The sequence below is a fragment of the Myxine glutinosa genome, chromosome 1, assembly GCF_964187855.1.
Source record: "Myxine glutinosa chromosome 1, kmMyxGlut1.1, whole genome shotgun sequence".
Taxonomy (NCBI): domain Eukaryota; kingdom Metazoa; phylum Chordata; class Myxini; order Myxiniformes; family Myxinidae; genus Myxine; species Myxine glutinosa.
The window spans coordinates 264,435,930-264,508,018 of record NC_136261.1 but is presented as its reverse complement, the minus strand read 5'-3'; the positions used below and the strand labels follow the sequence as shown (position 1 = coordinate 264,508,018).

General features: G+C 45.6%; 1 protein-coding gene across 1 annotated transcript; it reads right to left on the bottom strand.

Moving 5' to 3' along the window:
* Nucleotides 1-14,159: 14,159 nt before the first annotated feature.
* On the bottom strand, nt 14,160-60,930 carry LOC137439531 (calcitonin gene-related peptide type 1 receptor). Its single transcript, XM_068135401.2, has 10 exons — nt 60,826-60,930; nt 55,230-55,342; nt 55,002-55,093; nt 45,543-45,669; nt 43,353-43,506; nt 37,901-37,961; nt 36,859-36,922; nt 21,968-22,186; nt 18,308-18,349; nt 14,160-14,771 (listed from the first exon to the last, which is right to left on the bottom strand). Exons 5-10 carry the CDS (start codon nt 43,468-43,470, stop codon nt 14,604-14,606), a joined length of 672 nt encoding a protein of 223 aa, XP_067991502.2. The 5' UTR covers nt 43,471-43,506; nt 45,543-45,669; nt 55,002-55,093; nt 55,230-55,342; nt 60,826-60,930; the 3' UTR covers nt 14,160-14,603.
* Nucleotides 60,931-72,089: the final 11,159 nt, after the last annotated feature.

The window sequence follows — 72,089 nt, the reverse complement described above, 5'->3', positions numbered from 1 at the left end:
GGGTCAAAATGATGTTGTTATGTCAAACCAATGTCAGATTCGGAATCCTCATGGTCGACTTTTGCCATCTTGGCAAAACTTGGATGGCGCCGACGGCCATCTTGGATTTGGGCCTATAGGAAAAAATGCCGGGATTTTTGGCAGGGACATTTTTTTTGGTGCTAATTTTTTTTATATAAGGTCCATAGAAGTCAAATCAATCGTCAAACCTTACTAGCCAGAAAATGGTCACGGAATCGAGGTTCTGGACCTAACTACAAACATGTTACATTTTTTTCAGTTTGCCTGAATAAATAGCATATTTTCGTTTTGCATATAAAAAAAATTCAGTAATCAAACAGTTAAATAAGGTGGTGTATAAGACACCGCACAATGGTGGTAATCTTCCAGAATTTATTTTAAAAGACCTTTAAAATCATTATTTCATTTCAATTGAATTATAGACTTGAACACTGCGCAGGGTAAAATGTTTTTAGAACTCTCGCGTTTTATGAAATGTCATGTTACCTCGACTGGAATTGAATGTCATTAAAGCTGAATGTGGCGTTGTCTATGTATCTACCTGATCATTGGAATTATAATTAAGATGCCTTCACCTTTATTTTCTTCCCAAACACTTTTATGAACTGATTCCTTGAAGTAGAATTAGCTCGGTGAGAAAACCTGCAAGAAAAATGTGGGCAAGATAAAAAAAGAAAAATCCACTTCCCTCCTCCGACCCCTGAGTTTCTTGGCTGACCTCCTCCTTTGTCCTTTTGTGAGGTTTACACCGACGGGTTGAGGGTCAAGCCCCCCACCTCTCCGACTTTTTCAGAAGATGATGGTACCGTTTAGGGTTGGCTCATTATGGCCGATGATTAACTTCTGTTTTGCATTAATTGCATGCATCGCAGACTCAGGATAACTTTTCTATACTGTCGGACCTCGACATTCGCAGTCCCAACATCCGCTGACACCGTGTAATCGCGGTTGATAAAATATGACCTGCTTCTATATTCACAGTCCCGTGATTCGTGTATTCGCGTTTTTTTGTGTATTCATGGTTTTTCATATGCTCGCGTTTTTTTTGTGGGCATATTCACGGTTTTCATGAGCTGCTTCGACATTCATGGCCCTGTGCTTTGCATATTCTTGATTTTTTGAGGGTGTATTTGTGGTTTTTCTGACCTGCTTTCACAATCGCAGCCCTGTCCTTCCCGTATTCGCATGTTATCGCGGGTGTATTCACGTTTTTCCGGGATTTTTGATTTCTCCTTATGAATCACAAATGGCCAGGAACCTATCCTCCTTTTTTCCATTGAAACAATGCCCCGACATTCGCGGATTTGTCATTTGTGGATTCGACATTCGCGGAATTTTTAAGGAAAGTCTCCTCCTTAAATGTTGGGGTTTTACAATACTGCAGTGTCCACCGTGACTCTTCATGATGATGGTTGACAAAATAGAGTTTCACAGTTTTTGATTTTCCATCAACAGAAGGCTGGAAGTTACTCTTTTACAATTTTTTTTTCCCAACTATTATTTTACAGAACAACTCTTTTACAACAACTATTATTTCCTTTTCTCCAGAATATTCCAAGAGACAACAACCCTCTGACAACTGCGTTTCAAACATTCCACAAAAGCTCAGAGAAAATCTTAAAAGAAAGTTAAGCCTTGTGTTGGCTTAACCCATAAAGTGCTGGATTTACTGGTTAGTAGCAAAGATATGCTTTTTATTCATTGGCTTTTCTCCACCATACCAATTACAAGCAAGCTTTCATAAGTTACCCAAGGTATCATACATTGTAAGAAAGGTTATGATTGGTTGTTTGGGTTGACGCCAGTTTAAATTCATTTGCATGCAAATAGTGGCGAGAATACGCCCATATAATAACCATATTTGGTAGGGCCATGTGGCCGATCAACCGGTGTGCGTGGCCCAACGCTTTGTAGGTTAACCGTTCAGGTGGATGGCTTAAGATCTTTGGGTCAACCCACCGAATGACGTCATAGTCTTTGGAACGTTCAGTGAGCTTCATTTTACAAGATCATGCAATTGGCTTGAACTTTTTAGTATCTTCCAGAAAGTTCTGGAAGTTTTTGCAATACCGGTACGGATTTCTGATCATTAACTATATGGCAGCAGGTATGTGAAAGCGTCCATAAAACAACCATATCGACCTATTGAGTGCCAATTATTCCTGGCCTTCTGTTGGTTAACATCAACACGAATGATACAAAATAAAACAACAAACACAAAGGCAAGCTAGCTAGGCCCATACTACCTGTGCAGCACACTTAATATTAAACAACCTTAAACAGATATTTATATAGGGAAGACCGGGGTAATATGGACCCCTTAAGCAATTTTGTCATTTCCAAAGAAACTATTGCATAATTAGATGTTGTATTATTATGAAGTGGTCCATGCAGTTACATATAGTTAATACATCAACATATATCCACCTATCTCTCGCAAAATAATGGATACAGGCTGATGAATATTTTTGTCAAATTGTCCATATTGCACCACATGATGGGCAATATGGACACGGGTGTCCATATTACGCCAACACGGGTGTCCATATTACCTTTATAGATGGCAATTGTGTGCTTGCTCGGCACATTTAAAATTACTTTTGATGGCTTGTACTTCATTGTGGCTTAACATATACAGTCGTTGCAAAAATATTAGCACCATTGCACTTTTTTCAAATAATTAACAATTTCTTCCAGAAAATTGTTGAAAGAAAAATATATTTTGGTATCCACATATGTATTTCTTTGGTTTGCAGTGGAACAAATTTTTTTTAAAGCTGAAAAACTACTAAATCTTAGCTTATGCCACACAGAAATCCTAAAATTGCCCGGACAATATTATTGGCACCTTTCAGAAGTTGTTAGAAATAATTAGATTTCAAGCAGGCGATTCTCCTTTGCTTTGGAAATGAACTCAGCTATGGTGAATTGCAGGTGCCTGCAATATAAAAAATCCCTCATTCAACCAGTTTGAATGGAGAAAAGGAGCCATTCTGCTGTTTTGTGTCACTGTGCGTACCGCAATGAGCATGGATTAAAAGAAAGAAAACCAGAGAATTGCCTGAGGAGGTCAGACACAAGATTGTAGTCAAGCTTAGACAATCTCAAAGCAACAAGTCTATCTCCAGAGTCCTTGATGTTCCTGTGTCCACCGTGTGCAATGTTAACAGGAAGTTTAAGGCCATGGCACTGTGGCCAACCTCCCTGGACGTGGCCGCAAGAGAAAACTTTATCGAAGATTGCAGTGAAGGATTGTTCGAATGGTGGAGAAAGCACCTCGGTCAACTGCCAAACAAATTCAAGCTAACCTTCAGACACAACGTAAAACAGTTTCAACTCGCACCATCCATCGTCAACTCAATGGAAGGGGGTTCTATGGAGGAGACCCAGGAGGACCCCACTTCTGAGAGAGAGACATAAGAAAACCCGACTGGAGTTTTCCAAAGCACACCTGATCAAGCCAAAATCTTTCTGGGAGAATGTCCTGTGGACAGATGAGACCAAATTAGAGCTTTTTGGTAAAGCACATCATCTCTATGTTTACATAAAACAAAATGAAGCCTTCAAAGCAAAGAACACCTTCCCTACAGGCAAACATGGAGGAGGTTCATTGATGTTTTGGGGTTGCTCTGCTTCCTCTAGCACTGGGTGCCTTGAATGTGTGCATGGCATCATGAAATCAGGCAGGAGATTACCAGGGCATTTTGGAGAGAAATGTTCAACCCAGTGTCAGAAAGATGGGACTCCATCAAAGGTCATGGGTCTTGCAGCAGGAGAACGACCCCAAAACACACTTCAAAAAGCACCCAGCAATGGTTCAAGACAAAACGCTGGACTGTTCTGAAATGTCCAGCAATGAGTCCAGATCTAAATCCCATTGCACACATGTGGGGAGATCTGAAAACGGCAGTTGGGAGAAGGCACCCTTCAAATCTGGGAGAACTGGAGAAGTTTTCACAAGAAGAGTGGGCCAAACTGCCAGTAGAGAGGTGTAGGAAGCTCATTCATGGCTATAGGAAGCACTTGACTGCAGTTATTTTGTCCAAAGGCTACCAAATACCAAATATGTGTTACCTACCAAATGTGCTACCAAATATTAAGTCTTGGGTGTCAATAATTTTGTTAATGCCATTTCTTTTTATTTTCTGATTTAAAAGGATATTATTAAGTTCTGAATCAAAAACAAAGGTTCTGTAATATTAACAGTGAAAGAAAGAATTGTGGAGACTAAATACTGTTACGTTTGTGGAGGGTAAGGATGCCTTATTTCAGGTAGAGTGTATGGATTGGTGCGCTCCGACTGTCGTGAAGAAGAAGAAACCTCGCATCATAATTAGGGAAATTGTGTAGACCGCGTGTCGGGTAAGCTTGTATCTTCGTCCCCATCAGAAGGGTGGGGCTTGTTAATTAGCGATGGATTATGGGTAATTAATCCCCTGTTTGTGTTGGTGTTGGGCTAGCGGCTCGGGTGCCGGCTTAGGATCCAAGGATCCTGGGTTTGAATCCCGGTCGATTGCTGAATTAACACCAGGGGGGTTGACTCAGCCTGTCATCCTTCCGAGGTCGGCTAATTGAGTACCAGTTCACTGGTAATTCCCTGTTTGTCGTTAAAGGCGGCAAAAAGGGTTGGCGTCAGGAAGGGCATCCGGCCGTAAAACATTGCTTCAAAAAGGGGACCGAAAAACAACAACAACCACGGTTCCCGAAAAAGGCCAACCCCCGCTTGCGGGGAAAAATGGCCTCTAAAGGTGGTTAATTTTTTTTTAAATCCCCTGTTTGTAATTTCCTCTGTAATTTATTCCTTTGTTCCTCATGACACCGTACTAGACACCTAGCTAGAAATCGCCCATTAAACACACTAATTAAAAACCAACCGGAAATCAGGCATCAAACAATACTGCTGGCGCCGCAGCTGCTACATCACCACAGGCACAGGCAGGCCGAGAGCCATGCCCTGAAGAGCAGTGATTGGTCTGGGGTTTGATTGGCACAAGCACTGGTAAGATGGAAGTCCCTGATAGGGTCCGACACGGAGACGTATTGAGATGACGTCAGAGCCTGGACGATAAAAGAACGCTCTGGCCAACATTTTCTCTTGCGCCTTCTCGCTTTGGACTTTGTTGGTGAACAGTCGCATTTTGGTCTCTCTCAGCATCGACGTTTTATCCCTCATGGCATCGATGTCCTTTTGGTCCTTCTCATTGTGGATCTCATCATGAACGGCTGTGAGGAGGACATCTTGCTAGTGGTCATGAGGAGAAAGAGCTGTGACCGAGGATTGCGGTTCCCAAGCAAGAATGACGAGTGAACGGGCGCTGCCTGCTCGCTGCGCTCTCGGCGAGGCCAGGAGTCAGCAGATGCGAAGTGAGGCCTAGTTCACGCCAACGAATGTGTGTTTCCCGCCAAGGCCTCAGACGATCTTTGGCGATTCCTGACGAGATACACCGGCCGATTGGAGATAAGTGCCACAAATCACACCTTTTTATTTTCCAGTTATTTTATCCTTTGTCTGTATTCGGGTCTGTATGGCCACGCTCCAATTAGGAATATAGTTTATCGTGCAATATTTTGTGACCGGCATTTTCTTTAATAAATCCGGTATTTTTGTTGTACATTTTACTTCTGTGTAATATGAATTAATTTATCCAGGTGCGAAGAAGTCGGGTGGAAGCAGTCCAGGTAACTTCGTCATCCCCCTTTCCCTCACGTGTAACGAATACCGTCATATTGAATTGAATGCCTCAGAGTTAAAAGCTCGTTTGGTCATCTGTGTCACCCTCCGGTGTTCACCACACAGGGTAGTCACATGACAATACTTTTGTCAATCTCTACTTATTTTTAGAGAAAATTGTGAGTTATTTGAGAAAAGTGCAAGGGTGTCAATATTTTTGGCCACGACTGTATCTCTAAATCAGTACTGTAATCAATATAAACTCAAACACCAAGAAATATAATTTAATTTGGTAACTTTATGTTCAGTTTTGCCCTTCAGTGCTGCATTCAACTCACAATAGACTACTATAACTCTAAAATGACAAACTGGAGTTCTACAATTATGAACTTTTACAACTACACATTAAAAAAATAAAAACTTTTTAATTTGTACACATTATCAAGAAAAATGATGTTGCAACTCACAAATTCAAACACCAGAGTTCTAATTTAACGTGTTTATTAATAAGGTATGTCATCAATATGTTGGTGCAATACCTCGAGCTCGGCTCATCCCAGTAAGCAATCACACTCGTCTTTCTTGTTAACTACAACAGGCACATCCAGACTTAGCCCACAAAATAACTAAATGAGTGGTCAGTATGAATTGCTTACAGCATTTGGGTTGAACCCAGCTCTTCATTTCACCAATATTTTGATGATATGCCTTAGGGACCTTCATGTAGGCCGACATAATTTTGCAGGTTCCAGTGCTGCAATTTACTCGCTGTTTTAACTGCAAAAAGTGACAACAGCAACAAAACGAATGCAATTATTTTCAGTTTGAACATATTTTCTAGAAACATCCTGATGTTTTCAATTCACCAAATTCAAACACCAAGTTGGCAACATGTGATGGCTACATTTCAAACTAAATTAACAATTGCAGAAATAGATCCTGGAATATAACTCTGTATCTAGTGTGTGAATTTTTGTTATAATTTTATATCCCAACGGATCAAAATTATTAAATTACCCACGTAATCAAGCTGCTTTGGGCTTATTTGCTCAAGTTTTAAAGTTACGTGACCAAAGCAGGCGGGAAATATGGCATTGGAAATACTGAACCAAACAGTTGTGGGAGCTGTGCTCGCACGATAAAGCCAGACAAAATGGACGACACAGGAACGAAGTTTCACCGAGCTATTTATTTAGCTCAAAACCAAAGAACTCAAAAGCACACTGAATCCGCCCCTCGAACGGGCGGCAATTTATATCGCAAACTGAACACACAAACGCCACGCCTCTCAGGCGGGGCGTGGTATGCAAAATAGGTAAGTCACGCCTCTCGACGGGGCGTGGTATGCAAGGCAAGTGTTCGCCCGAGAAGGGCAAGTATGGACACGCCCGGGTGAGTCCGGACACGTGACCGCTCGCCGGTTGCGTCATCGGCCGGTGCACGGTAATTGTGTCATGCTTCCGGTAACCGCTACATGCGCCCCCCCAGAATTAACCTGCACCGGGAGAGTCAGTTTGAGGGGGGTCCTGATGACCCGGCCGAAACGACCCCTGGTGATTCGTGTGGGGGTGGTAGGTGGCGTGGCGGTGGATGGTCGGGCGGGGGGCTTGGTTGACGGGGGACCCGTCGCACAGGAGCCACAGGGCTGCCACGAGCTTCGTCGTGGAGGAAGGGCCAACCGTGGAGGTTGGTCGAGGTCCAAATGGGCTGGCTTGAGGCGGTCCACGGAGATGCGGTCTGGCTTGCCGCCGATGTCGACGATGAATGACTTGTCGTCCCTCTTCAGGACCCGGAAAGGTCCATCGTACGGCGGCCGGAGCGGTCCCCGGTGTGCGTCGTGCCGGATAAAAATGTACTCCGCAGTGCGAAGTGCTTTGGGGACATGGGGTTGGGGGCAGCCGTGGTGGGACGTGGGCATGGGGGCAAATCTCCTGGCGGCCTCCTGGAGGTCCGAGCGTTGGCGAGCCACGGACCAGGGGCCGGTGGCATCAGGGATGAATTCGCCCGGCACGCGCAGTGGCTGGCCATAGACCAGCTCGGCAGTGGAAGCCTGGAGGTCCTCTTTAGGGGCCGTTCGGAGGCCCAATAGGACCCACGGGAGCCTGTCGGCCCAAACGTCGTCCTGGAGGCTGGCTCTGAGAGCGGCCTTCACCGAGCGGTGAAACCGCTCGCACAAGCCGTTGGCTTGGGGGTGGTCGGCCGTGGTGCGGTGAAGCTTGACCCCCAAGGCCTGGGCGACCGCGCCCCAAAGCTCGGAGGTGAATTGCGGGCCTCTGTCGGAGGAGATGAACGAGGGCTCGCCAAAAACGGGCAATCCAAGTGCCAATGAAGGCCTGCGCCACGTCGGCGGATGTTGTTGATGCCAGCGGGACGGCCTCCAGCCACCTGGTGGTCCTGTCGACCATCGCGAGGAGGTGGGTAAAGCCCCGCGAGGAGGGAAGGGGTCCCACCAGGTCCACATTGACGTGGTCGAAGCGCCACGCGGGCACGTCGAATGGTGCCAACGGGGCCTGGGTGTGTCGGTGGACCTTCGTGCGCTGGTAGGCGACACAGGCATTGGCCCAGTCACGGACGTCCTTACGGAGCCCGTGCCAGACGAACTTTGCTGCCACGAGCTTCTGTGATGCTTTCCGGCCCGGGTGGGAAAGGCCGTGGAGGGCGTCAAAAATGTGCCGCTGCCATCCGGTGGGCACGATGGGGCGAGGTTTGCCCAGGGAAACGTCGCACAGGAGAACTGTGCCTGGGTCCTCGAAGGGGACGTCGGCCAACCGCAGGCCCGTGTCCGCTGTCCGGAGGGCTTGCACCGCGTGGTCGGCGGTCTGGTCGGCCGCCATGCGGGTGAAGTCCACACCCAGGTGGACGGCGTTCGCCCCGGACAGGGAGAGGCAATCGGCCACAGCGTTGTCCTTGCCCGCGACGTGCCGGATGTCCGTCGTAAATTCGGACACGGCGGAGAGGTGGCACTGCTGGCGGGCCGACCACGGCTCCGTAACCTTGGCCAAAGCGAAAACCAGGGGTTTGTGGTCCACAAACGCCGTGAACGGGCGGCCCTCCAAAAGATGGCGGAAATGGCGAACAGCCAGGTCAAGGCCGAGGAGCTCGCGGTCGAAAGTGCTATACTTGCGCTCGTTAGGGCGAAGCTGCCGGCTGAAGAAGGCCAGTAAGCCCCGTTCACCCACTGTTCATGCACGGTGCCCACCGCGTAGTCGGAAGCGTCCGTGGTGAGTGCGATGGGTGCGTCGAGCGCCAGGTTCACCAGCATGGTCACGTTGGTGAGGGCCAGCTTAGCGCCCGTGAACGCCGCGTCCATCTCTGTGGGCCAGGCGACGTCGTGCTTGGCCGGCTTGCCCCGGAGGGCTTCGTACAGGGGGCGCATGAGTTGGGCGGCACGAGGCACGAACCGGTGGTAGAAATTTACCATCCCCAAAAATTCCTGTAGGGCCTTGATGGAGCGAGGGCGCGGGAAACTTGTGACTGCCTCCACCTTGGTAGGCAGTGGGACGGCCCCGCGCTTCGTGATGCGGTGCCCCAGGAAGTCGACGGCCGTTACGCCAAACTGGCATTTCGCCGGGTTGATGATGAGGCCGTGCTGGCCGAGGCGCTCGAAAAGCGTGCGCAGGTGGACGAGGTGCTCCGCCTGGGAAGTGCTGGCGATGAGAACATCATCCAGGTAGACGACCAGAAAGGTGAGATTGCGCAGCACACTGTCCATCAGCCGCTGGAAGGCCTGGGCCGCGTTCTTAAGGCCGAACGGCATTCGGAGGAACTCGAAGAGGCCAAAAGGTGTAATTACAGCCGTCTTCGGAACGTCGGCCGGCCGGACAGGTACCTGGTGGTAGCCCCGAATAAGGTCGACCTTGGAGAAGATCACCCGCCCCGCCAAACAGGCGGAAAAGTCCTGTACCGAGGCGGGTATCACGCTCAGCTGAGCGCCGGTGTCACACAAAAAACGCCGCCCAGACTCCGTTTTCATGATAAACAGAAGGCTGCCTGAATGGCCGACGCTCATGGCAGGCAGCAAGCGCCGGCCTGGTCGTTTCCTGACCTGCTGAAAGTGCACGGTGGGCGACACGTTCTGGCCTTCTGCCCGAACCTGGCGTGGTAATAGCACATGATCCGCTCTGGTGGAGGCTCTGGCGGTCGCGCCGGGTTCGGTCGACGGGGCGTCGCGGCGGCCGCTGCAGTCAGTGGCGCGGACTCGGCCGGTGGAGGCGCCGGTCGTGGCGCGGGCGTTGCCTCGGTCGGCCCAGGGTCCCAGGCGGCCGCTCCGACATGTCGCCTGGCCGAGAAAAATTTATCGGCCTCCTTGGCCAGGGCACGAGGGTCCGTGATGGGCAAATTAGCCAAAGCTAACCGTACCTGTCCGGGTAGCCGCTGGAGGAACAGCTCGCGGGAGAGGAAGTCCGGGCTGTGGTCACCGAGAAGAGCAAGCATGTGGTCCATGTTTTCGGATGGACGGGCCTCGCCCATCTCCGGGAGGTGTAGTAGTTGTCACGTGCGTTCGGTCTCCGTGAGTCCAAACGCACCGAGGAGTAGGCCTGTGAGCGCGCCGTATTTGTCGGCATTCGGCGGGTGCTGGAGGAAGCTCAGGACCCGGGCAGCTGAGGAGGCGATGAGTGCAGAGACCACATGGTGGTAGCGCGTAGTGTCCTCCGTAATTTTCCACAGGGCGAATTGAGAAGCTGCTTGAGCAAACCAAACGGCCATGTGCGACTCCCAGAAGCCCGGGAGCTTCAAAGCTGCAGCTGACTCCATCGCCGTGTTCTTAGAAAGGGGTCACTAATTGTGGGAGCTGTGCTCGCACGCTAAGCCAGACAAAATGGACGACACAGGAACGAAGTTTCACCGAGCTATTTATTTAGCTCAAAACCAAAGAACTCAAAAGCACACTGAATCCGCCCCTCGAACGGGCGGCAGCTTATATCGCAAACTGAACACACAAAAGCCACGCCTCTCAGGCGGGGCGTGGTATGCAAAATAGGTAAGTCACGCCTCTCGACGGGGCGTGGTATGCAAGGCAAGTGTTCGCCCGAGAAAGGCAAGTCTGGACACGCCCGGGCGAGTCCGGACACGTGACCGCTCGCCGGTTGCGTCATCGGCCGGTGCACGGTGTCATGCTTCCGGTAACCACTACACAGTTACATTTAATATGTCCCCATACAGTAATCACATACATATGTGTTGCTAAGTCCTTCATTGCTGGTACACAGTTCATGTGCCCATTCACCACATATTTGATTACTGTGCAGGCCCAATTGACTCTGTTATAATAAGTTGCGTGTACATGTTGAACAGTTTCGAACACTTTTTTTTTGTATTTTTATGGATGATAATTTGCAAAGCTGAAGCTTTATTTGGAAGCCTTATAAGGTATTACTAAGGTAAACAAGCGTTACGCCTAGGTCCCCCGTCGGGGAAGTGATGTGAGTTGGCAAAGTGGAACACGCAGAAAACATGCGATGATATGATATTTCGCTCACAAGGGTCAGACAAACATGGAGGCGCCATCTTGGATTTTGACGTAGCGACCCAATTTTCAATAGCGTTCTTCCTTATGCCTAGATACACCCACACACCAGAAGGTACTTCGCTTATTTTTCAAGATATTTCGCGCACAAGGTTCAGACATATATATGGTGGCGGCCATCCTGGATTTTGACGTGGCGACCCATTTTACAATAGCGGTCTTCCTTATGCCGAGATACACCCACACACCAAATTAGAAGTTGGTACTCCGCTTATCTTTCAAGATATTCTTCTCAAAATATTCAGACATACATGGCGGCGGCCATCTTGGATTTTGACGTGGCGCCCCAATTTTAAATAGCCTTCTTCGGTGTGCCTAGATACACCCACACACCAGATTAGAAGTTGGTACTTCGCTTATTTTTCGAGATATTTCGCTCACAATGTTCAGACATATATATGGTGGCGGCCATCTTGGATTTTGACGTGGCAACCCAATTTTCAATAGCGTTCTTCCTTATGGTGAGATACACCCACACACCAAATTAGAAGTTGGTACTTCGCTTATTTTTCAAGATATTCATCTCACAAGGTTCGGACATACATGGCGGCGGCCATCTTGGATTTTGACATGGCGACCCAATTTTCAACAGCGTTCTTCCTTGTGCCTTGATACACCCAAACACCAGATTAGAAGTTGGTACTTCGCTTATTTTTCAAGATATTTCGCTCACAAGGGTCAGACATATATATGGTGGCGGCCATCTTGGATTTTGACGTGGAGACCCAATTTTCAATAGCCTTCTTCCTGATGCCGAGATACACCCAAACACCAGATTAGAAGTTGGTACTTCGCTTATTTTTCAAGATATTCATCTCACAAGGTTCAGACATACATGGCCGTGGCTATCTTGGATTTTGACGTGGCGACCCAATTTTCAAAAGCTTTTCTTCCTTATGCGTAGATACAACCACACACCAGATTAGAAGTTGGTACTTCGCTTATTTTTCAAGATATTTCGCTCACAAGGTTCAGACATATATATGGTGGCGGCCATCTTGGATTTTGACGTGGCGACCCAATTTTCAAAGCTTTCTTCCTTATGCCGAGGTACACCCACACACCAAATTAGAAGTTGGTACTTTGCTTATTTTTCAAGATATTCATCTCACAAGTTTCAGACATACATGGCGGCGGCCATCTTGGCTTTTGACGTGGCGACCCGATTTTAAATAGCGTTCTTCCTTGTGCTTATATACACCCACACACCAGATTAGACGTTGGTACTTCGCTTATTTTTCGAGATATTTCGCTCACAAGTTTCAGACATATATATGGTGGTGGCCATCTTGGATTTTGACGTGGCGACCCAATTTTCAATAGCGTTCGTCCTTATGCCGAGATACACCCACACACCAAATTAGAAGTTGGTACTTCGCTTATTTTTCAAGATATTCATCTCACAAGGTTCAGACATACATGGCGGCGGCCATCTTGGATTTTGACGTGGCGACCCAATTTTCAATAGCATTCTTCCTTATGCCTAGATACACCCACGTACCAGATTAGAAGTTGGTACTTCGCTTATTTTTCAATATATGCAGGTTACAAGGTTCAGACATACATGGCATCAGACATACATGGCGGCGGCCATCTTGGATTTTGACGTGGGTTGCACCCACACACCAAATTCGAATGCGGCCCTTCGCTTATGCATGCACGCACGCACGCCTGCACGCACGCACGCCGCACGCCAGCACGCACGCACGGACGGACGGACGGACGGACGGACACACGGACGGAGGGGAAAGCCATAGTCCCCCTTTCGCTCCGCTGAGCGACGGGGGACAAAAAATTTTTTTTAATTAAATAATATTTCAAGTTAACACACGTTGATTTAAAGCAATAAATATTTGGCCCTTCCAGGGTGGAAACAGTTATGGAAGCGTTACATGAGTGACTGAAAATGTATTTCATTATCGTGATCAGACAGTTTTACAATCCATCCTTGCATGTGCAAAGCTTGATGCAAGTATTTACCCCGATTCGATAACGAATACGCGGCAGGAGTAATATGGACACCGCATGGGGTAATATAACCCCATGGCCATATTGTCCCACATTACTAATGGCCATATTGCCACATATGACATGCGAGTGTTGTACAATGTTGCATTAAAACTACACTTGAGCAAGGGACCTAGTATTAGGCCCAACATAAGCATTCGGATCAACACGACATTTTGCGGGAGTAATGTCTGCTCGGCCTAATCTCAACAAAAGCTATATGTGTCCAAGCATCATGCTCGCATAATAAGAAAAATCAATGAAATCTTTCGATGGAAATATTTACCTTTCTTCCACGACTCACACCACCGTGAAACTTCTGACCACTCATGACCTATGTTCTTTCAACTGAGGCAAGTGGGCGCATGCGGCGTTTCCTGGTTCAGTGTTACGTGGGGTGTCCATAATACCCGGGGTGTCCATATGACCCCGTTCTACCCTACTATAGCTGTGCATTTATACAGAACATTACAATTTATTGATTCCGTGTTCACTGTCTGCTCCACCTTCACCTTTTGGTCCCTCTTTTTTCCAATCTCTACGAGACTAATATGGCTGCCAGCCAATCCACACCTGCTTTTCCCTCCATTCTTCCGTGGCACCTTTCTGTGTCTATACTCTATAGCTATGACATTTCAGCACAGTCTTGCTCAATATTATCTGTCTGATCCTATTTAATTGTTCTTGTCCTTTCCACTGGCGTGATGTTTTCCCCGAGCCCCTCTATTACTCATTGTGTACAAAGCACCTGTACACAAAAAAGCAGTTCTAAATCCTCCTTCAGCTTGTTTTAAACACCCCCAAATACACCCAATCTTAATTTAGGGCCATCTGGTACCAAAGTATACACTAAAATTGTAGTAATTCTGATCCTTCCACCTCTGTTCCCCGCATTCGAACTCAATAGCATCAGCAAATCCCAATAAACAATGGTACTGTTATGCAGTTGTTTATTTCAACACAAACATGGACCATTAGATGATGCATAATCAATTCACATTTACTGTCACGTGTACGTTTCATAGCCAGCTGTGGACCAACAAACACAAGAGTGACATCACTGAAGTATTTCACAGCCAATTGTGGACAAACAAGGAGATAACGTATGGTTTTGTCAGGGTTAGGATGCCTCCACATAAGGCAAATTCACCAAGGTTTATTTGCTGCTCAATAACGCTTTGTACAGTATATAGGGTGATAATGCAAAGTGATGAACCTAAAATTGACTTTTTACTTTAAAAGTTTTTGTGTGTCCATGGACTTAAAACAGAGAAATTTGACTCGGGTTTCACGTTTATATTAATCCATTCAGGACTTTTCAGGCCATTTCTCATTTTTCTCACAATTATTTTACCTCTGCGATTTTTTCTGGGAATACTATACATGTTTGTCTCTGGTCTCAGTGACTCCTGAATGTGCTGCCTGGGTCTCATCTTTTTCCAAAGCCACGGTGATGGACATGGGTTGCATTGCAAAATGATCACAGCAGTTCTGGATCAATTTGATCTTCCGCCTCAACCAAAGGATCTTAATCGCCATCTGTACCTGGTGGGTTAAAATAAGGGGAAAGGTCCAAAAGATAAAACTTTAATCTCCTTTAAAGCCTTAATCTTAATAAAAGAGACCTCATCTCGTTTCCCTGCAAAAAATATTCTGTAGAATTTCTCCAGAACTCAATATTTCTACAATACACAATAGTACAAATTCTACAGAAGATTTTCCACTCTCAGGAGAATGACTACATAATCTATAGGTATTGCCACTCCAAACGTTGTATTTTACTCTTAATACCTTGGGTGACGCTTGGGATTGGCACATTAATCTAACTAGCAACGGTACCCGCCCTGCGGGTGGGGCTTCAATTGGGAAGCCCAAATGAAAAGACAAAATATCAGAAATTGAAGGCTTTTTATTTTATTTTAAACGATTCATATAAACATCTGTTGAATCATATCACACGCAAATCATAAAAATCTAAAGAGTACATGGCGCCCATTTTGAAAAAAGATTGAATTCTGCAAAACGGAAGCGGCCGCTACACGTCTTTCTCAGTCGCACGTTTATGTGTGAATGCGCGCCGAATCTGTAACATGGAAGTGGCCACTACACCCGTTTCTCAGTCGCTTTGCACACGCTGCAATGTTATTTCGGAGCCGCACGTTTATATAGGAAGAGTTCGTCAGGAGTCGATCTACTCTCTCCTGGTATGTAGAATGAAATGAATGATCGTTTTAAGGCCATTTTCCCCGCTAGAGCAGGCCTTGCGGGCCCCATGACAATCATGGTTCCCTGTTTGAGGCAATGTTTTTATGGCCGGATGCCCTTCCTGGTGCCAACCCTTAGTCGCCTCTTACGATGCGCAGGGATACGGTGTACCTATTCTAAACCGGGGTACACACCGTGATCAATTCAGATCAGTCAGTTCAGATTCAGATTCAGATCAGTCATTCTCCTGGTTTGTAGAATAAACAGTATTTGTAGAATTTCAACAAAAGCCACATCACTGTTCATATCGGTAAATATTATTCCATCGTGTTTGGAAAAACTGGAAAATTGGAAAACTTGGAAAAATTTGACAAAACAATATAGCCTATTTTACTCACAGGGGTCCCAGGAATACCCACCCAAAATATTGTTGCGATCGGTTGAGCCGTTTTTGCGGTACCTTCGAACGGACGGACGGACATTTAGTGAATTATAGTAAGATACTACTTCTTTAACTGGCCAAACTATTCCCACCTTATAGTGGGTCGTCTGAGGAATGTCATTGGCCTAAGTCTTTCAGGAACCGTCTGGCCAAGACTGACAATAATTGACTGAAAGTGCAGGATTTTGGAGTTTTGCCAAAGTGCTAGTAATGGATGATTTGTTTGTTACACCAGGAAGGCCTTGTCCAAAATACCCTTTAAGACATTATAGACCCCTAATACTCTTTAAACCCTTACGACCTCTAAGACTCCTAAGACTCAGTAGGCCCCGAAGACCTTTTAGATCCTTAAGACCCCCAAGACTCCTAAGATGCTAACCATTTCACAATAATCCTTGGGTGAGGCAGTATGTGCGGATCTCATTATATCTGTACCTTCAATCAACACAATATTGCACAATCTCCTGTAATCTTATCTCAGCCTGTCATACGTTTCTGTAGTTGTCTTTCCAAGTTGCAATCAAATTCGATGAACACTCCTTTAATAAACAATCATTTGATAAGCTAACAGACATCAATACGAAAACTCACAGAGATCATCTGTAATACTTCATTAATTTGAAAGAACAGAAAAAGCAATTGTGTGAAATGAAAAAAATATGAAAAATATTAAGGCTAGGGTACTTATTGATGCGACATGGGACGCCCTGTGTACAAAGCACAAGGTTACAGTTTCTAACGAGGCCAATACTTTAACCCAAACTAGACATCTGAAAGATGAGTAAATTATCTAAGATGGGCTACTTTGTAATTCCCATCACCTGAAGTAATTCTGCATTTCTGAAACTTTGTGAGTATTCACCTTCACATATCAGCTATTGATAGTCAACCCCTTACTGACGTTCTAATGTTGCAGTCTTCCTCCTGCCTACAAACCTCCAAATGAAATGACATACAAGTTAGTGAGAATTCAATATCAAATGCTCTGAGTGAATGCTTCTGTGTAATATTGACTATGTTACAAAAATCAAACAATTTTAGCTTAAAAAGCAGTGAATGAATGACGATAGATTACATCACCCTAAGGAACCAGTGTTCCTTATGTGGGACTTTTTACCTGCGACATGTCACAGGTCTACAAGAGCTTCATGATGCTGCTGTTGCTGTTACTGTTGTTGTTGTTGTTGTTGTTGTTTGGGGGTTGATTTTTGAAATGTGCACCCATTGGTCGGACAGCTGACGGAACCACACCCACATCTGTCGCTTGACTCCACCCATCATTACATTGAGACAAAATGATATGGCCGCCATCTTGGTTTTGTGGTGGGTGGGCCTAACACATTAGGCGTGTAGGTCTCTGCTGATTATACACTGCAAGGGTTTGTTGTGTCAGATTTCCATTGGCTTTGTTTGGGTCAAGTGTTATTGACGATGAGGGACCCTGAAAAATCGAATCACATGTCGAGTAATAGTAAGGTTTAATCAAGCCTGTCAGAATGCATGGTACGTCAGAACACACAGTAATCAAGCGTTACGTTACATTATGTTATCAAGCGCTTTGTTAAGCAAATTACTAAAAACATTGGCTTTGTTTAGGTTGAGTATTATTGATGACTAGTAAAAAGCCCATCAAATATGATGGGCTGAAACAGTTTATTCGACAGTGCGGCCTCGTGAGTGTGCCAAAGTCTGTAGCCTCGGTCGAGTGTTTGGTGTGCTCATATCTTCTTTATTCAATAGACATCCTACAGACATAAATAAACACTCATTTTACTCTGTGTGCGTTGCACATCACGTGCAGCAAATGTAATCTCCCTGGGCCTTGTATTTATTGTTATTTAAAAACACCGCTTCTGTACACCGCCCTTGCGGCTCATTTTCCAAGCCACCGTCTACAATTCCAATAGAAGAGACATAATTACTCTTTTATGGAAAATGTTTTTCGAGTTTGTTTTATCCTCAAAAATAGACCGGAGTGAACACAGATTCGTGTTAAAAAGATTGGCCTTTAAAACCTACCCTTATGAAGGGGGGACAGACATCTGCACAAACACATAAACTGACATTGTGTTTTATATGGTAGATGAGGGACCCTGAACAATCTTGAGCGCAATGTGGTCAAAAGGTTGTTTTGACCACATTGCGGTCATTCTTGTTTTTAATTAACAAAGAATAAACTGATTAAATACTTGAAAAATGCTGTAGTGCACACAAAGTTCACGAGATGTATGTGCCATCAGTTTGATTACGAGTTATGTATTACGATAAGAAACAACTGTGTAAGTTTTACAAAATGCCATTCTAACACTTAATTTGTTTCATCTCAGTTGCATTAATTATGACAATGGGCATATGGATTTTTTTGGTAAAATCCTCATGATGATGTCTGTGATGATAATATTACAAACCGTTTTTGGATTCCATTGTGACGTACCTCTCTATTTGAAAAGCAGAAGATTGTAGCCACTATTAATCCCTGTAGGGAGGGAGAGAAGTGGTAGGAGGAGTAGGGATTAATTAGGAACAATAAAAAAATATTGATTTGATCTTTACATTTGCAAAAAAGTACCACACTTATGCTATAGAAGGAAACTATACCAAAGTACAAAGTTATGATAATCTTCACTATCTTTTCCAGAAAAGGTTGCCTGATAAAAGGCCAAATTTAATTCTGAGGTCAGCCATTGACAGATTCCCAAGCTACATGGTGATTGATCATCTGTCATGACTTATCCTGGATTGAATACATCTCCATACTTTCATCTGAGGCTGCGTGCTTAATCGGAAACTTTGACCATGCCAAGTTCTTTCTTAGTACTGTTCGGTTGCCTAAAGCATAAAATTTTTAGCCGCGTCGCAGACGCTGCTCATATAGTGCCCTCTGCTGTTGTTGTTGTTCTTCTTGTTCTTCTTCTTCTTGTTCTTCTTGTTCTTGCAGAGAAGACAAAACCTCAAAGCTCCACCCATTCTGGGAACCATAGCTCCACCCATTCTGGGAACCATAGCTCCACCCATTGTGGGAGAGGCTTCATATAAACAAATATCCATCATTTTATTAACTCGCATAGCTTTGAGGCCTGTTTTGTAGGCCCGTGGTGTCTTCCTCTCTCACACAGTTTTATTTCAAATCAAATTCGATATATCATTTCATTTTTCACAGTCGCTAACATAGTTTTAGACTCGGTTGAAAAAAAACGGGAAGAAAATCCGATGAAAGTTGCCCTTTATAGAACGAAATGAATTCTCAAAGGCCTGTAACTTCAAGTCCATTGAGATATATTTTGTTTAAATCGCGGCATGGTCAGTCATACACCGCCCGAAATAACAGACGGGAAAATGCAGAGACATATTAAAAATTCGTCCATTTGATGACAATCGTCACGATTAAATATTTAATTTATACGTCGTCACAATAATGTGGAGAGAGGAGCATAGCTTCGTTCACGTGTCGCCACACACGGGAAATTGCCGAGATATATATATTTTTTAATCACGGCATGCTCAGTCATACACCGCCTGAAATAACAGATGGGAAAATGCCGAGATATATTAAAAATTCGTCGCCACACACGGGAAATTGCCGAGATATATTTTCACTTTGCACAAAAATAACATCAAGTAATCGAATCAATAGGAATGTCCTGTGCCTATAACATCGACGTTATAGGCACAGCTGCATCTAGGCATTGTGTAACATCGACGCGGCTTTTGTTTTAATTAAAACTTTTTGTACTTGTCCATTCAAAGAATGTCTGAAAAAGTTCAAAAATTCAGAGTTCATTGATGAGTGTGTCTCATCCTGCTATCCAGTTTACCATATAGTTTACCATATAGTTTACCTGGCTCCTTGTGCTATGGAATCAAATGTTGAATGAATCAATTGCCTCTCCACTCAGAAGGTGATGGCACAAGGCATATTACTAGGCAAGGCAAGGTATATTGCTCAAACATCACAGGGTGATTCGCTGCATATTTGTCATTGACCAACTTCTCACACGCCAAGTACTCAGTTGTATATACCCAATAATACAAACCAGCATAAAGTGCACAACATACAATGCCTTTTCTATTCCGCTCTTCTCAGCGTAAGCAAGGGTAAACGCCTCTCCGTCCTTCGGAGCGAATACACAAACAACAACATGCATTTTAAAGGCCATTTTCCCTCCTAGAGCGGGGGTTAGCCTTGCGGTCCCCATGACAATCTTCTCCATTTTGCCCTATTTTCTGCATCTCTCCTTGTTAACCCCCTTGCCCGCATTTCTTCTTCCACCATCTTTAGCCAAGTCTTTCTCGGTCTTCCCCGCCTTCTACTTCCTTCTACATTCATTTCCATCACTCTTCTCAACCAGTCACTTTCATCCTTTTTTTTTTTTTTTTTTTTTTGGATACAAGATCGAGGCTCGTGAAAGAGCTAAATGGGGACGGGGAAATGGGGAAATGGGGAAATCCCTAAATGGGGAAATCCTTCCTCAACACATGACCAAACCATCTCAGCCTGTTCCTCTTCACAGCATCAATCACAGGCTCTATTCCCATCATCTTTCGCAATTCATCATTTGTCTTCCTCTCTCTCAACGATACTCCACACATCCGTCGAACCATTCGCATTTCCACCCTTTCCAACCTTCGTTGCTGCTCTACGTTCATTACCCATGTCTCGCTCCCATAAATCATAACACTTCTCACACATGCAGCATACACCTTTCCCTTCAGCTTCAACGACACTCCCCTCATCATCAGCATGCCACTCAATTCCCGAAACTTCTTCCATGCACATCTCACTCGAGCAACCGTTGCCGAGTCTGATCCACCTTCTCCATTCAGCATGTCTCCGAGGTAGCAAAATGTTTTCACACCTTTCAGCTTCACGCCGTCTCCAAGATCCAACTCAACATTTCCTCCATCTGCAGCTCCCTCTGTGCACACCTTACATTTGAATGTAGCTGCCACACTGGTTAATGACCCTCTCAGACCACTACATTTTTGATGAACCCACTCAGCGCACATTGTACATTGAATGGAGTTCACTCTGACACCCTTCCTACACACAGCACAGGGCCACTTCCCAGTTCTTTCCACCTCACCACATGCTTTACCACTTGCCATCACCTTCGTCTTTCCAATATTCACCTTCAGACCTTTTGTCTCCATACATTCCTTCCACGTGTTCATCTTTTCCTTCAGTCCATCCATACTTTCTGCAATCAACACCAGATCAGCTGCATACAACAACTCCCACGGTAAACCCTCCTTTACGTTCTGAGCCAGCACCTCCATCACAGCTACAAATAGTAGTGGACTTAGTACCGACCCCTGATGCACTCCCACCTTCACCTCAAACTCACCACTGTTCCCGTCCTTCGTCCTTACAGCTGTGCGCGCTCTTTTGTACATTGCCATCACTACTCTGATCAACCATTCCTCCACTCCTAACTTCCTCAATGCCCATGTCAATACTTTGCGTGGAACCCGATCGAATGCTTTCTCCAGATCAACAAACCCAAGAAACAACTTCTTCCTCTTCTCCATGTACTTCTCCTGCAACTGCCTCACAATGAAAAGCGCGTCTGTCGTTACTCTTCCTGGCACAGGATTTGGATTGGAGCGAATGTCCAACCAAAACACGTTCAGGTTTTGTTATAACACCAGCTTTTAATCATCACACTTTATCGGATGACGTGGCCACAGCACACCAAGATGAACAAGACACCAGAACAGCCGGGCCGCTCATGCGCAATAGCGATGATGCATGCCTACGTCACTTACCAACAGCAGTAACAACATTAACATTACATAATGGCGCAGGTTCCGACAGTTAACCCATCTCCATACTTTTATTCAATTACCGTTCCTCCTACCCAACTGCCCTCAGTCCTGCCTTTCAAATCATCCATCCAGTCATTGTCAAACTCCAGTCTACCAGTGCTGCATTTTACTTTCCTCAATATAGTTTTTCCTTGTCTGTTCAAACACTCAACTTTGCTGCCTTTTATTCTATTATATACCCCTCACAACCTCTCAATATCATTTTTTGTTCACCACGAGTCTTGAACCATGCATATTGATAAAAAAAATACACCATTGTGCATATTACCTGGTAGTCCATGGCAAAATGCATTGTGTAGTCATATATCTTGCCCAGGAGTGGGCTTTTGGGTCTCAAGGGGATGAGTACAAATTGCACACCAAGAAGTGGCACAAGGATGAGTGCTGCACGAACCGCCCTCATGTACATGGGAATTTTATGGTGATGCGTATCCCTCATCTTTCTGACCAGTACATGCATGATCTTGAGCAGGAAAGTCACGTTCAGCTGCCAAAGAGGAGAAAAAAATATTAATACAGGTTGGAAATTTTCCATTTAGTTTCAGAAGTGGGATTTTAATGCCAATCCCAGCTCTTAAAAAGTTTAATCTTTTATAGATGTGGCAGAACATTAAAATCTGAAAAATCCCATGATAATCATTGGTAATGTTTTTAGATCATGGGAACTCCATTTTTCAATTATTCATTTTCATTCTCGTGTTTTAGTGTTTGCCCGACTCAAAAGAGTGTCTTACGAGTAGCAAAGTAAAATAATTATATACAATCAGACTATTGCGTAACATTCTAATTGTACTGTTTTTGGCATTTACTTAATAAAGTTGTTGGCATAACCCTTAAGTTTTTGGCATTAAGTGACGATCCCGATGACTACCGATATATATATATATATATATATATATATTTATATATATATATATATATATATATATATATATATATATATATATATATATATATATATATATATATATATATATATATATATATATTGTTACGGAAATGGAGTACGGCTCTCCCCTTAGCAAGAGGTGGTTAGCCCCTTGTCTTGTTAAGCTGACCGTCTCCGCTCCTGGTACTTGCAACGCTCTCCCGCGGGATGGAACGGATCAGGGTTATGGGTCCAGGGTTTATCCCGAATACCTTTATCCGTCCCTCCGCAGAACAGGGAGACAAGTACCACTCAAACCCCGGTTTTAGGTGGACTAATTGCCAAGCGGTTTTAGCAACCCGGAGTTCGAACCGTTAACAAGGAATAAACCCGATTCTGAGCGTTGGCCAAATCGTGCCACCGGTGTTCAATGGGTTAAAGACAGGGACGAACGGACGAGCATGAAGAAGAAGACGAAGGTAGGAAGAACAGATATTTATTAATTATTTACACAAACCAAAATCAAGGAGAAGGGCAGAAATAAAAGTAATATACAGGAAAATGGAAGGATCAGAAGGATACAGAGCAATTCCTAGCTTATCTACACAGGCTTACTTATTCCCAGGACAACACAAAGGACAGAGGACAGGCAGACTCACACGAATGGGGAACTTGAAGGCAGAAACGAATGGCTGGAAGGAGAGGAAGGTTCAGCTGGACGCAGGGCTGGAGCTTGATCCCGCACGGGACGTAGGGGCTGGAAGTGAGCGGCCGCCGACTCCACCGCAATCTGGTTCACGCACCGCGGTGTTTGCTTCGCAGCAGCGCGTCAAAGCTGTGCGCGCGCAGGTGCTGTTTGAACAGCGTCGTCTCCCTCTCGTACCTCTGCGGGTTGCGCGTCTCTCTCGGCACTCAGAACCTCCTGCCGAACTCCTCAACTCCTCACAGAACTCAACTCTTCAAAACCCCTCAAACCTTCAACTCTCTCAGCCCTCTTTGTGGGGGCTCTGCGCAACGGGTTATATAACGCCACACCCTGGAACGTTCGCGAAACTGCTCGATGGTTCTCGCTCCGCCCTCTCAAGCCAAACCCCTCATTCTTGGTTGGTCGGTCGGGGCTGGCTCACTCCTCCTCCTGATGGCGAGGGGCGGGCAACGCCCTTCTTCTTTGAGTTGTAGCACATGTGCAATGGCGGCGAATGCAGTTGGTAATGCAGTTGGCAATGCAGTTGGTAATGGAGGTTCTGGGGCCATTGAAAGGGGGATCTATCTTATTTGATTTGGTGCAGCGCAAGGTCATCTAGTGGAAAACAGAGCCTTATACTGATACACAGACTAAAGAAATAACTATAGAGAGGTTCTATGATTGGCTATGTGCTTGTACATGGACTAGCTAAGGTGCACTCATTTAAATTAACAGCCAATTAAGGGGGAAATGTACATGGTTTTTTTTTTAGGGATTTTAATACTAAATTTGATAAAGTGAAGGTTCTAAAAACCGCAACACAGCACCCTCATTCCTCACGGCACTGCTCGGGCCGACAAAACTTTAACTTAGTGTGACACGCAGGTGTAATTCCCTCTGCAATTAAGCTGACCCTGAGTGCGACAATTTTAAAACACAAATAAATATGTCCCGCTGTTGCGCTGCACCCTGCCTAACAGATTCACACCCACAGGATAACCGAATTGCAGAATGAATGCTCAAACTAAACATGAATGGTGGGGAGCATTATTTACAAGTGACACTATTTTGACTATTTACAAAACGCAACCCAGGACCTGTGACTTCTCTTTGAGGGAAACAAAAAAAAGAGAAAAACCTGTGGGAGGGAGGAGACAGCATGCACTGCATCGATGCACCAGCACCAATAAACACCAAAGCACCATAAAGCATCATCCGGTGCACAGTCATCACATTTGTTATTAATAAACGATGACGTCTTCTCAGCTGGGCCGATGTTCTTGGCTGCTGGGCCGATGTTCTTGATGTTCTTTGCTTGCGGCCTATTTGAAAATAAAAAGGGCACACAACGCGTCCGCTTTTCTCTTAATTATGGCCAGCAGGGGCCAACTATGGGTGGTTCACCTTTATGGCTTGGTGCCACCTCACCGAGGTCCGCAAGCAAGATCTTGGGCCATCGTGGCCGGTCCCAGCAGAGGGGCCATGCCACAAAACTTGTGGTTCATAAGTGGTGCTTGGCCACAGTACTGTGGTGGTGCTGTGGTGGTGTATGGTGTATATTGTGGTGTATATTGTGGTGTATATTGTGTATATTGTATATTGTCATTGTCATATAGTGGTGTATATTGTCATATGGTGGTGCTCGGCCACAACAACCTGGTCCATAAAGTGGTGCGTGGATGCAGGCAGCTAGTTGCGGGGATTTGGGCACACAGACGCGGACTCCCGCATGCTCCCCCTCAGTGCCCAGAGAGCACGATCCATGGGTCGGGGAAGGAAGACAAAGCCGCAGAGTTAGCGAGGGCAAGGGCGCAAGGGTACACATCAAAACAAGGCAATGCAGAATGAGGGGCGCATGGGAGCGAGCTGAGAAAGGTTCGTCCCTAAGTACGCCCCCTACATGTGACCTACACTGCCCCCCTTGCCCCTCCCTGTATTTACGAAAACCTACACATTACACTACACCTTACAAATCCGTCGCTATCTGTCTCGTCTTCCCCATATCTCCCCTATACCAAATTCGTCTTCACTCCCACTAATCCAAAATTTGCCAGCACCAATTCATCATCAATCCTCATAAGGAGGGAGAGATGGAACATCAAGCACAATGTCTCACCCATGTCATGATGCGTCTCACAATCCAAACATTTGCACAAAAAAACCCCAATAACACCCATGGCATGGTGTGGAGTTACATCACCTCAGGTGAGTGGATGCAGATGGTGCGAGGAGATTTCAATCCTAACTACTTCCTAAATGACTTTAACACACTTTACCCTACCCGGGGTCTTTCCCTGCCAAGCCATTGGCCATCTTACACTCTATGTGGATTTAAGAACCAAATTCCCATTGACCAAACTGTGGTGCTCATCAATATGGGGTCTCACTCCCCTGATTCAACTCCCTGTGCCTTTGCACAATTTCGGGGCTGAGTCGTGTGGCTCCCCTAACAGGTCTACTTACCTGTGCGCCTCCGCCACTGAGGTTGCCACCCAAGCTTACCTAGCTCCTCACCCTACCTATCTACCTGGGGAAGGCCCTCCCTGGCGCTTACCCCCTCAGTGCCCTCTCTGGCACTGGGCTACCTGGGTTCTTCCTCTGGATCCTCGGGCCCCATTGAACTCTAACTGGCTCCCAGAGCCTACCTGCTGCCTCACCTGGCCGACAGACTACCAGTGGCGGAGCGCCCAACCAACCATCCCTCTAACAGGCTACACGCCCAGCCATTTCCACGTCACTAATGCACCCATCAAAACACCATTCTTCCACATGCACCACAGATGCCAATATCCAACCACAATTTACCTATACCCTCTACCTAACTCTTAAACTACCCTCCCCGGGTATTCGTGATAGGGGTCCATCCTCCCCATACACTCCATTCGCACCAACCACTCCACTCCACATTTTCCACCATACTCACTCCACGCCATCCATTCCATACTCCATTTCACACTAGTTATATCATTCAATCATTTTCCATACAACACACAACCATTCTCCATACACCTGTTCACTTGCACACCTGTGCAATCACACACCTGGTGCTTCCTGCACCCTCCTTCCTCCCAGGCTTCTTCATTCAATACAATGCACTCACCCACACTCACAATACTCTGCTCAATACTCTTCCTTCACTCACACGGCACCATTCACGAGCATTGCCCCTCAATTCCTCATTTGCTCAACATGCTCACCCGCAAAAACTTCCATTCCAATTCCTCATCCAATAAACCACAAACACACTGCATCATCTGATCTACCTGGTTTCCGTCTAACTTGGTGCTCCCCGTCTTCCCTTTAAACTAAGCACATACCACGTCATTAACAACCATTCTAACCTCTCTACGTCCCCGACTACCTGTACAATGTCGCTACTTACATCTACTGTTACCTATTGTCATTTCTCTAGATCCCTATACATTTTATCCAAACCCTACCTCGGCGAGCTTGCACTGCCATAACCCCATAACTAGTGCTCATGTGCCCTGGGTGCGAGGGATGGCAGAGTTGCCATCCCACCACATCGGGCATCTCCCACTATCAATTTTGCCATCAAATTCCAATTCTGCCCATCACTTTGCCAATCATCTGCCAATCATTACTGCCAATCCTTTTCCTTATTCCCAATTTCGAATCCAAAACACTGTCATCTTCACGGTCCATTAAACGTGAGCCTCGGTGCGTCGTTACATCATTAAAACTTGGCTTCGCAAAGCCGAGCAATGAACGCGGGTGGTTCGTTTCCTGCAGTTGGATCCGTCCGGCACTCGGGTCAGGGGAGGGGGTTCGCTCGGGCCGAGATCCCAAGGTCCACCTCGGCACGGAGCCTTTCGGTCTCCCGCCCGATGACCCGATCTCGCCCGGCCAGAACGCCGCAACCACGAGGGGGCGCCGTCCCGACCCTTCTTACCTTCCCTCGCACCGGGCCGCCCGCTCCGCTCAGCGGAGTGCGGATGCGACCGTGCAGAGCGAGGCCCGGCGCGGATCGCGCACGGCGGTTCTTTTGAAACCCCCATGATTACGACCCCCGCCGGTTCCCGCAGTACCCAAAGCCCGGCACGGACCGAGGGCCCGCGTCGGCTAACCGTCGATCTAACCGCTGCTCCGTTTAACGTCGATGCTTCACTCGCATGCTCACACCATGCGTTCCGTTCCTTATTCACACATCCAGGTGTCTCCACACACTTCGTTATTGTACTTCCTCTTACACACCACCCAAGTACACTCATTCCACTCACAGACTTCGCCACACACCTGACCACCACACACCTTGGCACACACTCGTCGTTCGCACACCTCATCAACACACCTCTCTGTGCCCACTCCTCAGTGACAACCATGGGTGTGCACTCTTCTGCACACCCCATCATGCGCTTCAATGTGCCCTCTCGCACCCGCGCCACTACTAACTCAGGTGTACATTCCCACACGCGCTCAACCATTCCAGGTGTGCATTCTTCCATTCCAGGTGTGCATTCCTTCTTACCTGCCACAACCAACTCGTACTCCGTGTCACTCTCACCTCCACACTCTGTCGTGCCTTCACTCTCACTCTCGACAGCATACTCACTCCTCGGCGCACACTCTTCCCTCACACACACCTCCATTCCACACCTTTCTCGCACAACTTCTTGCGCACATTCTCCCAGTACGTACTCCGTACCACTCATGGGGGTGCATTCTTGCACACACCCGATCACCTCCGCACACACTGGCTCACAAATACCTGCCGCACTCCCCATAGTCGGACCTCCTTGCACACCTCCTCCTTCCACACACTCTGCACCTGTCGCACACCTTACCAGCGGCCTCTCACGAACGCCCGGGTCTAAACCAACACCCAAACTCACTGAATCTCCCCTCACACCATATACATTTCCGATTTTATCGCCACTCACCTCGGCACCTCATCTTCGCTCCTCCTCCGCCACCTGCAAACTCTTTATTTGGTCAGTAAGCACATCATCACGATTTGAGCACAGACCTTGTACATAATCCATCACTTCCTCCTTTATCTCCCTCTTAGTTTCCCTCCGTCTCTTTTTAATTTCACTCACCCCCTCTTCCACATCCTCTAATTTTTGCTTTACCCCCTTTATTTCCTGGTGCGCCTCCTCGATTTCTTCCTCTAGGGCCACCTTGATCGTCTCTATGTGCGTTCTTACTTCCCGTTCTTTTGTCTCCATTGCCTCTGTCACCTCGTCCAACCTCTTTGTCAACCCCTCGTGTACCATCTGACATTCCCTCTTCGTCGTTATAAGTTCTTTTTTTATCTCTTTTTGTGTCGCTTTCAACCCTCCTATTACCACCATGTTCTTTTCCACCTGCTCAACCAATTCCTTTTGTCCCACCGTCAGCTGCTCTACCCCCCATGTCAGGTCTTCTATGCCCCCCTGTAACCTAGCCGTACTATTCCTCACCTCTTTCTCCATGCGCTCCTCACCCCGCTTTACCTCCTCGCGTACCCCCGTGACCTCTTCGCCCACACCTCGCCTTATCATCTCCTCCCCCATCTCTCCCATCACTTTGGTAGGTGCCACCATCATCTGTTCCAAATCATTCCTCTGGGCATCCAATTTACCTTCCAACCCGATTTTCACCTCCTCTATCTGATTCCCCATCTGTTTAATTTCCCAGGCGGATTGCTCCCCTATTTCCCTCAATTTGCCTTCCATGGTGTTTTCTACCCCCCCTAACCCATTCTTCACCCCTTCCATTTGGTTCTCCTGGGTGGCCATTCTATTTTCCAACTCCGTTAACCCATCCTTCATCTATCTATAATGCCAGTAATCTCTGTGTGTCTGTCTGTGACCGCTGTTTCTCGACAACCACGGGTCCGATATACTTGAAACTTGCCAGGTATATTGCTGGGGACCCGAGGACGTGCCTTTTCAAGGTTTCATATTAATCGGACAAGTAGTTAGCGAGCTATGTCCAAAAAACGATTCAACCAATCAGAGAGCAGCGAGCTATCACGTGTGCCGAACGTGGCGAACAGACTCTGCCTCGGACGGCACATTTGAGAGCGTATTCATTTATTTCACGTTGGCAAACTATGTTGGCGTTAAACTATGTTTTACAACTAATTAAAACTAATTTGCGATTCATTCGCTTTCCTGCGCGTTTGTGCACGCTATGGCGATTTCTTTACCAAACTCCGCAAGCCGTTCGCTTTGGACCAAACCATTTCATGTAAATAGAGGGGGGGGGGGGGGATTGTCACCGTACTCGCAAGCCGTTCGCTTTGGACCAAACCATTTCATGTAAATAGAGGGGGGGGATTGTCACCATACTCGCAAGCCGTTCGCTTTGGACCAAACCATTTCATGTAAATAGAGGGGGGGGATTGTCACCGTACTCGCAAGCCGTTCGCTTTGGCTTTGCGAATGGACCAAACCATTTCATGTAAATAGAGGGGGGGGGATATAATTTTAGATATATATATAGTACGGGCATGCCCTAGTTTCCCCAATTTGATTACCCACGTCCTCCAGTTGGTCCCCCAATTTACCTTCTAGCCCTTCCAACCTGTTGTCTAACCCCTCAAATTTATTGTCTAACCCCTCAAATTTATTGTCTAACCCCTAAAATTTGGCTTCTAGCCCCCCGGTTTGATTTCCCATGTCATTCCTCAATTCCCCAATTTGATTTTCCATATTACTTAACCCGTCTCTCAATCCCCCGATTTGGTTTATAATCAATTGGCCTGGATTACATTGCAACATATGAAAGAAGGGCGATCACCTACTTTTGTTCGAATGCTTCGGACATTCATCACATCAGCAATTGCAGGACAACGACATTTTACCTGCAACTTCCACGGGATGCGGTGACGTGTGTTATTACTTCACCAACTTCCGGGGAGCCAGCATGGAGCTACAAGCGAACGGCTGTGCCTTTTCTTCACAACAGCTGTGCATGGTTCTGCTGGGTGCTCCTGGTATGGACCATGGACAACTTGAGTACCATGGTCCCAACATCATCATTGCGGATGCATCCGGCATCCCTGTTCCACATCTTGCTGGCCAACCAACATCACATCAACACTTGCTCCATACTCATGATGAGTGAGGAGGCAAGTCAACGACAATTGGATGAAGGCCTTGTTCAAATCTACTTTGGCTCACAGCAAGAGTGGCAAGAATGTTACATGCAAAAGCAGGGTCAGTTTGTGAATCCGCCCAGCTATCACAACAGCAGAAAATCCTATGCAAAATAGTGTAGGTGCCATGAAGACATCAGAAGAAAATGTTTCATACTTGAATTTTAAACACGAGTGATCAGCCCCTTCTTTTCAATAAAAAGTCAACATTTGTGTCAAAGCAAACGTATTGCCAAATGTTGCAGATGTTTTATTATTTTAATGGTGAACTGATATTATTGTGTTTTGGTAAAAGTGAAGTGTTGTATGCTTTATGCAAATGAAGTGAATTGCATTATTAATATGGAAAGAGAAATGTTTTGTGATCATATTCTTCCAGAATGACGGTGTATGCCTTAATGAATGGGAAAATTGGATTACCAAATTTGTGGGTCGAATATTAAATAGATTGATGTTTAGATTAATGATTAATATTAAAAAAAGAAAAAAATGAAGAATTGTGGAGGAATATATTATTTATATATTCTCCCCTCTTGTTCAAAATGTGTTTTCCTCTTGAGAAAAGGCTTGGAACATTCTTGGTTCAGAAGGGTCAGGGAGGAGTGACCTATGGAACAGATAAGGGTGTTTTCATCATTTCAACTGTGTCGTAACTGTCTAAGATGGCTCTCAGAATTCTCCAAGACAGAAACCAGAATGTCTCATTGTCTGAGCCGGGGAGAGTCTGTTCGGAGACTTAAATTCCATACCATATATGGAAGTGGAGATTGAAAATAAAAGGAAGATGGGACTTGGAGAAGGGAGTTGCGCTGGCCAAGAGCGAAGGACGGAGGAAGATCTGCTCAGAACCAGGATTGGAGTGCCACGACCGGCAGGGAAAAGATGTTTCGTCCAAGTAGTATAGTGATTATCTTGAGTCAGTATATTCCCCCTTCCCCCTAAGTGTTCAATAAACCTAATAAACCGAACAACAAAGAACAAGTTGGAGTCTTCCTTTTTACAGTTAAGGACTAGAACACTTCAATACTCCCCCATTCTGTTTTCCATCCCCTAAATTTGACTTCCCAGCCCCCTGGTCTTTTCCCTCTCCTCATCCGCCTTGACCATGAAGGCGTGCATTTGCAGCATGAGTAGGTCCCAGTTCATCGGTGGTGCGGGCGCGGCTGCAGCAGCCATGCGCGAGGCGCCATTTTGTGCACCTGAAACCTCGTGCGCGAGGCCGCCATCCTGTGCGCCTGAAACCTCTGCTACCCAATGCGTATTGCGCTCCTCCTCCATTATTCTCAATTCCTCCCCGGGGTCCTGGGTCGATTCTACCCCCTCTAACACCCCTACTGGCATCCGGTCACCTTGATCCTCCATGGCACGACTTAATTTGGATTTTAAACAGAATTTCGGCCGCTCCAAATTTCGAGTGCTTTAAGCACACTTCGGGTCCGAATCTCACTCCCCGACACCAATTGTTACGGAAACGGAGTACGGCTCTCCCCTTAGCAAGAGGTGGTTAGCCCCTTGTCTTGTTAAGCTGACCATCTCCGCTCCTGGTACTTGTAATGCTCTCCCGCAGGATGGAACGGATCAGGGTTATGGGTCCAGGGATTATCCAGAATACCTTTATCCGTCCCTCCGCAGAACAGGGAGACAAGTACCGCTCGAACCCCGGTTTTAGGTGGACTAATTGCCGAGCGGTTTTAGCAACCCGGAGTTCGAACCGTTAACAAGGAATAAACCCGATTCTGAGCATTGGCCAAATCGTGCCACCGTTGTTCAATGGGTAAAAGACAGGGACGATCGGACGAGCATGAAGAAGAAAAAAAGAAGAAAAAAAAAGACGAAGGTAGGAAGAACAGATATTTATTAATTATTTACACAAACCAAAATCAAGGAGAAGAGAAGAAATAAAAGTAATATACAGGAAAATGGAAGGATCAGAAGGACACAGAGCAATTCCTAGCTTATCTACATAGGCTTACTTATTCCCAGGACAACACAAAGGACAGACGACAGGCAGACTCACACGAATGGGGAACTTGAAGGCAGGAACGAATGGCTGGAAGGAGAGGAAGGTTCAGCTGGACGCAGGGCTGGAGCTTGATCCTGCACGGGACGTCGGGGCTGGAAGTGAGCGGCCGTCGATTCCACCGCAATCTGGTTCACGCACCGTGGCGTTTGCTTCGCAGCAGCGCGTCAAAGCTGTGCACGCGCAGGGGCTGTTTGAACAGCGTCGTCTCCCTCTCGTACCTCTGCGGGTTGCGCGTCTCTCTCGACCCTCAGAACCTCCTGCCGAACTCCTCAACTCCTCACAGAACTCAACTCTTCAAAACCCCTCAAACCTTCAACTCTCTCAACCCTCTTCGTGGGGGCTCTGCACAACGGGTTATATAGCGCCACACCCTGGAACGTTCGCGAAACTGCTCGATGGTTCTCTCTCCGCCCTCTCAAGCCAAACCCCTCATTCTTGGTTGGTCGGTCGGGGCTGGCTCACTCCTCCTCCTGATGGTGAGGGGCGGGCAACGCCCTTCTTCTTTGAGTTGTAGCACATGTGCAATGGCGGCGAATGCAGTTGGTAATGCAGTTGGCAATGCAGTTGGTAATGGAGGTTCTGGGGCCATTGAAAGGGGGATCTATCTTATTTGATTTGGTGCAGCGCAAGGTCAACTAGTGGAAAACAGAGCCTTATACTGATACACAGACTAAATAAATAACTATAGAGAGGTTCTATGATTGGCTACGTGCTTGTACATGGACTAGCTGAGGTGCACTCATTTCAATTAACAGCCAATTAAGGGGGAAATGTACACGGGGGGTTATTAGGGATTTTAATACTAAATTTGATAAAGTGAAGGTTCTAAAAACCGCAACAATATATATATATATATATATATATATATATATATATATATATATATATATATATATATATATATATATATATATATATATATATATATATATATATATATATATATATATATATATATACACACACACACAGTAAATGTACATATATACAGTAAATGTATATACAGTATATGTATATACAGTATATGTATATACAGTATGTATATATATATATATATATATATACTGTATATATATATATATATATATATATATATATATATATATATATATATATATATATATATATATATATATATATATATATATATATATATATATATATATATATATATATATATATATATCAAGTAATGAACGGCGGTTGGGAATTATATCCACGACATCCATTTTTCCGTTCTCCAACCTATAGCTTTGTCTTTAAAAAACCTCAACGTTTCGGCCAGCAACCCAGCGTGCGCTGAGCCTCCACTAGCCTTCATCAAGAGAAGTTCCCTTGTTCACCTCCTCCCAGATATACCTGGGGGGAGGGGTGGGCCTATTCTATCAACCAATCACAAAGCTGTGTTGCGAGACCTCGTGACCATAGACCCATGCTCGGCTTATGTTGCAAGTGTTTTGTGTGTGTTACCAAAAATCCACAAAGAAGACGTTCCATTACGGGTCATCGTGTCGTGTATCAATGGACCATCATGCATTGTCAAAGTTCGTGGCCGATATACTAAAGTACCTCGTGGGAAAAACCGACCGAGGATTGCGCAACAGCTCCGTGTTTGTGAATAAAATAACACACACCACGATCCATCGACACGAATCCATGGTGTCCTTTGACGTCATTTCGCTATTCACAAACGTGCCCACAACCCTGGCGGTTGATGTGGCGAGACAGAGGCTAATGGAGGATGATTGCTGGAAACAGGCCGCCGACAAGTTGAATGTTGATGACGTATGTGACCTCCTCAGCACTTGTCTGTCTTCCACCTATTTCGTCTTTGACAGCACATTTTACAAACAGGTGTTCGGCACTGCGATGGGCTCCCCGGTGTCTGCGGTGGTTGCCAATATGGTGATGGAAGAGCTGGAAACACGCACCATCCCATCCCTCCCAACACAGCCACGTGTCTGGTACCGCTATGTTGATGACACTTTTGTCATCTGCCCCAGCACGGCTGTTAATGCAATCCAGGAGGGCATCAGTGGAATGTTTCCTTCCATCAAATTCACCTGTGAGGAAGAACAGGATGGGGCGCTTCCATTTTTGGACTTCTTGGTGAGGAGGAACCTCAATGGAAGCTTAAGTACCGCAGTGTATAGGAAACCCACTCAGACCGAGCGTTACCTCGATTTCACGTCTTGCCATCCACTGCACCATAAAAGAGCTGTGGTGAATACACTCGTAAAAAGGGCAAGGAATATACCGTCCACCTTGAAGGGCAAAAGGAGAGAGATCAAGCATCTCAAATGGGTATTGAAAGGCAATGGCTACCCAGACCACCTCTGCCCAAAAAATGAAATGGTACTGGCAGCTCCAAGAACCCAGGACGTGCCACAGGAACCACCTAAGGGCTTCTGCGTGCTACCATTTGTGCCACGAGTATCTCAAAGGATTGGCAGGATTTTGAGACCGGTCGGGGTGAGGGTCAACTACCAACCTATATACACCTTGAGACGTGCACTGACCAAGGTCAAAGACAAAAGACTAAAGAATGATTGCACAGGTGTGGTATACACCATTCCATGTGACTGTGGTGGAGAATACATAGGCGAGACTGGAAGAGCCTTAGGCCAGCGCATTAATGAACACCACAAGGCCTTTGAGTGTAATTACCCCCCAGAAAGATCTGCTATCGCCAAGCATGGAATAAGGGCGGGCCATATTCCTCTATGGGACAATGTGAACGTGCTGGCGGCATCCCCGAACCGGGCCAGGAGGCGAATACTGGAGGCCTGGCACACTGGCCAAACGAGGACACCATTGACAGAGGAGACTGTGGCGTTACCACAGGCATACGGACCTCTCATGCATAAATACACCAGAGAAACACCGATGCTGGGAGGAGGACAAAGACAAAGTGGGACATAGCTGACACAGGCAACACGGACAACAAAACACAATACACCGCTCAAACACACACAAAACACTCGCAACATAAGCCGAGCATGGGTCTATGGTCACGAGGTCTCACAACACAGCTTTGTGATTGGTTGATAGAATAGGCCCACCCCTCCCCCCAGGTATATCTGGGAGGAGGTGAACAAGGGAACTTCTCTTGATGAAGGCTAGTGGAGGCTCAGCGCACGCTGGGTTGCTGGCCGAAACGTTGAGTTTTTTTTTAAAGACAAAGCTATAGGTTGGAGAACGGAAAAATGGATGTCGTGGATATATATATATATAATTATATAACAGAGAAAGTTTTTGTTTGTTTGTTTGTTTGTGTGTTTGTGTGTTTGTTTGTTTGTTTGTTTGTCTGCGCAAGCTAATCTCCTGAATGGTGAAAGATAGGAGGAAACCTCTAATACAAAAAATGTCGGGACGGGCCCCGGGAAGGTTTTAGGCTCGACGGCGAGACCGGTCGAGGCCCACCTTGGCTGGGCTGGGCCCATTTCGCAATTAAAAGCTGAGCTGAATAATTATAGTCGTCCATCTTCTACGGCCGCGAGTAAAAGCTGAATTATAGTAGTAAATGCATTCAAAAAGAACTAAAAATGTAGGGACGGGCCCCGGGAAGGTTATAGGCTAGGTGGCGAGGCCGGTCGAGGCCGCTCCGGCTGGGCTGGGCCCATTTTGCAATTAAAAGCTGAGCTGAATTATAGTAGTGAATCTTCTACGGCCATGAGTAAAAGCTGAATTATAGTAGTAAATGCATTCAAAAAGAACGAAAAATGTCGGAACGGGCCCCGGGAAGGTTATAGGCTAGGTGGCGAGGTCGGTCGAGGCCGCTTCGGCCGGGCTGGGCCCATTTTGCAATTAAAAGTTGAGCTGAATTATGGTAGTCAATCTTTTACGGCCACGAGTAAAAGCTGAATTATAGTAGTAAATTCATTCAAGAAGAACCCGGGCCACGCCGGGTGCTTTCGGCTAGTATATATATATATATATAGTCGTAAGATAATGAAGGGGTACCATATTTTTAAGCGGTTATGTCCTTCCTTCCATCCGTCCCTCCATTAAAATGATGAAGAAGAAGAACCGTTATAACCCACTGTGTTTCATTCCAAAGGGTTCTAAAGTGTAATTCTGGAGGATTCTAAAAGGTAATTCTAAAGGGTGTTAAAATGTAATTCTAAAAAGGTTAATTCTAAAGGGTTCTAAAGGGTAATTCTAGAGCGGTATAAAGGGTAATTCTAGTGGGTTATAAAGGATATTTCTAGAGGGGTTTAAAGGATAATTCTGAATGGTTCTAATGGGTAATTCTAAAGGATTCTAAACGATAAGTCTAAGGGGTTCTCAAGGGTAATTATAAGGGGTAATTCTAAAAAGTAATTCTAAAGGGTTCTAAAGGATAATTCTAAATGGTTCTAATGGGTAATTCTAAGGGGTTCTAAAGGGTAATTCTAAAAGGTTATAAAAGATGATTCTAAGTGGTAATTGTGTGCATGTAGCATGTAGTTGTGAAAGGCCTGGAGAAATGAATTTACCAGAAGAGCGACACATATGGGGCCATGGACAATGTACAGCAGCGTTGTGGGAATCATCCAGCATCTGTACACAGGCAAAAAGCAATGCTGTACCTATTGGAAACATCTGCAAGGCCCTATATTTGTTATGTACACAAATAGTAGAATCTGCTTTCAAGCTTCCTGGTCCTATTTTGTGTTCCTGCATAGTTGTGCACATCACAGAACTTTGGACCCGCACAGCATATAACCTGCTAGTAGATACAAAGCAATGGAGATGTTTAACCTCAATAAATAAATAATAAACATATAGCCCACCCTTAATTTTTTTTAAACCTCTCAAATATAGAAAAAACTACAATTCAGAGAGATAAGTGCAGTTTATTACCTTCGCAAAAGCGGAAGGTTATGTTTTGATCGCTGTGTATTTATTTGTATGTCTGTGTGTGTGTGTGTGTGTGTGTGTATGTTATTCGCATAACTCAAAAGGTATTCAACCGAATTGCATGAAATTTGGTGGGATGATTGGTTATTATACGGGACACATTTGATTAGATTTTGGGAGCAATCGGGTCAAAGGTCAAGGTCAAGGTCACGAAAAGGTCAAAATCGTATTTTTACCATAACGCGGTCAATTTTTATCCAATTGGCATGCAACTAATGCCAAAATGTTCAGAATTCAATGCCCGATCTTGTTTGTCATAACTCGGTCAATTCTTATCCGATTTGCATGAAATCAGCACCAAACTGTTCACTGTTCTGTTCCCTACACTCCCATGCCAAGTACAGAACAGTAGCTGCGGCGAAGGTATGCGCTCTACCGAGTGCCCGTTCTAGTTTTAGGAATGCCATTCCATTCACATATATGAAAAGCTGCAGATACCTTCCGATGGCGACACAAGCCTGCAGAGCTCATTCATTAAGAACTGATCTAAAATAATCATTTAATATTAATGATATCTTCTCAGGGTTTAAAAAGATTTCCTGAATAAAAATTAAATAACAGAAAGCGTTCCCATTTTATTTGGGAATGTTGTATGACATTTTGTCTGAATGTCCTCACCTGTCATCAAGGTAAAGTTTCCGTGTTATTGAGTAAATGAGAACTGGGACTGCAGGGAAGGCTGAAATGACATCAAGGGCTGGTTATTATTATTATATATATTTAAATAAATACAAGTCTGAGACGTCTCATAAATACCATGAAAGTTTGCACTAACATAACTTGAGATGGTAAACCTTCTCGTTCTCTTCTTTGAGCAGACATATTACAGCAATGATATCAAATGCAACAACAATGACAAAAAAAAACCAGAGCAAAATATGAGGGAAAGCTTTAAAGTTATTCTGCCCCACCCTTAATGTTAGGAGGCCTTCTTGGCAGAAGAACATTAGTTGCAGTGGATTTGATTTTCTAAACACTAAAAGGTCCAGGTCAACCTTTATCAACCCTCTTGCACAGGGCCGGTCCCAGATCAAATGACATCCCAGGTAAAGGGCATCTTCGGCACCCCCTCTCCGTTTGTTTAACTTTTGGATGCATGCAGTGGTGAGGAGGTAGCGAGGTCAGGCAGTGGTGAGGAGTAGCGAGCGAGGCAGTGGTGAGGGGGGTAGCGAGGGCAGGCAGTGGTGAGGGGGTAGCGAGGTCAGGCAGTGGTGAGGGGGTAGCGAGGTCAGGCAGTGGTGAGGAGGTAGTGAGGGCAGGCAGTGGTGAGGGGGTAGCGAGGGCAGGCAGTGGTGAGGGAGTAGCGAGGGCAGGCAGTGGTGAGGGGGGTAGCGAGGGCAGGCAGTGGTGAGGGGGTAGCGAGGTCAGGCAGTGGTGAGGGGGTAGCGAGGTCAGGCAGTGGTGAGGAGGTAGTGAGGTCAGGCAGTGGTGAGGGAGTAGCAAGGGCAGGCAGTGGTGAGGGGGTAGCGAGGGCAGGCAGTGGTGAGGGCGTATCAAGGGAAGGCAGTGGTGAGGGGTAGCAAGGGAAGGCAGTGGTGAGGAGTAGCGAGGGCAGGCAGTGGTGAGGGAGTAGCAAGGGAAGGCAGTGGTGAGGGGTAGCAAGGGCAGGCAGTGGTGAGGAGTAGCGAGGGCAGGCAGTGGTGAGGGAGTAGCAAGGGAAGGCAGTGGTGAGGGGTAGCGAGGGCAGGCAGTGGTGAGAAGTAGCGACGGCAGGCAGTGGTGAGGGGGTAGAGAGGGCAGGCAGTGGTGAGGCGGTAGCGAGGGCAGGCAGTGGTGAGGGGGTAGCGAGGGCAGGCAGTGGTGAGGGGTAGCGAGGGCAGGCAGTGGTGAGGGGGTAGTGAGGTCAGACATTGGTGAGGGGTAGTGAGGGCAGGCAGTGGTTGAGGCGACAGCGAAGGTAGAGATGTTTAAGATAATGAAGGGTACAGACAAACTAAGTGCAGAAAAGGTCTTTATCAGAATAGACAGTGATAGGACCGGGGGCCATAGCCTGAGAGTAAAGAATAGAAGAGTTAAGATGGTGGTAAGTCAGGGGTCTTTCACTCAGAGGGTAGATAAAGCATGGAATGCTCTCACTGGAAAGGTAGTAGTAGTAGAAACAGTAGAAAGGTTTAAATTGGAATTAGATAGGTACTTAGGAGCATTGGAGACAGGGTGGTGCAGAGATATTGGGAGCACTTGTAGGTAGCTTGAGTATCGATGGGTGATTGTGTACATTGCGTATAATATCCATAAGAAGGTTTTCATCTACGGTGTTTCAATTCTTTGATAGCAAAAAAATCCAACAACAACTAGTTGCAAATGTCTACCTTCCCTTCACAAATGAGCTATTCCAGCTGTGTACTGTCCAGACTTTACTACATACAGTCCACCAACCCTTTTATACCCTCACCTTATGCCTCACTCAGTGACGTCGCCTATCCCCGCCAATCCAGATGTCTACCTTCCCTTCGTAAATGACATATTCAACTCGCGTTTGTAGGTAGCAATGAAACAAAATTATCCAAGCGGGGCAGAAAAACGAAAAAAGTAAAAGCAGAGAAGAAATAACATGAAAGTTTACAAAAAGTTACTAATTTCTTCAAAAGTAAAACCGAGAACGAAGCAGCAGCGCTGGCAGCAGTGCAGCAGTGCAGCAGTCAGTTGAAACGACCGGCAGCAGCAGCGGTAACTTTAGGGCTGACAGGTAAAAACATTTCTACCTTACTTACATTTCTACCTTCCTTACATTTCTACCTTACTTAAACATTTCTACCTTACAGCGCTGGCAGCAGTGCAGCAGTGCAGCAGTGCAGCAGTCAGTTGAAACGACCGGCAGCAGCAGCGGTAACCTTAGGGCTAACAGGTAAAAACATTTCTACCTTACTAACCTCATTCTTTCCAAGTTATAGCCCGAATATGTTTGTCAATCCCAATACAATGCACTCACACTGAGATGCCCAATAGTTCTAGTCATTACATTCCTGCTATAATATTGTTGTGGTTTTAGAACCCTCACTTGTAAATAATTCTTGTAAATATTCTATTTGTTAGAAGGTCAAAGGTCACACCCATAGTTAGGCCATATGCAACACGTAGGTCACCATAGGACTTTAGTTATCTCCTTAGTATGTGTTTAAATAAGGCCATGTTCCCAATAGTCGAATCTGCATTGCATTAATCAAATAAGGTAGGCCCCATTCATCACATTCGAACCTCTCTCTCTCTCTCTCTCTCCAAGCTACTCCATCATGCCCACTTACAGTCGGGGCTTGTCCCTCCCAATTCTATAATGCGCCTTCGCTTGCCAGCAGCGTTCGCTGCATTGAGCCGTCATCGCTGCTTTAAGCGCTCGCCCCGACCTCCATTACGCACGCGGTCAAGCTGGAGAAGAAGGGGGCGGAGCGCCAAGAACAAGGCATGGCCCTGTCAACGTTCCGTCAAGGGTGGAGCCGGTGAGCCCTCACTGACCAATCGGGGCTGAGGTGAGCTCACTGATAGGCGTGGCTCGATGAAGCGCGCATTGATTTCTAAACGCGTTATATAAGCGGCAGCGCGAGGACTGCTTTAACAACTGCGCCGGGGATTGCATTGTAAGAACTGTGCGAGGGAGCTCCATGGTAAACGACTGCGCAGGGGACCGTTGCTGTTGAGAGAACACCAAAAAGAGAGGAGGGAGAGAAGCTGAGTAAGGAGTTCACGAGCAGATTGAGTGGAAGAGCCACGCCAACAGAGAGGGCACGGACAGAGCTGCATTGGAACGAGCCGTGCTGGGGAACTCCTAATTCATATGAATTCATAGGAACTGCGCATACGGACTTGCGAAGGACTCCCCCCCCCCCCACCCCCCCCGCCATATGTAAGGTCTGGTCACGCGCCAACGATACGCGCTAGCTGCCTGCCATTCTTCGCCGCGGACCCGGAGCCTGGAACCATCTGCTTGGACCTTTTCCTCCCCTACCAGCTACCATCCCGTGTGAGTCTGTTTGTTTGTCCGGGGTTTGTTAAGTTAAGACTATGTAGTTAAGCCTGCCTTGTGTCCTGCTTCTTCTTCTTCTCCCCGTACATTCTTCCCTTTCGTTTCCTCTTCGGGTTTGGTTGTACATAATTAATAAATTCACTTGTTCTTTCTTTACTCTGGTTTCCTCTCCATCCGATCGCATCCGTCCCTTCTTTCAATTGAGTACCTGTGGCACGATTTGAAAACCGCTCAGGATCGGGTTTAGTTTTATTGTTAATGGCTCGGGCCGCGGATTACTAACCGCTCGGCAATTTCCATCTTGTCCGTGGTTCGAGCGGGAGTTATTTCCCTGCTCGCGGTCGGGATTGGTAATTAGGTATTTGGGACGCCAAATTGACCAATCACCCTACCCAAGACCAACCGGGAGGAGCGTAATAATTTCCAGGATTGGGGGATGGCCAGCTTAAAGGACAAGGGGATTAACCCCCCCTTGATAAGGGGAGCGCCGACCCCCGAATCCGCAACAATATTAATTTTCTTTTTTTATAGCAACAGCTCTACGTTCTCTATATTGTTTTGGTGAATAATGGAGAATACAGTAGTCAAATCACAAACTGCTGTGCATTTTTGAAGGGACGTGCATTGTGAAAAATTGGGAATTTTATTCTTCTTCAGTGTAGGTTGAGTGTGAGTAAAGGGGATGTGGGGGATTGTCGGACCTGTGGTGACCTTTTTACTGCCCCCAACATGTCCTCCTCTTCTACTGCGTTCATCTGTTCTGGTGCTACTCGTAGTTTATTTTCCGCCGTCTCTTTCTCTGGTGTTACCTCCATTTCCACTTTAATCACCGCTGCCACCTAAGGTTGACAGAGGTTATGTTTTCACCCCTATCTGTTTGTCTGTTTGTTTGTCTGTGAGCAGGATATCTCAAAAAGGTTGTGGACGGATTCGGACTAAATTTGGTGGACAGGTTGGGTGTGTGAAAAGGACGAAATGATTGCATTTTGGTGAAGATCCTGATCTGGATACTAGAATTTTTGTCTTGATTCTTCACCTTTGAATGATAAGGTCAAACACGATATATTGCACGGTATCTCAAAGAGTTGTGGACGGATTCAGACGACACTTTGTGGAGAGCCTACATGTGTGACAAGGACTAACCGATTCAATTTTGGTGAAGATCCGGATCTGGATCCGAGAATCTTCCAACTTTTAAGTGATTCTTCACCATTGAGGGATGGACCCAAAAACTATATCTAGCATTATATTTCAAAAAGTTGTGGACAGATTATGACAAAACTGGTTGGTTGAATTGGGTCGGTGACAAAAACAAGCCAATTCGATTTTGGTTAAAGTCTGGCTGCAGATCCGGCCTATCAGTGGGAAACAAAATGCAAAACCATTCAGCCTGGCGGAGATCTGCTCTCTACCATGAGTTATTCTAGTTTCATCTCTCTTTTATTAGTTTCCACTACCTGCACTACCATTAATTACACTTTCCTCTGTCCCCCATTTAATTTATCTGTGCCCCCTTTACTCATAATTCTTTCCTTTCCCATTATTCCTGGGCAGCCCTAACATTATCCCCTATCATGACCCAAATCCCCTCTCATATTCTGGCTTGGTCAGCCGTCATTTCCCATGGTGTGTCCCTCACATCTGTTAAATTTGTCGCTGGCTGGGCTCAATTCTACCTGACAGCTCAGCCTTTAATTCATCTTGGTTAGCCTCAATTTTATTAGCTGGCATCCCAAAAGTTTGAGATCTGGCAAAAGCGTGCCTCAACTTGTGCTTGTACCATCCCGCAAGGCCATTTTCTTTATAAAGGACATAAAAGACAGATTTACACGGGATGAAACTATAGAAAGCGGTTTTAGACACAAGCATTGTGAGGGGAGACAACATGCGTTCTGTATGATTACCGATGCATATTCGTATGACAATTCATTTTATCTTACACTTCCACTAAAACATGAACTAAGGGAAATAACTATTCTAATATATGCATTGTCAGCCCCTAGAAGTAATTTCTGCAACCATATTCTTCAATCGTTCTGACCGAGAATTGTACAAGTGTAGGAAAAGAATTGGTCAGATTTTATAACGTATGTGATGTATTGTGATCCTTACCCCATCCAAGCACGTAGAACCATAGGAGGTGTCGTTTATTGTTGAACACATCGACGACAACCAATGAATGCAAGTAGACACCCTCACACAACATCCAGAAGTAGTTACAAGAAGTCATGTACTGGTGCAGAATGTGCAGGATCTTAAAAACAACCTACAATGAAAAGCAACAATGCATTTGCTCCACAAAGCTATTCGTGAAATTAAAGTTTGGCAAATGTTTATTGTTATGATTTGCTTTCATGTAAAGGATGTAAATACAAATTATGCATTGCTCTAAATGCCACTATCTATTTATCATTCACATGAAATGATTTCATTACACTCAGCATCAACCTCTACAATTATCCAACTTCTGGATTCAGTTACGACTCATGCTGAAAACTGTCTGAAAGCTCCTGAGTTGGTTTGCAATGTCCACACATTGTGAGTCGTGCAAGCGAAAAGACAGGTTCTCTGGTCTTGGTCTTGTTTTTCACATCATCACAGGTAAGTCACAGACTCAGCACACCAGCTTGTTGATTAAATTACAATGAAGCTATTTTATTCATAGCAAAGCTGGATAGCGCAAGTTGTGGATATCTTGGGGGCATTGTTACCTCCGCCACTGAAGATGGATGGAGGTTATATTTTCACCCCTGTCTGTTCGTCTGTTTGTTTGTTCATCTGTGAACAGGATATCTTAAAAAGTTGTCGACAGATTCGGTCGAAATTTGGTGGAGAAGTTGTGGATGTGACAAGGACGAAATGATTAGATTTTAGTGAAGATCTTGATCCGGATCTGGATCTGAGAATTTTTGAGTGATTCTTCACCATTGAGACATGGGGCAAAAAACGATATATAACACGATATCTCAAAAAGTTATGGACAGACTCGGACGAAACTTGTTGGACAGGTTGGGTGTATGACAAGGACGAATTGATTCAGTTTTGGTGAAGATTCGAAAATGGATCCAAATCAGAGAATTGTTTAAAGTGATTCTTCACCATTGAGTGATTGGACTAAAACCGATATATAATATGATATCTTAAAATGTTATGGACGGATTCGGACTAAACTTGGTGAACAAGTTTGGTGTTTTACAAGGACAAATTGTTTTGAATTCGGGGAAGATCCAAAGATCCGATACGATAATTCTTATATTTTTATGGTGTAGCCCATAGGGCAATGCCATCTGGAACAGCGTTTGTCTGTCCGTCGGGTGTATGTATGTATGTATGTCCCTCACAAATGTCCACCAATCAGAGCTGAGGATCTGGTCACATGACAAGGGAACAGCGTTTAGTAAACATTACAGTTGCATGTTTTACTAAAAGAACGTTTCTGTGGAACGTTTTGGGTCCCAGCGGATATCGTAAGGTAGGGATGACGTTTCAGAAATTCCTCAATACAATTATGATTTTGAAATGCGATCGACATGGATCTTGCTCCCTTATCCGGAAGTGAACAGATGATAACAGTTCGCTGGTTTGATAATATCTCAATACAATCGTGATTTAACATTATATTTTGCTATATTAATACCATAGTATTAATTTGTGATTGGAATGATGCTGTTTGGAATGAAAATATAGAGATATTGAGTTTAAAGCAGAATGAGGAAATGACGTAAGGGTGTCTATCGGTGACATTCGCGGATTCCCCATTTGCAGTTTCGCCATTGACTGGATATAGCAACATTCAGACTGGGTACGTTTTCTGTCCAAGTCCTTCACGACCCTGATGTCAATGCCTGACGTTCAATTTTTAAAAATGTAATATTTGCATTATTTACTAACTGGTATCCCCACGCAGGTCATACTTATCCTCTTCAACTAAAGTATCAAACAAGTCGGGCTACACCACTGTTAGACTTTCGGTCTTGTTTAAGTGATTCTTCAGCATCGAATGATAGGGCCAAAAACGATACGTAGTATGACATTTCAAAAAGTTGTGGACAGATTATGACAAAACTTGGTGGCTGAGTTGGGTAAGTAACAAGAACAAGCGATTAGATTTTGGTTCAAGTCCGGATCCAGATATGACCCAACAGTGGGATACAAAAGGTAAACTGTTCAGCCTGGCGCAGGTAAGCTCTCTACCTAGTGCCGTTCTAGTTTCCATATGTTCCTGTTTGCCAAAAGCACATTGTCATGGTATGAATTGTAGTTTGAAATGTTTACCTTAACAGGAATGGAATAGATTCTCACCGAATGTCTTTCCACAAATTCGTGGTGGTTGGTCACTGTGGTAAGGAAAAAGATGATGAGGATCGAGTTGAAAATGTAGGAACAGAAAAGGTTTTTGTGCAAAGTCACCCTTTGGCAGCTGAGGATGCTGTGGGTTTAGAGACAAATGAGATCTCCATCAGTCGGACCCCTCAACACTCGTCATTCAAGGCGGAAGACATCACCATTGCGGAAAGGCATTGTTTTCCAAAGTAACAAAACACCCTTAAAATATTTGCACAAATACATTTTTCGTTTTCACTAATACATTAGCACATAAATTCTGGACTGATATGTGTGCACATAAAAGGCTGTACCGTTGCCACAGACAGGTATGTACACACATCCAGCCATATCTAAATTTGGTCTGATCAAAGGAATGGTATTTGATGGCCTAAACTCACACTTCCTGAAAATGTGTGTTGCCAATATAAATTCACCAAGTAAGGTCAGCACCCATGATGAACATCCATGAGAGATCACGTGGTCACTATACAGCTCAAATTACAGGCATTCTACACATTTTGATTGTCAGGGCTTACGCAAGATAACAAAACCATGTTTTAACTTGACCCTCCTTTGAAGGCTTCTATTCGCTTATGATATACTTTCTATACATCGCAAAATTCCTGGTTACCAACTCACGCACTGTCCTGTGATATGCACTATGTTGTCAATTCTTGACGAGTCAGAGTCTGTCCACAATGATTCTGCTTTGGGAGGATGCAGTCGATCCTCACCCTCACCTCACCTGGAGGATCCTCACGTTATCGGGCAATGGTCTTTCAAAAGCTGACAAGGTAAGTGTTTGGCTACTATTACAATTTCTGACATACATATTACAATTTCTGACAGTGAACTAGATCATGGGGGGGCGGGGGGGGGGGAAGGGGAGGGGGAGGGGGAAAGACGAAAGCAGCTCCTGTATCATGTCCAAAATAAACCGATAGGGATCTCATCACCAGTTTCGCTTGTAGCGAAAATATCTGGCAAATGTCCATTTGTGACTTGCTAGGCCAGGTGCAGCACATTGTGATGGTAATAATGGTTTTGAACAACAAAAATGGAGTTCAAGTGATGACTTGAATTACCCAGGTGCATTATCATGTTGGACATGAGGGGCTCATAGGACAATAACATGTTTGTAGCATTTGCTCCAAGATAATTCTTCCTCAAAGACCCAGTTGTGCCTTGAATTTGATATAGTGTATTTGACGTGTTTTCCCCCATCCACCTTTACCCACACCACACATGGCTTAACTGCAGACTCTGTTCACAGCTAGATAAATGCCTGATGTAATCATTCACCTCCAAGGCTCGTGGACCCAACCAACCCACCCCTCTTTGTCTCCACTGATCTCACTGCATACCACACCTGTCACACCACCCATACTCCCAGCATTGTGAGTTTTTGACGGAGGATGGTGGAGAAAATTCTGAGTATGTGTCTGGCCTAAATGGCAACAATGCCTGTATTTTCAAACTCTACTCTACTGCTTCTGTTTTACCTTTGTGTGCTCTCTTCCTCTTGTCCTTCATCTTCTGAAGTAACCCAACTCCCATCTGCGTATAAGATGGACCACATCAATCCCATTCATATGAAGTATGAAAAACGGATTCTCTCAACTATAGGGGAGTAAGTTCACTTCCATTTTATAAGCAATGGCATGGAATCCATCATTATTGCCGATGTTAAGTTTTTCCTGTTTTCAAATGTGAGCCTGTTCTCTGACCATCATTTTGGAATTTGTCCTGTTCATTTAACTCTGGACATTCTGCTGCTCCTCTCTCAAAAATGGTTGGAGGACCTAAATCTCAAACAAGAAGTCATGAGCTCCTTAAAAATATATCAGCCATTTATCCTGTTTTTCCTGCTAGGCGTTCTGCCTGTGGCTCACAAGGCCGTCCTCATTCCTGGATTTCTGATTTCCTCCATTCATGCAGTCAATGCATTACAATCAATGCAACCTTCTGTTTTTGTCCTCAATCTTTTGTACCCCAAGCTCCAAGCTCGAGTACCCCAAGGTAGTGTGCTGGCCACAGTCTGGTTCCTTATCTACATAAATGACCTCTGCAATGCTCTAGAAAACTTTCTCTTTCTTTTTGAAGGCAATTCCACTGTGTCATACAGTGTGTAGTGAAAATGTATTAAAGTTGAACCCAGGAGTGATGCCCACTTAAACCGCTGAGGGGCGTCTATAAGACCTCGGACGTCCGTTACGCTGAGCCACTCCTGTGACATTTTACTATGACATGTAGTCTTGTATGGTACGTAACCGCACATATTCTAGGCTTGCTTGCATTGACTAATATTATCGATCATTCCGATATGATGCCAAGATCCTGATATCTATTGCATGATTGTATTTTACAGGATGATACCAAAGATCTGATTGAGATTAAACCTACCTATGGGACAAAGTTGTGGACTTGGTTTATTTTCACAACACTTCATCTCAATCAAGATCTACGGAAATGGCGGGACACAAGATGATCCATGTACCGACATTCAGCGCTGACCCACAAGCTGCGGATTCGGGCTCGGTGTTAACTCACTGGCTCAGGTCACTGGAGAACTAGTTCAAAGCCCAGGATACCGTTCCCACTGCTGAAACGAAACTGGACGTGCTGCAGACCAAAGTGGACCACCACGTCTACAGGAGCATTGAACGATGTACGACGTATGATGCCGCTGTGGCAGAGCTAAAGCGAATTTACATTAAGAAACGGAGCGTGGTGTACACCAGGTATCTGCTCTCATCGCGGCGTCAACAGCCCACCGAGTCGATAGACCGCTTCGCCCAGGAGCTACGAAAACTACTTGCGGACAGTACCCAAGAGGCCCGCACTCACGAGCAAGTCCAGGATGATCTTGTCCGAGATGCTTTTGTCTCTGGGATCGGCTCTCCTGCCCTCAGGCTAAGACTTTTGGAGACAGCTGACCTGACATTCACGGAGGCTCTACGGGTGGCACACGTCTACACAGAGGCCCGGGAACAATCTACCGCCTATGACCACACACGGGTCGTTGCGGGGACTTCTCAACTCGCGCGACCGGAGAGGGCTACCGCCGAGGATACGGGAGCAGACTCGACCACGCTAGCTGAGCCCTTGGCCGCTCCCGATGTGGACTCGGATTCCGGCTTGGCTGCCGCTACGGCGGCCAGGCCAAGGCCTGTACGAAATGCTACGTGTTACTTCTGTGGCAATCGACAGCATCCCAGGTTGGCGTGTCCGGTTCGGGAAGCAATATGTCATTTGTGTACGACTAAAGGGCATTTTGCAAAAGTCTGCCGAAAGACCGCGCGGGGCGTACGAACTCGCGCGACCTTGAATGGGCTTATCGCCGAGCCAACGGACCGAGCACAGAGCGGGGTGCCTCACCCGACTTTGATGAGCGGTCCTCCTCCTCGTGGTCCCCTGGCTGCACGCTCGACCTTGGTGAGATACATCGGGCCGCCAAAACAAATGGCGCGAACACGACCGACCGCAGAGCGAACGTCCTTGACTGAAATCCAAAGGCTACACATGCAATCGACAAGCTCCTGCTTTGACACGGCGAACAAAGCACGTGACACAAGCGCCATCTGACGGCAGCTCATACGAACTACACGCTCTTGCGTCAGCACGTGAAACTACAGTTGGCTGCAATCCTTCTCGCGTGACACGAGCGCCCCCTGACGGCAGCTCGTATGGACTACAAGCTCCTGGCGCTCCTGCTTTGGCACGACCAACTATGCCTTTGACACGAGTGCCCTCTGGAGGCTGCTCAAACGGCCGGAAAACTGCAGCCGGCATGGGATCCACACGCGAGGCGCGATCTTCTCGCTCGGATGGCACAATACCTGCCGGATCTTCCGGCCTTGCTCAGGCCATTATTCCACTCATGGTTGAAGGCGTTTTTGCGTGGGCTTTAGTCGACACGGGGTCTACGGATAGTTTTATCGATCATCGACTAGTGCGTAAACATGGATGGCCGGTCCTCGGGACAACGCGACGGATCTTTATGGCCTCCCAGGGGCTTAGGCTCAGCACAAAAGGGGAATGTCGATTAAAGCTTGTGATAAAGGGACGCATGTTTCCAGATGTACATCTTATGGTCTTACCTGCTTTATGTGCTGACATTCTGTTAGGACACGATTTTCTTAAACGACACGGACGTTTGGAAATGGCATTCGGTGGGACTGACACGCTTGCTGTGTGTGCACTCGCGAAAATGGAAATTGAGCCCCTTCCGCTGTTCCCCAACCTGACCACTGACTGCACTCCCGTAGCGGTGAAATCTTGGCGCTACTCACGAGCAGACGCGCAATTCATTGCGGAAGAAACGGCCCAGCTCTTAAAGGAAGGTATCATAGAACCCAGCCGGCCGCCGTGGCGGGCCCAGGTCCTAGTGGTGCGAAGTGAAGCGCATCGCCGATGCATGGTAATCGATTATTCACAGATGATTAATCGCTTTACACAGCTGGACGCCTACCCCCTACCGGGGATGGATGTGCTGGTACGACAGGTGGCCCAGTACTCAGTCTACAGCACTCTCGATCTGCGTAGTGCGTATCATCAGATCCCCATCTCTAGGGCTGATCGCATCTATACCGCCTTTGAATTGGGTCAAAGGTTATACCAGTTCACCCGACTACCTTTTGGGGTGACGAACGGGGTCGCCTGTTTTCAGAGGGCAATGGACGACCTCGTTACTAAGGAGAACTTGACCGATGTCTTTGTATATCTGGACAATCTTACGGTTTGTGGGTATGACCAGGGGCATCATGATACTAATCTGAAGCACTTCCTCGAGGTCGCGCAGAGGTATCGCCTAACCATGAATGAGGCTAAGTGTCGTTACTCTCTACGCACGATAGATCTTCTGGGGTACACTGTGATCCATGGCTCTGTCGCTCCAGATAAGGAGCCTCTGCGACCTTTGCTCGATATGGCTCCGCCTAGCGATCGAGCTTCGCTGAAGCATGCTCTCGGGCTGTTCGCCCACTATTCTAAGTGGGTGCAAAATTTCTCCACGAAGCTCCGCCCCCTTGTGGCCTGCGACATGTTCCCCATGAGCCCAGCCGCCTTGGCAGCCTTTGGGGGCCTTAAGGCCGACATCGCTGGCACCGCTGTGGCGACGATTGACGAGAGCGAATCTTTCGTCTTAGAAAGTGATGCCTCGGATCATGCGATAGCGGCGACACTCTCCCGGGGGGGGGGGGGGGGGGGCGCCCCGTGGCTTTCTTTTCGCGGACTCTCACTTCCGCTGAGCGGAGGCATTCGTCTGTCGAAAAGGAAGCGTACGCGATCGTCGATTCGATTCGGCGATGGCGACCGTACTTACTCAGGCGATGCTTCCAAATCATCACGGACCAACAAAGCATAGCGTTCATGTACGACACCTTACATGCTCAGCGCATTAAGAATGAGAAAATCACACGCTGGCGTATCGAACTCGCCGACTTCTGCTACACCATCAAATATCGCCCAGGGAAGGATAACCTGGTCGCCGATGCCTTATCGAGGCCGGCTACATGCGCGGGTATCATAACTCTGGAGGGTCTGCGCACTTTGCACGGCACTATGTGTCATCCTGGGGTGACGCGTTTCGCTCATTTTGTGCGTAGTGGTAATCTGCCGTACTCGATTGAGGACACCCGCTGGATCTGCCGTGACTGCGCTATATGTGCGGAACTCAAGCCGCGTTTTTACAACCCTCCCATGGGAACGCTGGTTAGGGCTACTAGACCGTGGGAGAGATTGGCAATGGATTTCAAAGGGCCGCTGCCGGTGTCGAGTAACTCTCGTTATCTGCTCACTATCGTTGATGAGTACTCGCGATTCCCTTTTGCTTACACGTGCGTGGATATGATGGCTGCCACGGTCATACGGTGCCTGTAGAATTTGTTTTCTATGTTTGGGTATCCGGCCTACGTGCATACCGATTGGGGTGCGGTGTTCCTGTCTCAGGAAGTGAGAGGTTACCTGCTCCAAAATAATGTCGCTTCGAGTTACACCACACCGTACAGACCCCAGGCGAATGGGTAGGTCGAACGCTTCAATGGGATTATATGGAGGGCCGTCATGCTAAGCCTCAGGACCCTCGGCCGTGGCCTCGATAAATGGGCTTGGTCGCTACCTGCGGCGCTGAACTCGATCAGGGCTCTACTATGTATGGCCACCAACCAGACTCCTCATGAAAGACTGTTCCACCACCCTAGAAGCTCGGGTAGTATCCGATCTTTACACAGTTGGCTCGCTGAGCCGGGGCCGGCCTATCTCAAACGAGCGGTTCGCACAAGCAAGTACGACCCCTTAGTGGATAAGGTGCAGGTACTCCAGGCTAATCCCGAGCATGCTCGTGTGATGACGGCAGATGGACGCGAGTCCACTGTCTCCGTACGCCATCTCGCCCCATGTGGGGTCATCGACCCTTATAGGGATATCGACGAACCGATCTACGAGTCTATGGACTCTCCCGAAGCTTCCTCTATGGAACATCTGCCGTCCCTTCCTTCGTCAAATACTCCCCCGCTTGAAGGCTCTGTGGTGCCCCCTCCGACACCGACCTCCAGCGGCTACTCCGAAGCAGGGGACTCCGGGCTTGGGGATGCCATACCCGGTAGTTTCCGGACACGTGCCGGCCGGGTAATTCGCCACCCTGACCGCTACGGATGGACCGACTGACATGGAATGACATCCCCGATCAATTAATGCTGACGCACGCTTGATTCCTGCCTCGCGGCAGTGTAGTTCTAACGGCGGGGAGAATGTAGTGAAAATGTATTGAAGTTGAACCCAGGAGTGATGCCCACTTAAACCGCTGAGGGGCGTCTATAAGACCTCAGACGTCCGCTACGCTGAGCCACTCCTGTGACATTTTACTATGACATGTAGTCTTGTATGGTACGTACCCGCACATATTCTAGGCTTGCTTGCATTGACTAATATTATCGATCATTCCGATATGATGCCAAGATCCTGATATAGACTATTGCATGATTGTATTTTACAGGATGATACCAAAGATCTGATTGAGATTAAACCTACCTATGGGACAAAGTTGTGTACTTGGTTTATTTTCACAACACAGTGTACTACTCAATGGTAGACAGATAGCAGCTTCATCACACTCTGTTGATCTGGGAAGTATTAGATGCTGGTCTGATAAATGGAACATGCCCTTCCATCCTGGAAAATCTAAGTCTGATCACTTTGGAAAAATCATCAAAAAAGCCACTTATTCAGTTCAGTCTTGTGAACTTCTAGGTTTTAGTACCAGCCAGGATTTTCCTAGGTCGATCAAATAGCAAAACCAGCCTCCAAAGCCAGACGCAGACTGGGAATCCTCTTAAGTCCACAGTGTTTCCTTGAAAAAAATCCGAACTACATACAGTCCATAATTCAATGGAGTAATGCTCGCTCTGCGATGGGCTGGAACCCCAATATCACATCTGTCTCTTCTGGATTGTGCGGCATCTCAATCTATCAACATTATTAGAATCTCCTGCAATGAGGCTGAAGCACAACGTTTGCTGTTCTCACATTACAGGCATGATGGTAGCCTCTATTTTTTAACCACCTCTCCTCTGATTTAACTCCCATTGCTCTCTTAGGCATCTGACCACCTCCTCACCCATTCCAACAACCCCGTGATGCCTTGTTCTTCCAGTAACCTGTGGTTATACTTCCAAAATCCATGCTGGGTGCACACATGAACTCTTCTCTTCCTCACTTCTCCCATTTGTGGAACTGCCTTCCATAGGCCAGTCTTTCCTGCTCTTCCATCCAAGCTTTCATGCAGGTGGTGTACCACCATCCCCATCCTTATTCACAAAACCCATTAACCCATTCTTACCCATCCCTCTTTCTTTCATATTGCTGTATATACTCCACTCTGCTCTGTCATCTTTTCCTATTAGTTTATTGTACACAGCTCCTTTCCTATGCCATCTCCAGGCGCTGCATAACGTCATTGCCGGGCACCGAAGGGGGCTCGGCAATGACGCACGCTGAAAGGGAGTACTCAGTTTTCACTCTGGTTGTTTGTTTTCTTTCTTGTTTTTTTCTTGTACACCGCTCCTTTCCTATGCCATCTCCAGGCGCTGCATAACGTCATTGCCGGGCACCGAAGGGGGCTCGGCAATGACGCACGCTGAAAGGGAGTACTCAGTTTTCACTCCGGTTGTTTTCTTGTTTGTTTTCTTGTTTATTTGTCCGGGGGATATCTCAGCCATCCTTTGAGCTAGGAAGGTGAACTTTGGGCACAATAGTGAGTAAGTACTTTGTCAAAAATTATATTTTTTGTTTTTTGATTAATCAATGAATTGATGAGTTATTTAATTATTAGCGATTTATTAAGTACTTATACATTTCCTTTCTCTTCTGGGCATTATCTCAGGCACCTTTTGAGTTAGGAAGCTGATATTTTGACATGCCAATGACCAAGTGATTTGGCTGTAAAGGCTATTTTTGATTTATTGATTAATCAATTAATCGATTAATTATTTAATTATTCGATTAATGACGATTTTTTTTAAGTTACAGATTCGGATGAAATGGTGGTGGTTTATGTGTTCTATTAGCCAATTGATTAATTTAATTTTTTTTATGATCATTATTTATTTATTTTCATTATGAATCATTTATTTATATATTTTCTCATCTGGGCAATATCTCAGGCACCTTTTGAGCTAGGAAGCTGATATTTGGACATGACAATGACCAAGTGATTTGGCTGTAAAGGGTATTTTGATTTATTGATTAATCAATTAATTGATTAATTATTTATTGATTAATAAATTCATTATTTAATTTTGTTATTAATGACATATTTAATTAAATTTCTAAAAGTTACATCTTCGGATGAAGACTAGTGGTTTAGTTATGCTATTAGCCAATTGATTAAGAAAATATTTTATGATAATCTTTCATTGATTTTAATTATGCAATGAATCAATCAATTATTGTGCAGCTCTGCCTCCAAATACAGTCTCTATGAGATGTATGGCAGCATTGCCAGGTGCCGGAGGTGCCCCGGCAATACCGCGCTGAAGGATATTTGATTATCTGGCATTGGGGCGGTGTACTTTGAATGTATCTGTACTTGTTTCCTTGTTTATTGGGTTCAAGAGTTGCCCTGCTGCACTACTGTCATTTCATACCCACCATCACCTTGCTCCTGCATGAACCTCAATGTTGTAGAGAGAAAAAATCAACTAAAAATAAACAAATACAAAACTTTTTAAATACTCAAAATGTTTCCACATCTTCAATATGAAAGTAACTGTTTAACTGTCACGATCATATTTGTTGTAATTATGGTATTGCAAAACTCCACCATGTCAGTGCAAATGGTTATGCAAAACTTTTCTGTTCATAACACCCCCCCACATGTGAAAAAATTGTTTCACCTTCACAGCCATCAATATTCATATTATCCACAAACATCCTTACCGTAAGTAACAGAATATGAAAACAGACGTGGAAAGTGAAACAATGGAGAGTACGTGTCCAACGAGAGCCAGGAAGTAAATGTTTTCAGTTTCCTGCAGATATCCAAAAACTCGATTAACCAAACATGTTGGGAAACTTCACACAAAACTATACATTCTGCAGTTACTGTGTCTATACACACTTCCACATCAGTTGATTGATGCCTTTATGTAAGGTAGCAAAACGCACATCCTGTTCATCTTTCTTGAAGGAGATGCACCGTGTGTAGTTTGACCATGAAGAGTTTATGGTTGGATGTTGGAACCACTTCCCAGTTGAGTCACAGACTTTGAAAGCAATCTCTAGTGGTAAGAAGCAAAAATAGCAGATTTCAGAAATTGAGAACAACTTTTAACAAATTATATATGTAGTAACTGTTGGTAAACCATAGTGGTTTGACAGTATAAATTAGAACGGCACTTGGTTCAGAGCAAACCTCTGTCAGGCTGAACAATTTACGTTTTGTATCCCACTGATAGACCGGATCTGGATCTGACATGAATGACAATCGAATCGGCTTGTTCTTGTCACTTACCCAACTCATCCACTAAGTTTTGTTGTAAGTCGTCCACAACTTTTTGAAATATGTTATTTATCGTTTCTAGCCCGATCACTCAATGGTGAGGAATCACTTAAAAAATTAAATAATCCTCGTATCTGGATCTGTATTCAGATCTCAACAAAATCGAATAGATTCGTCCTTGTCACACACCCAACCTCACCACCAAGTTTTATCCAAATCAGTGCACAAGTCTTTGAGATATTGTGCTATATATCGGTTTTAGCCCTATTTCCCAATGGTGAAGAATCACTTAAGAAAATTCTCTGATCCGGATCCAGATTCAAATGTTCACCAAAATTGAACTAATTCTTCCTGGTCACACACACAACGTGCCCACCAAGTTTTGGCCAAATCCGTCCATAACTTTTTGAGATATCCTGATATATATTGTTTTTGCCATATCCCTCAATACAACAAACAACAACAGGCATTTTAAGGCAATTTTCCCTGCTAGAGCGGGGGTTAGCCATGCGGGCTCCATGACAATCTTCTCCATTTTGCCCTATTTTCTGCATCTCCCCTTGCTAACCCTCTTGCCCACATTTCTTCTTCCACCACCTTCAGCCAAGTCTTTCTCAGTCTTCCCCGTCCTCTACTTCCTTCTACATTCATTTCCATCACTCTTCTCACCCAGTCACTTTCATCCTTCCTCAACACATGACCAAACCATCTCAACCTGTTCCTCTTCACAGCATCAATCACAGGCTCTATTCCCATCATCTTTCGCAATTCATCATTTGTCTTCCTCTCTCTCAACTATACTCCGCACATCCACCGAACCATTCGCATTTTCACCCTTTCCAACCTTCGTTGTTGCTCCACATTCATTACCCATGTCTCGCTCCCATAAATCATAACACTTCTCACACATGCAGCATACACCTTTCCCTTCAGCTTCAACGACACTCCCCTCATCAGCACGCCACTCAGTTCCCGAAACTTCTTCCATGCACATCTCACTCCAGCAACCGTTGCCGAGTCTGATCCACCTTCTCCATTCAGCATGTCTCCGAGGTAGCAAAATGTTTTCACACCTTCCAGCTTCACGCCGTCTCCAAGATCCAACTCAACATTTCCTCCAAATGCAGCTCCCTCTGTGCACACCTTACATTTGAATGTAGCTGCCACACTGGTTAATGACCCTCTCAGACCACTACATTTTTGATGAACCCACTCAGCGCACATTGTACACTGAATGGAGTTCACTCCGACATCCTTCCTACACACAGCACAGGGCCACTTCCCAGTTATTTCCACCTCACCACATGCTTTACCACTTGCCATCACTTTGTCTTTGTGATATTCACCTTCAGACCTTTTGCCTCCATACATTCCTTCCACTTCATCATCTCTCAATGATGAATAATTACTTTAAAAATTCTCAGATGCAGATGCAGATCCAGATCTTCACGAAAATCTAAATCATTTCGTCCTTGGCACTGTCGTGGAATTTAAATAAATTGAATGTTAAAAAATCCATTGTCCCCACCAATCAGAAGATTTTTACAGAATTTAATACCCAGAGGATTTCACTTGGTACAGTAGTGATATACATCAAAGAAAGCATCATAAAGACACACCAAATACACCAGCATACACAGTACCGACAGCCAAGCGAAATCCTAAATTCTGTAGTCAGGGTAAGTCCTTTATACTGGCTGGAAACAAAAGAAATGAAATTGGGAGGGACAAGTAGTGGGAGGAGCAAAGATGGGATTGGTCGAATATGGAGTGAGGAGGGGGGAGAGCAGTGTGATTGGTCGAGTGAAGTATGGAGTGGGAGGGATGCAAAGATCGAGGGATGCAGTGTGATTGGTCGAATGAAATAAAGAATGGGGAGATATCCCGTGGAGTGGGGGAGAGATTAGATCTGCATATCGAGTTTCTTAACGAGGCACATCTGTTATTCCATTGTCCACATCAGACTATGCGTACCCGAACTCTTTCATTATGCTTGAAGACTCTAGGGACATAGGAAGGACAAGCTTCATTTACCATCTCGATGTAAAGCATTTTCTCAAAACTTTATTTGTACTAAGTGGACATATCTTTACTAATTATTTGCTCATTACTTTAGAACTACTGTATGAGTTTTGCAAGCACATGTCTGTAATTCATTCATCTTTTAACATTATTGTTCACAGGATTTGTGCATTTTGCTAGTTGATCAGTAAGGGTTATCATATTATATTGCAAATTCACACATATAGTAACATGAGAACTTAATAAGTAGTTGTAGTGGTTACCTTATTCACATGTCACGGTTACCTTATTCACTTGTCGCGGTTAACTTATCCACATGTGACGGTTACCATTACGATGGGTTTGGTCTAACCCACGCACACGGGCTTTTGGTTGTGTCGTCGTGACGCACGCGCGGCTGTTGGAGCCACGCCCTCCGAAGAGGGTTCTTGGTTTTATATAAGCCGTTACGACTTCCGTTCACTAGCAGTTGCTGGAGATTTCTGTACAATAAACAACCTTTTGTACCCAACGAATGGCCTCTTCTTGTCGTCTTCAGCAACCGCTAAACTGGTGACCCCGTTGCCCCCGAACGTATTCGGGGGCCAAATGAACACGGCAGGATTGCGACCGCAATTTCTTCCACAAGACCTAAACTCGAACTGCCGGAGTTTTCGCAACGACGAGCGGCCATGTGGTTCGCGCATCGCGCTCGGTTCCTCCTCTACGACTAGAGGGGCGAACCAGCTCTGGGACCCTCCGAAGGAATGCCATTACAGGGCGTTGGCGGCACGGCTACTTCGTCGCCTTCGCGCACACAGGCCGAGTACTGCTGCTCGTCGCCTCTGCGCACACAGGCCAGGCACGGCTACTTCGTCGCCTTCACGCACACAGGCCGAGCACCGCTGCTCGTCGCCTCTGCGCACACAGGCCGAGTACTGCTGCTCGTCGCCTTCGCGCACACAGGCCGAGTACTGCTACTTCGTCGCCTCCGCGCACACAGGCCGAGTACTGCTGCTCGCCACTCCTACTACTGCTCCTATGGCGGATCCCGAGGCTGATGCTCCTGCAACTACAGCTACTACCGCTGCTCATCTCTTGCGCACGCACGGCTGCTTTGTTACCTTCGCGCGCACTGGCGCCTCGTTGTCTTCGCGTGCACTGCTGCTCGCCACTCCCGCAATTCTTACTGCTGCAACTACAATGGCTACCGCTGCTCAGCACCCGCGGCCTGGCTCTGTTCCACCCGCGGCCCGGCTCTGTTCCACCCGCGGCCCGGCTCTGTTCCACCCGCGGCCCGGCTCTGTTCCACCCACGGCCCGGCTCTGTTCCACCCGTGGCCCGGCTCTGTTCCACCCGCGAACTACGTACACGCCCGTGGCGTGCCTTCTGGGGGGGCGCATGTAGTGGTTACCTTATTCACATGTCGCGGTTACCTTATTCACTTGTCGCAGTTAACTTATCCGCATGTGACGGTTACCATTACGATGGGTTTGGTCTAACCCACGCACACGGGCTTTTGGTTGTGTCGTCGTGACGCACGCGCGGCTGTTGGAGCCACGCCCTCCGAAGAGGGTTCTTGGTTTTATATAAGCCGTTACGACTTCCGTTCGCTAGCAGTTGCTGGAGATTTCTGTACAATAAACAACCTTTTGTACCCAACGAAATGGCCTCTTCTTGTCGTCTTCGGCAACCGCTAAATAGTGATATAACTACAACCAATCAAGAATCATGTTCAAACTTCAAACTTGCATGCCATTAAATAAGAAAGACCTTATTTAATTTATTACTGCATCAATTACAGGTATTTATTTCCCAATTGTCATATAAGAGTTGTCTATATGATATATGGCTTAGTGAATCACTTAAATCAACTGCATAGCGATTTATATGAAAAAAACATACGCCATTGTACAAGAAAGTTATCTATTTTTCCCCAAGATTTTAAAACCAGCCAAAGATTAATTATTGTTGCATGCGGAGTTGCAAAGTTACCTCAGGGAGGCCATGAATCGTTATCCACTCGGTCGTTATGGTAACCACATTCCTTGTTTGAACCAAACTAACTTTTTGTTCATAAACCCTAATAAAGTACAAGCTTTCATTTAATTATAAATCATTCATTTGGATTTTTTTTTTTGTTGTTGTATAATGAATCGAGGCTCGTGAAAGAGCTAACATTTACTTCACAAACAAATCAACCAGACAAACAAAATATATAAAAAGAGGGAGCGGAAGACAAGAGAAGGGGAAGCACACATTTGATTCAGAGTGTTTAAATCATTGCTGTTGTGGTGGCAACATAAAACCCAATACACCAAATGCCAGAGATAACTTGCCTACCCAAAGACTACTGTTTAACTACTTCATGGAAGTAAAAAAAAAAAAGACTTCCACATCACATATCAAACGTATCCACCAAATTTCGTCCGAGTCAGTTAACAATCAGTTTTAGCTCTTTCACGAGCCTCGATCTTGTATACAAAAAAAAAAAAAAAACTTTTAAAGATATCCTGTTCACAAACAGACAGACAAAGAAACAGACAGACGGGGGTGAAAACAACCTCCATCTATCTAACTTGGAAGTGGAGTTAAAAATAGACTGAAACTTTGAAAGATGGAACACTCATCATGCATTTTGTTGAGTATTTGCCATTGGCTTGCTGAGCTAGTGAAGTTTTTTTTTTATGGTGAACTTTATAAGTCCACAGGTAAAAGGTGGGATTAAAAAAAAGTTGCATAAATAGATGAGCCCCGTGGAAGCGCTAGTACAAGTACACTGAACGGATCAGGATGCAACAGGACAAAAGAAACATTCGAGAAAGGGGAAAACACTAACAGCAGAGACGAAGGCCAAGACTGTGGGAGGCAGACAAACAATGGGTGTGGGGAGGAATGGGGGGCAGGAGAGGATGCATGGGGTTAACACGATGGATAAAGAAGGAAACTCTCAGGAAGGGAGCTCTCAGAAGGGAGAAGGAAACTCTCTTAGGACTATCCATTTTGGGTCTGAACAACTCCCACCACCACCACCACAACAAGCAACAACATCACCAACAACAACCACCACTACTGTTATGTAACATTAGGAAATGTATGTATGGTCAATCATTCTATGTCTCCAGATAAACATCTTCTCTTATTACCATTTTTCATTTTGTCGCTTGAAAATTCCATAAAATAAATTGCTTGATGATGCCACATTTTAGTCCTACCAAAGGACTAAAAAAATGACTGCTGTTAGCTAAGAAATAAACCCACCGGAGGTGTCAAAGTCATAAAAGTAGCCCGGGCAGTTTTGTTCAACTGTCGTGTTCGCTTGAGCATCATTCCAGCACAGAAATCCATCCCATGTTCGCTCACAGTGGGGTTCTAGATGGAGAGCATAAGACTAGTTAAGAATTGGCTGGACTGATAACAAAAAGTCACAACATTTGGCCAGATATGAAACATTCTTATTTTGAAGAGATTTTTAAAAGTACCACATTATTGTACCATTATTCCAAGGTCAACGTCACAAGGAAAAAATTGCAATTCTTAATTAAATTGATATTACAACAACAAACAAGGTGCAACGATGTAGACGTAGTACTGCGCACAAACAAACAAACAGACAGACAAACAGACAGACAGACAGACAGACAAACAGACAAACCAACCAACCAACATACTTGCCGGAATCTTTTCCGGCAAGTAACAAACAGACAGACAGACAAACGGACTTCAATGCAATACCTTCGCCTCTGGCGAGGGTAATAAGACTATATGATATATGACCCCACCCCTCTCTGTCCTTTCTCGTATCTCGAGACTTGGCAAATGAGTGCCATACATCATGTGCTCCCGTTGGTGGGAAGAGGGGCGGAGCTCGGTGTGGAGAGGGGCGGAGCTCGGTGTGGAGAGGGGTGGAGCTCCAAGCCCTCCCATATTGCGTTTATTTTCCCAAAGTTTATTTTCCCGTTTATTTTCCCTCCAAGCCCTCCCAAAGTGAATTATTTGTCGGAAATCGAACCAATTGCATTTAAGTATTTATATTCCATAAGCAGAATGGAAATTACTTTCACTGCTCATGAACACTCATTCCTTCCTCTTTTTTCCCACCTGTGGAATCAAATTTCACATTCTACAACTATCGGGGACGCCTCTTCACGGTGGTTGTACCCCCACGCAAGTCGGGGGGCAAATCTTCCCCATCCTTTCCTGCTGGCTGCTGCCCGGATTTATCAGGGCAGCACCGTCACGGTCAGTGCCGATAGGTCCCCATGGACCGACCCTTTCCCTCTTGTCTCTCTTCTCTCTCTCTCTTTCCTTGCCTCTTGTCTCTCTCTAACTCTGTCGTGGCCCTGAATTTGTGAAGGCGGTGGTATACCATCCTGGATGTGGGGGATCTCTGAGTTGCTCCTGCGAGATTGATCGGCTGACTCCGTGCCACAGGCTTGTTTCGAGAGAACTGTCTGGGGCTATACAACAACAACTTCCACATCCTCTTCAATCTCATTCTTCTCTACAGGTCTATTCAAGTCAGCTGTTCATTATCATCTCAGATTGTCCCCAATCCAAAGCATGGTCTTTTCTATCCTTGTTAATCCCCTCACCCAACCACACTGAAATCCCTCTTCCTTCCAAATTTCCAGTTTTCCTTCCTTGGAATATCCTTCTGTATCCATGTTGTCCACCCTACACATCCTCTCCTGCCCCCTTTCCTCACCACACCCATTGTTTGTCCAAGTCTCCCTCTATCACGGTCTTCTAATCTGCTGTTGGTGTTCCCCCCCTCTCTCTACTGTTCCTTTTGCATGCATCTCTACTGTTCTTTGTGTGTCCTGTTACGTCCTGATCCGTTCAGTGTACTAACTCTTCCATGAGCCTCGACTATATGTATAGAAATAAAAGGGTCTACAGTCGCCATAAGACTACATGGAGTGTAAGTAGTCATTGCAAGATCCTGTATCACCTCAAACAAGGAAATGAGGCCATTTGGCCCTTCATTGCCATGGTACACTCCCAGGTCAATTTTTGCTACAACTTTAAACATCAATCTTTTTTTTTGTTGTTTGTTTTTTGTTGTATACTGAATCGAGGCTCGTGAAAGAGCTGACATTCCAGAACCCCCCATGACATTTACTTCACAAACAAATCAACCAGACAAACAAAATATATAAAAAGAGGGAGCGGAAGACAAGAGAATGGGAAGCACACAAACACTTGAGAGCACACAACATTTGAGAGCAGGGAGATGTGTGGGAGGGAGAGGGCTCGGGGGAAGGAGGCGTGGGAAGGGGTGGGGGGGTGGGGGGTGGGAGAAGTATAAAACACAAGGACACCAAGGACTTCCAGGTCAGAAGTTGGTATTTCAAAAAGTGGAATTGGGGTGAAATTATCGGGGATAGAAAAGATCAAGGTTTTGGATGGGAAAAGATAAGAGATGGTGGTGAACAGCTGTTTTAAAGACCTGGAGGGTGGAGTGGGATTGAAGAGAGTGAGGGAGTTTGTTCCAGAGGCGGGAGAAAAGAGGAATGAAGGAGTGAAGGTGAGCAGACAGTCTTGATTTTGGCAGTTTAACCATGAGAGGGTTGCAGGCAGATCTTGTGCGACCTGTAGGAATATTTGCGGGACAGAGCCCAGAGAGGGAGCTAGGGGGGCAAGGCCAGAGAGGAGTCGGTAGAAGACGGAAAGACCACCAACCTGCCTGCGGTGAGTGAGTGAAAGGCCCTTGGAGTTAGCTTCATCGCGGGAGATTCCAATGATTCTGAATGCTTTGCTTTCAACAGCGTGAAGACGAGCTAGGTGTGAGGCAGGAGCGCCAGCCCAGAGGGGAGAGCAGTATTCCATTGAGCTGCGGATGAAAGCCTTGTACGTGGTGAGGAGCTCAGGTGTGCCAAGGAAGGACTTCGCACGACGGAGGATGCCCAGTCGGCGACTGGCTTTGGAGGCCAGATTTGAAATGTGGTTTTCCCAGGAAAGATCATGGCAGATAGTGAGACCCAAAAGTTTGAGTGACAGAACTTCTTGGAGAGGATTATTCAGAAAGTAGATGGGAGGGTTGTCCAGTCGGTCTTTTCGGAGAGACATTGAAAGAGTGTGAGATTTGTCAGGATTGAAAGACATGTTCCACTTGTTTGCCCAGTCTGTGATTTTGTCCAGGTCTGCAGAGAGTGAGGAGGCTGCAGACTGTCGATCTGAGGGATGAAGAATGGAGCAACAGAGAGTAGAGTCATCAGCAAAGAGATAGAGAGGATTTTCAAGAGAGTCGGGGAGATCATTGATGAAGACCAGAAAAAGCACAGGGCCCAGAACACTGCCTTGGGGAACTCCAGCCTGAACAGGAAGAGGAGATGAGAGAAACCCATTCAGCGCCACACGTTGACTACGACTAGAGAGGAAGTCTGCCAGCCATGCGTGGAGATTTCCATGGATACCAACAGAGGAGAGTTTGGTGAGCAGGGCGGGGTGCCAGACCGTATCGAAGGCACGTGATATGTCAAGGGAGACAGCTCGAATTTCCTGTTTGGCATTGAGCACCTCCATCCATTTCTGAGAAAGCAGAAGCAGCATGTCCAGAGTAGAGTGACCAGGTCTGAAACCAAATTGATGATCAGAGATCAAGCCATTGGAGAAGAGGAAAGATTTTCATATCTGAAGCAATGATGGATTCCATGACTTTACTGATAATTGAGAGAAGGCTGATTGGTCTGTAGTTGCTGGGATCTGTTTTTGCACCTTTTTTGTGCAAAGCGGTGATGTTGGCAGATTTCCAAGCAGATGGCAGATGACCTTGAGCAAAAGAGAGTGTGAAGAGAACAGAGAGAGGGAGTGAAAGAGCGGAAGAACAAGATTTTAGGACCCGTGGGCTGATGCCGTCAGGTCCAGTTGCAGAATCAGAGTCGAGGGTTGACAGAAACTTTTCCACCTTGTCAGGAGGAAAGGACACAGAGTCCAGGAGCAGCTGGGTACGACTGGGTACGGTGGGTACAGAGAGGGATGGGTTTGGGACACAAGATTTAGAGGCAAACACAGAGTTGAGGCATTCAGCTTTTTCACGCGTGGAGTCAGCTGTGTGGCCGTTTGAGGTGAGGGAGGGGATGGAGGGGGAACAAACACCAGAAACTCTTTCGCTCTTTCACGAGCCTCGAACTTGTATACAAAAAAAAAAGAAAAAAAAAAAAGAAAAAAAGAAAAAAAGAAAAAAAAAGAAACAGATTTGACCAGACACCACCAGGATTTGGAAGAGGGAGACAGATAAGAGAGTTCTGTCCTGAGAACGGAGAGATATTGTTTCCTGGCTCTCCTGAGGGTGGACACACACTTGTTTCGGGCTTTGTGAAAGGAAATGAGATTTCCTTCCGTTGGATTTGCTTTCCAGGAGACGAAAGCAAGTTGTTTCTGGGCAATAGCCTCACCACAAGATCCCGTGTACCACGGATGGGAGGAAGGGTATGACAACTGAAGACGAGATGGGATAAATCTGTGCATGAGAGAGAGCAGTTTACTTTGGAAGAATTCCCAGGATGAGTTGATGTCAGAGGCGGTAGAGATGGGAGACCAGTCCAGATGATTGATGGCTGCTTGAAGACCATGCCAGTTGGCCTGAGTGAAATGCCAGACTCGTCGACGCTGAGGAGGCTCTCTGAGAATGGTCAGAGAGATGTCCACTTTAACAAGCACATGATCAGATGAGCCGATTGGAGCAGAAGAAGAGCAGCAGACATTTTCAGGGAAGTTAGTCATAACCAAGTCCAGAAGAGAAGCTGCTCCATTGATTGAGTTCCGGGTCGGGAAATTGACAGATTGTGTCAGTCCCAGTGAGTCACAGAAGTCCTTTGCTGAAGAGCCATGGCTGGTGAGAGAGGTACCCACACCCAGCCAACTGGCATGGTGACAATTGAAATCACCACATACGAGGAAGAGAGAGTTGGGATGGGTAGATAGAAGTTGGTCCATGTTATCAGACAGCGAGATGTAGATGGAGTCATCACTGTTTGGTGGACGGTACAACACACATATGAACAAAAGGTGGGAGCGAAGGGGAAGCCGTAGCCAAAGGTATTCCTGGGGGTGAGATGGAGAGAGGGCAGTGCAGGGCGAGTGAGGAAGAGAGTTTTTTATAAAGATAGCAACCCCCCCTCCAGGACGAGGCTCAGGTCTATCATACCGGAGGAGGGAGTAACCTGGGAGAGATACCAAGGAATCAGAGACATCATGAAGGAGGAAAGTTTCTGTTAAGCAGATCACGTCTGGTTTGTCAGAAGCAACCTGTATGGAGAGATCAGTCAAGTTTGAGCGAAGGCCCCGGATGTTTGAGGTCCATACTGTTAAAGAAGAGGAAGGGGGAGCATCGGATACAGAACAGGGGGGGGGGGGGGGAGCGGTACGGTATGATGTGGAAGAGGAGGAAGAGGTAGGGAGAGCTGTTGAAGGTGCGTCAGAGATTTCAGAACAGCTTGGAGAAAGGAAAGTATGGGGCGGACAAAAGGTTTGATGGTGATTGGGTGAGGCGCAGTGAGGTGTTGTTTGAGGAGGGGGAAGAGTGAGGCAGAAGGTTGAGGGAGCTGAAGGTGAGAGTTGGAAGGGGGAAGAAGCGGGGAGGACGCTTTGAGGAGGAGGGGTGAGAGGGGAGTCTTGGAGGGGAGGAGTGAGGGAGGGTCTCAGTGGGGAGGGGTGTGGGGGGAGTTTAGGAGGGAAGGGGCAAGGGGGGAGATCTGAAAGGGATTGGGTGATGGAGAAGATTTGGAGGGGAGGGGCAAGGGGGAAGATTTGAAAGGGATGGGTGATGGGGAAGATTTGGAGATTTGGAGGGGAGGTTTGGAGGGGAGGGGTGAGATTGGATTTTGAAAAATGTACGTTTAATGGGAAACGAACATTTCTTGCAAAATGTGTTTCTTGCGACCTTCGAGTCAAAAATACGTTTGAGGACGCTGAAGGATGGGTGGAGTTCTGGAGAGTTTAGGGAATGAATGAAAGATGCACTATAAGAGATGGAATTTTTTTTGGAATGAATAGATTTGGTGAGCAAGTCGAAAGCATCCTTTTATAGCAGAAGAAGAAAAAGGTGTTATAGAATATGACAGAATACCATTCTTCAGGGGACAGATGGAACATTTTTTAACGACGTGAACAAAGAACGAACGAACAAATAAGAACGAAACGGATAAGAACAGAGGAGGGAATATATATATTATATAATATATATATATTATTTTTTTTGAGTTGGGATGAAAACAAAGACAGAGACCGAACGTGGAACGTGAAAAATAGAGACCGAAAGGAATTGCGAGCGCCGAAAGGAAACCGACGATTCTGTACACAGGTATGAAAAACCAACACCAAGAATACTATTAGAGACACACCAATAGTTACATACACACCGAAAGAAAGATAAAGTTTCGACCTGTGGTAAAGCCGGTATTACGACAAAAACACAATTGTGAAAAGTTACTTATTAACTTCGAAAGCGTGCGCGCATGCACAGCTTTGAAGAGACGTGACGTCACGTGACTTCCCGAGACGAGAAGAGACGTGAAGAGACTTTGAAGAGATTAAAAACGTTAGACAAGTGGTCGATGTTCGGGGAAGTTAGGGGGAGAAGAGAAAATCTAAGAAATAAGCAATACAGCGAAGGAAAGAACTTAAATTCACAGAACACCTATGGGGGTAGGGAAGCCGAGATAAACTAGGCCGCGCACGCGGTGGGACAGAAAACGATTAAATTATACAAAAGTTTGCAAGAATTGCAAATCAACACCAACTGGAAGTTGAGTCTATTGAGTCTAAGTTACCCATTCTTGATCGGGTGACCCAACCTGCTACGAAAAGGAGTGTGTGTGTGTGTGTGTGTGTGTGTGTGTGTGTGTGTGTGTGTGTGTGTGTGTGTGTGTGTGTGTGTGTGTGTGTGTGTGTGTGTGTGTGTGTGTGTGTCCATTACGGTGGAGCTTAAAAATTTCTTAAAAACTAAAGTTTTATTTTGAAAGTCCTACCCCCTTAATCTGTTCCATATTATATAGAAACACTGTATAAAAAGTTTGAGCACTAAATTATTATGTTTAGGGGTAGCTCAAGGGCCGCAAAGATTATGAAAATTATAAAAATTCAACGAATTACGAGTATATCAGACTATATCCTAATTTATTTTAAACAACACACTTGAACACAGTATTTATTTTTGAACACGTTAATAGTGAATTCTTTGTTCAGTTTCTGACAGAGATCATAGTATCAGTCTGACAATGTCCAGCAAACCCCAAATTTATTATTTTCATGGCATCCCGGACAGTGTATGTTTTCTGCTGTCAGGGTACATTCTGCGATGGTCCTCGACAACTTGCAGCAGGAATTGCAGCTGAGTTTCATCGCGGGTTATCAACCCACTGTACTCCTGAATGAGTGCCACTCCACGTTCAGCGTAGTCATTGACAACTTTTAGAGAGTTGACTGTTTCTGCAGCCTGCTTGTAGTCGTCTCTGTCATCCCACAAGTCCGGATCAACCGCGAGAAATCCATCTGGAAGTTCCATCATTCGCAGAAGTTTCATTGACCTTGCTGTGACGAAATCTTCCAAGTTCTTGTCCTTGAATGAATCAAGAGCAACAGTGATTCGCTTGGAATGATCCTGATCTTGGTCTTCTTCATTCTTCATGGCACTCACCATCAGTCTCTTGGTTGCCGAACTGACCCGACTGTCGAAGAAAGCCAAGTTAACAAGTTCCTGTGACAAGTACCACACGTGATTGGAAAACTTGCGTGATGTTGACTTTGAGATGGCTGGATGGATTGATGAGTATTCAAGCAGTGACTTCAGCAGCAGCAGGTCACTGTAAGGAGCACCTGATGCTTGAGGTGCAGAGATCCAGGCTGTCAGGTACACACGTACTGTGAATACACACACATCACGTAATCCTCTCTTTTCTGCAGGAGTCAGTTTGAATTGAGCCTTGAACATCCAGATCTTGAGACAGTATATTACTTTGGACATCCAGCGGGCGTGGTGCATTGCTCCGGGTGACATGAATCGCACTCCTCTGGCAGGAGCAGCACCGAGAAAGACAATCACAAGTTCCAAGAATTCTTTATAATCATCTCTCGGCTGACTCTGTTCAAGATGCTTGTTGGCATAATCGATAGTGCCTTGCTTTATGTCTTCCACTAGACTTGCCACGTCATCAGCTGCAATCCCTGGTTCATACTTGGCCGTGTCTATGAATCCCCAGTATTCCTGGAAGCGTTTGAAGAGTGGAACCTCGGGAGAAGATTTGGCTCCCAATCCCATACACACTTGGAACACTGCACCAATTATCAATTCCATAATGTGATGCCTGCAAGCTAGTGACAAGAGCTCCTTCTCAAGCTTCTGCTCTAGGAGGACACAGGCACCAGCGATCCGACCAGTGTTTGAGCTGGTCGTGTCAAAACACATAGCTTGGATGCTGTAGGCTATGCCCCAGTCTTCAATGGCTCCAAAGACAGCAGCAGCCTGAGCCTCGCCTGTTCCAGATGGAAGCTTGGCAACTGTGAGTAGCTGAGAAACTCCTTTCCCTGAAACCAATACTGGCAGGCGATCAACCTTCTCTTTTCCAATTAGATCAAGGATCAGTTTGCCATCCCAGTGAACAACAAGGGGAACGTTACCCTGAAACTCCGCCTTTATATTTGCAGATCTCTGGACTCGGTGTTGTACTCTTTGTCGGCGAATTGAGTCTCTGTTTAGAGCAAGTTCATCAATGTTTTGTCCCAAGCTTTTGGCAGTTTCTGCTATAACAAAAACGGCTTTGCGGTCTGACACTTTTGTGTGATCTAGAGCGGCTGCGAGTTCTTCAGTAACGACAGTTTTTCGCCCCCTCTTTCTTTTTCGTGTCTGAAATGTGATGCCTCCAGCAGCTCCCTCACTTGCATTGTCCCCAGTTTCCATCTTTTCACTATCTTCTGCTGAGCTGTTTTCAGATTCAGAACCAGATGAAATCAGTTCAGCTGTAGAAGCTGCTAACTGTTTCATTTGCTCCATTCGCTGACGCCTGGCAAGCATTTCCTCCTCTATTTTGGACGCCGTTTTCTCCTTCGCAGCAAGCTTTACATCTACTCCAGCCAGCGACCCCCTTCTTCCCTTTTCTCGCTGGGCTAACAAGAAATCCTTGTCTTCTTGTAATACTGACGTATTGGTCAGAGCATCAGCGTGAGAGACATCAAAAAGGTCTTCAAGCCTGGAAACAAAAGCCGACTCTCTCGCGAGTTGAGTTGGTGACGTTCGCGCTTTGTTCTTTTTCAGAAGACGTCATTCTTCAAATGTCTGCTCAAGCTTGGTTTGGCAGTTTTGATGAGCTCTCATCGGGATTCTAGCTTTCTTCCAAAAGTTAGCTATTTCCGTGATGGTAACATCCGACGATTGTCTTACGGTCTCCTTCAGATCGAGATGGTGATGTAGGAAGAATCCAAGAGCCATACGCAATGATGGCAACTTGCTGCCACTTAATTCAGTCACAGAGTCGCCAAGGAGATACAACTTGGTTTGAGATCTTGTTGCTTTTTCCACAGATGACATTTTCAATCAGATATGAATCTGAAAGAAATAGAACATAGCATTAAGAAATTAAGAATCAAGAAAATTCAAACAGTTCTATTAATAACTGAGCAGTGAGCACAATGCCTCAAGCAATTACACAAACATACTGCTGCAACAGTGTTGCAGCTGTTGCTTAGTCAGCATAGTCAGTCCATTGAGTACAAACAGTACACAAGTCTGAACATGTCTGGAATATAAATTCATGAAAAATTTGCATTATCAATTTATCAGCAAAACAATGGGATTCGGATGATTGGTTGGATAATAGATATGAACCTGTGAACCTGAACCATGAAATAGATATGAACCTGACTGTTCATATTGGTCTTTCCCTCGCGGTCCCTCTGTGCTGTCTTTCCCTCGCGGTCCCTCTGTGCTGTCTTTCCCTCGCGGTCCCTCTGTGCTGTCTTTCCCTCGCGGTCCCTCTGTGCTGTCTTTCCCTCGCGGTCCCTCTGTGCTGTCTTTCTCTCGCGGTCCCTCTGTGCTGTCTTTCCCTCGCGGTCCCCCTGTGCTGTCTTTCCCTCGCGGTCCCACTGTACTGTCTTTCCCTCACGGTCCCTCTGTGCTGTCTTTCCCTCGTGGTCTCTCTGTACTGTCTTTCCCTCGCGGTCCCACTGTACTGTCTTTCCCTCGCGGTTGTCAGCTCTTTCACGAGCCTCGATTCAGTATAAAAAAAAAACAAAAAAAAAACAGTTGAACCACAATGATTATGCTTCTATAATTATCTGTGATAATATTATACCATGTTTATACACCCATTGTGTCTGTGATTCTCTGCAAAGCCTGTGATAACTTCGTTTTTATTTTCAAATAGTGTTCTGTGATACACCTATGTACAGTGTTTACTTTTAGATACAATGGTGATAATGATAAGCGTTCCCAGGTCAGCGCTACATCTCATTTTAGCATTTATTGTCTAGCAGACTCTAGCTCAACGAACATTTTACTCTTTTATTATAACAGATATTGTGTATGTACAATGTACATATTACTACTGTAATTTTTTATTTAATGGAGCACAGAGTTTTATAACTTAAAGGTTTTATCTGTGTTTCCAGTAATTAATTTTACCACAATGATTGCATGTTGTGTGTATGATGATAGGAGAGAGTGTCAATTTACTTAGTAGTTAAAATTAGGTTCTTAATTTATCAACAGAATTAATCTATTATCAGTAGTATGCGAAATAAAAGGGCGGCCGCAGCTTTGGGGTATCAGAAAATTTACCATCATTGAGCTACCCCTAAATATTGTTCAATTGTGCTCATAATTTGCCTGCATTTTTATTTCATATATAGGAACACATTGAGATGGTAAGACGATCATATTTCAAAAGTTCAAAAATAAGCTCCACCCTGTGTACATGCCTCTCTTTATTATTAAGGCTCCTGCTGTCATAGATTAATAAATATGGTATCATTGTAAAGCTAATAATCAATTTACTTGAAACATGAATTTGGCTGATCTGTTTAATTATAAAGATGCCTGTTTGAAAAGCCTCCATCTTCGGTATTGAGGAAGAAGACGTGGGAATGGGAGCTTATTGTAGTCGTTCCAACGGTAACATTAATTTTTCTGCGATAGCAGGAACCCATTAGAAGGATTCGGAAGGAGCACACAAAATTATAAATAGTAATGGGATTATAGGACTACTTCTCGAAGCAATATAAATATATATATATATATATATATATGTATGTATATAAACTGAACATAAAAATAAACTTATCACTTTCATTTTTTGAAATGTGCAGCTTTACAAACACGTTTTTTCAATTGTAATGGCTGATTATGTAACGGAACTTCACTTCAATCACCTGGTTGATCAACAATGGCATGCTTGAGTGGTTCTTTATAGGGATCTTTCCCATTAAATAATGACCCTCATAATGAAATCCTTCAGCTCTCGTGGTTAGACATTCATTTACTGCTGTCTATAGTCACTCTAGACTAGAGGCTTCTGACAGGGAAAACA

What these genes read in the sequence shown, in the direction of transcription:
- LOC137439531 (XM_068135401.2), bottom strand. Translation starts at nt 43,470, where the DNA reads ATGACTTCTTGTAACTACTTCTGGATGTTGTGTGAGGGTGTCTACTTG. An exon ending in GTTCTACGTGCTTGGATGGG is followed by an intron (nt 37,962 to 43,352) that starts GTAAGGATCACA and finishes ATGTCATTTCAG; the next exon opens with CCTTCCCTGCAGTCCCAGTT. An exon ending in TCTGCTTTTCAAATAGAGAG is followed by an intron (nt 14,772 to 18,307) that starts GTACGTCACAAT and finishes TTAACCCACCAG; the next exon opens with GTACAGATGGCGATTAAGAT.